Genomic DNA, 72,089 nt, shown 5'->3' with positions numbered 1-72,089 from the left:
CTGACTGCTAGTGGGTATAGGGTTTGGGGGTATAATTCAACTGTTCTAAAACATCTTATGATGATAGTTGCACAACCCTGTGAATATACTAAAAACCATGACTTGTACAATTTAAATAGATGAATTATATCTCGATAAAGCTCTTATTTTAAAAAAAGATGAAAAAAAGTTTTTTAATTAAAAAAAGATGATATATCTTGCTCAAGGTCTCCCAACAAGTGGGAGGTGGTGCTGGTACGAGAACTTGGTCCCTTGACTCTAAGCTCAGTGCTCCTCCCACAGGCCCTACAAGGCCTCAGAATGCTTACTATGGAGACCTGAAGGCCAAGTCCTACCTGCGTCAGGGGGTCCACGTAGCATCCTGGCTTTTCTGTAGGGTTGTCCAGTTCCTGTCTGGGATGGTGTGTCTTGTTATATGTATGCATGCATAGATGTGGTCTCCCAGCTCTGGGTGTCTTGGCAAGCGTGGCTCCGCACATCTGTATCTAGGCCCAGGGACCTCTCCATCCAAACAGTGCTCTCTGTGCCCATGCACCTCTGCTCGCAGGCTGGGTCTCTGAGTTCATCCACATCTGTAGGTATATCTGGATGTGCCCATGTGTCTGAGTGTCAGCACACATGTCTGGGTCCAGGAGGCCGTGGGACTTCATGGGAGTCAGTGTTCATACGTTTCTGCCTGTGTAGTGTGCCTAGGGTGTCCATGGGTTTCTTAATGTGTCAGCTTATAAGTCTGGGTTTCTGCACCTTCACCTCTGGGTCTCTGCCTGAGCAAAGTGTTGGTGGGTCTCTGCACTTGCCAGTCTGCATGTTGGTATCCCACTGTCCACACCGGTCCATCCTGGGAGCCTGCATTCAAGTAGCAGGGACCTGTGGGCCTGTCCATCTGAGTCTGTGTGTCTGAACCCCTCCTCCAGGCACCAGCCCCAGAAGGCACCTGCCTCCCCACCCCGGCCTCTGACAGCCGTGGAGAGAGTGTCACAGTAAATTCATGGCCACCCGGCTGGGAAACAGGCGGCTGCAATGAAAAGGAAGCGTGGATTTGCATATTGAATTAAAATTAAGAGCTAATTATGCAAATAAATTATGACATTTGGCAGGAGAATTTGCTTCAAGATCATTTATTACGTTCTTTTTATAACAGTGTGAGCATTTAACGGTCAAAGACAATATTTTAAGGGGAAATTAACGCAAGATTATTAACCTAAAAACAATTCCACGTTAATGAGATGGTGAACTGGTCCCCCACACACCTGGGCAGGTCTATGCCTAGGCTGGGAAGGCCTTTTTCTCCTCCTCTCCCTCCTTCCCCCAGTCTGCAGCGGGGGCAGACTGGGAGGGCACCTGGGAAGGGAGGGGGAGCCTTGGGGTTTGCGGTCCTTTGATGGGGAGGTCTGCTGAGCTGACGCTCCCACCTGAGATCAGAGCCCTGGACTGAGTTTAGGAGGCCACACAGAGGATGAGCTAAGCTCCACTTCCGGAGACCCCTAGTCTGATGATGAAAAACATAGTCCTGGCCTTGGGCAGCCTTGTTTTAAACAGGAAGACAGACCCTGCCCCCCTAAGAAATGACTCTGTAAATACCAGCTGGGATGGGACCTGGAAAATAGAGTTTAAACAGCCTGGTTGTGCCCCGCCTCTGATAACTTCCATCCCCTCCGTCTCCCTGTTTGTAGAACCTCAGATTCCCTGGTGTCCCCAGGCCCTGGATCCTCCAGAACTGAGCTCTACACCCTTCTGGGTGCCACTGTCTCTCAAGTTTCCCCATGACCTTAATCTGTCAGCCTAGTTTTCCTTGTGGGGGGGGGGGGATGGCAAGGAAAAAGAGGCTCTAATCTGGGTTTCTCTGGGATCCTCCAACCCATCCTACATCAAGTGGGGAGTGAACCCCAAAGGAAGCAGTGGGTGGTGTCCTCTATGAGCCCCACTTTTCTCTGTCTGTGTGAAGGGGGATGGCATCTGCTCAGTCTGATCCCTGTGCTGGCTCTGTGGTGTGCAGACTTTTAGGGCTGACCTTTGTCGGCAGGGTGGGCCTGTGAAAGGAGCCCAGGGACACCCCACGGGCTACTCGGCTGGGTGAAAGCCTTGGGTTTCTGGAAGGTCCCTGTTCTGATGCAAACCTGCTCTCTGGGAAGTGAGATTCTGTTAGCTGTCATTGCTCGATGCCAGCATTTGGTCCCTCCTGGAGTGGCCATCAGGAGGGACAGCCGTCCCTCATACTAGGCTACACCTCCAGACCCAGCACTGCATTTGAGTTGTGCAGAACTCCGTGAGGCAGGGTCAGGTATCACTGGGTCCGAGTGTGGTGACAGAAAAGACTATGGCTTTGGACTTAGGAGACCCTTAGGCTCGGGAGTTCTGAGGTCACATCCTCTCTCTGCCATTTACTGGCAAGTTGCTATCCCCCTGGCTGTCTGCCCTCTAGATCCTTTGCCACCCTCCTCCACCCTGCTCTGTGCCCAGGAGCCTGGCCTGCACAGTCTGCATCCACTGGCCCCCTTGGGTTTGACTAGAAGGAGAGGAGAGGGGAGTTGGGGTATTTCCTTCCTTGGCTCCCTCACGCCCAGGTTGCTGCGGTTGGCTGCATCTCCCCACCTGAGGCCATAGCTCTCCCCACCTATCCACTCAGCTCTCTCTCCTGATTCTGGCCACATTTCTCCATCTCCATCTTTGTTCCTTTTAGACCTGGGTTAGTCATGGCTTTCCACTGTTGCCAGCCCCAGGATACTGCACCATTACCTGTACTTTTCCCAATCCTTTTCCATACCTTTGTAAATAGTTGTTTTATGAAACTCTTCTCAAATAACCCAATAGGGTATGTCATAAGTTTCCTGTCAAAACTCTGGCTGGTGCATTCCCAGAGCACCTCATTTCCCTCACTGTAAAAGAGGGATGATAATATACAGCTAAGTTTTTAGTACACATCCAGTGAGATCATGTGTATCAAGGTGCTTTGTAACTTATAGACCACAAATCCAAATGCTTGTTTCCAAGTAGAAACTAGACTAGAAATTAGGTAGATGTCAAAATCATCTCTGCTATGAAGATTCTGTGTAACCTTAAATAACTCACTTGCCTTCTCTGAGCCTGGTTTCTCATTGATAACATGCAAAGGCTAAACTCCTATCTTTAAGATCCAGTTGTAGAAACTGGTGATTCTATGTTCGTCTTGCTGTTGAGGACAGACAGGTCAAGTGACTTGCCCAAGGTCACACAGCAGGTTCGTGGCCACCTGCCTGAGAGTCTGTCTGGAGCGTAGGAGCCTGGGTGGGTCCCCACTGTTGGACCTGGGAGACCTGGTGGAGCAGACAGGCCTGGCCAGAGGTGCCTGGGGCCAGGGGTCTGCCCCCAAGTCTGAGTGGCTCGCTCTGCCTCCCCGACAGGGTGAACCATCCACAGGAGAGAAAGGGTAGGATTATTAATAACAATGCTAATAAGAGAGAGAAAACAAAGCCAGCAGGGCCTGAGCATTTTTTAAATAAAGAAATTTCCCTCATCTCTTGGTTAATTTAAAAGGTTTATTTCTTGAAATGAAACCTCTTCATCAAACCCCCGATCCTTGAAGATCGGAGGCGACTGCGAGTGCCGGTAATGAATTGATTTGTAACGTGAGCGACACGGCGCCCTCCCGCCCATGCCCACTGCGGGACCTTCATCTGCAGTGTTTAAGGGGAAATGAGCATCTCCAGCTTTCAGCCTGAAGCCCAGCACCAGGCACTGGAGCCAGCAGGCAAGGCCCAGGCCCAGCGGATGTCCCCACCCAGGAGGGTCTATCCAGAAGACCACCCCCTCCTGGCTCCCAGCACCTCTCTCCCTTCCTTTAAGGGGAGAGTCTGGAGAGCCCTTCACCCCAATGCAACCCACTGACAATCTGAGCACACCATAGCCACACAGACCAACAGGCATCTAAGCAAACACCCCTACACCCCTGCTCACATAGTTACACTGACCCTTCACCAGACCACAGCTGCACTTAGCCGCACAACCCCACGAAGTTACATAAAAAGTCTCCCTTCAGGCATAAGATGCAGAAATACAGCTACACACACATCCTCTACACTTATTAATATAAGGTATCCATTCAAAGAGCTACATCCAGGCTCGGGTGTCCAGACATACAGGAGCATATACCCTGGATATGAGACCCATCCTTTTATAGGCATGGCAATTAATTTGTCAGTATTTGGCAATGTAGGCGTGGTGTGGTGGAAATAGCATGGGCTTTGGGCTACAGAGCTGGGTTTGAATCTAAGTCCCATTATCTCCAATCTGCTTGAACTTTCTCAGTCTCAATTTCCTCCTCTGTAGAACTGGAGCCACATCTGCATCATGGATTTCTTGTGAGGACGTCATGAGGTATAATACAAAAAAAGCTTTTAAACTGTTAGCTTCATGAAGGCAAGGACCTTCGTGAATGAGGTCGTGCATGTTGAGTAATTAGTAGAGCTTCGGCATAGAGTAGGTGCTCAATAAATGCTGCATAATATCATGATAGGCACCCACTACTTTATCCTCAACACCTACTATAGTGCTTGACATACATTTTAAAGTAAATTTATGTAAAAAAAAATTTAAATTTAAAGAAAGGTGGAATACCCTGAAGGTCCAGTGGTTAGGACTTGGCACTCTCACTGCCATGGCCCAGGTTTGATCCCTGGTTGGGGAACTAAGATCCTGCAAGCCACGTGGCATGGCCAAAAAATTAATTAATTAATTAATAATAAATAAATAAATAAGGTAAATTCATGTTAAATTATGCCTAGCTCACGGTTGATATTAATAGAATAGCAATTAGAAAAAGAGGGAGGTGGAGAAGTAATGATGACTTAGTGGGTGTTTGCAATGTGCCAAGCACTGTCCTAAACAAGTACAGGAGGTTATTTCATGGACTCCTCTCAGCAAGCCTCTGGGAACGGGCCAATCATGTCCATTTTGTAAATGAAGGAAGTGGGCACAGAGAGGAGAAGCAGCTTGTCCAAGGTCACGTAGCCGGTAAGTGGAAGGGAAAGGATTGAACCCAGGTGGCCTGACTCCAGAACCTGCTCAGGTTGGGGGTGATGCAGAAAAAAGTATGGGAAGAGCCTTACTCTTCAGGAGGACCCATGTGTACTTGGGGCTGAGTCACATATTGAGGCTGCCTCCGTGAAAGTCACCTTGAATATCCCACTAATCCTACCAAAGTCATAGGCTAGAGGCTTGACGACATGTCTGGTGGCAGGTCTGTGCCAGGTAAGTGGGCAGTGCTAGCTCTGAGGGGCTCTCAGACCTGTCACCTGCCCCAGTGTGGGCAAAACCTCCAAACCTGGCTGAGACCATCCTGTGCTTCCAGCTTCACTATTTCATCAGCCTCTAACTGATCTTTGGTGCCAACTAGACTTCTCTATTTTGAAATAGTTTTAAAGGGGATGAACCCAAACCCAAAGGCCCTGGGCATGGGCACATGGCAAAATACGACCTCCTACCTTCCATCTTCCTGCTTTGGCCACTGTCATTTTTGCTGCCACCACTTGAAAGCCAGGAGACCACAGCCTGAAGGCTGGGAGACCACAGCCCTTCTCTCCATCCTCATGGAGCCCTTCTCTCCATCCTCATGGTCCCCTTCTTGCCGGGAAGCAGGTCAGCTGAGACAGGGGCTTGGTCATAGGTTGGATCCAGGTGGATCCACACGCAATCCAAATCTTCCACACGGCCTCAAGGCCAGTCTTTGTCTGGGTCTGACTCTTCTCGGTTTCTCGTGGGCTTATCTCCACTTCCTCGTGTCTACAGTCCCCTCTCCATCCCAGTCCTAGAGACAGTGAGGGCTCATGGACCTTCCTGAATGGCCCTCCAGGCCTCAGTTCAGCCAAAGAGTCCCAAGGCAGCCCTTGAGAAGTGAGACACCCCCTGTCCAACTCAGGAAGACTCAGGGGCACCCACGGGCCTCTTCCCACTCCCCGTGCTGCTCTGAACATCCCATCTTTCCTCACTCAGAAGTATAGCGCGAGTGGGCACAGGGCGGGGGCGAGGGGTACATACTTCCCTCCTGCAACTTCCAAGAAGAAAATCATTTTTTATAACTGTTGGAATCCTGATTGAGCTGTCAAAAGTACATGAAACCAGCTACATGAATGGTAAACTATCCATCAGTCACAGGCCTATTTGTTCTGAGACAGTATAAACATCACACATTTTTCTTCAAGATAGAAAATAATACTTACCCCATCACACCCAGGTGATTTGGCCCCCAGTCCCCAAAGTAACTTATTAGTCATACTGGTCAGTTCCCTTCTTGTCTCCCAAATCATTTTATTCTTTTGCCCACCAGTCCCACTTTCCTTGAAGCATTAACTCGGTTCTTCCTATCAGCTTTCTATCTGTTTAAAACCAGATTTAGCACCCCGTCCCAAAAATTAGTAAGTGCTAAGGAGGATCATGAAGGAAATCACTCTCAAAGATATGAACTGGTTTGGATTCCAGTGTACAAATTCTAGTCCTCTGGATGAGCACTGACACTGATGGATAAATGGTCAGCTCCCGATTTGTCTTCTGAAGAGTGTGATGAGTTCCCTCTGTGCCCATCTGGTGCCTGGTCACTGGCCTGGGTCGGTGGGAATGATGAAGAGGATGCATCCATCTTTTTGGTTGAGAACTCTCCCCCTGCACACTGGGACAGGGCTTTGTCCCTTACAGGCACTCCGAACTAAAGGGAACACATGACAGGAACTTCGATCTTTTTTGAGCCAGCTGAAAGTGGTCATGGTTTCCTCTTTTACGTCTCCTCCAGTCTCCCACAGCCTGGCTTCCACAAAACTTGACCCAGGGCAACAACTCAGCTGCCAATGATAGGTAGAGATTATTGGCTGGCTAGCTGTCTGTCTGTCTGTCTGGCTGGCTGAATGGATGGATAAATGAATGGATGAATGGGTGGATGAATGGATAGATAGATAGATAGATAGGGAGATAGATTTAAACACACCCCAACATACATATACCCACACTGATCATACAGTCATATTCAGTACTGCATAGGAGTTAAGGGCAAAGGTTCTGAAGGCATCCATTTAAACCTACCTGCTCCTTACATCTCTAGTTGTGTGACCTCAGATAAGTTAGCATTCAGCATTTTTCAAAAGGAAAATGAGAATAATAATAGGATCTACCTTGTGGGACTGAGAGGATTCAATGATAGCCACAGTGCAGGGCCTGGCATGGAGTAAATGTTCAGTAACTAATTACTATTACTAATACCATCACATTATATACACTTTGCACACACTTGTAAACACTTAAGTAAATCAGAACCTCTTCTAAACTTGAGTAATGCACACATGCACAGGCTGACAGAAGTATAGGCCAACATGGAGGTGGCATAGAGCAGTGGCTGGGAGTACGCTAGGAGCCAGACAGCTCAAATCCAAACCCTGCCATTTACTAGCTGTATGATTTGGAGCAAGTTACTTAACTTCGCTTTTCTCATCTATAAGATGGGAATAATAATAACAGTTCCTCCTTTATAGGATTATTCTGAAGGTTAAATTAGTTACTATTTGTAAAACACTGTGTGTTTGATAAACAGAAATAAATCTCACAATCTTGTAAAAGCTAATACCCGTCTAGCTCCTAGAGTTTGCAAAGCACTGTCACATGTATAATCTTATAGATCTTCTCTATAAACTCTAAGGCAGGATTATTATCACCCCATTTACAGATGAGGAAATTTAGGCTAAAAGAGATCAATGATTTGTACAAAGCCTGGCAGCAAGTGAGCCAGTGAATGGCAGATAAGCCAGGTCTCTTGGCTTGAAATTCCATGTTCTTTTCACTAAGCAACATACACCCGGAGTGCGTGTGTAGGTATGTAAACTAAGGAGGCTTCCTCTGCCTTTGGATTGGATTCCCCAACCCTCCTTCCTCCCTCCCATCTCCCCTTAAGGGTCCCCACCCCTAGGGATCGGTCAAAGCAGTAGTTCTCAAAGTGTGGTCCTGGCCTGCAGCATCAGCATTATCTTGAAACTTGTTAGAAATGCAGATTCTCAGGCCCCCTTCAGCTGCTGAATCAGAAACTGTGGGCATGGACTCAGCGGTAAGTGCTGTGGAAGTTCAGGAGAACAAGGTGGGCTGGGGGAAGCGTCTGGAAGAGGAGAGGCTGGACCCAGGCCTTGAACAAGGAGTAGAATAGAGAACTGTGAAGAGGCGGGATGAATACCATCTGATGAGAGTAGCTGAGGAGTCTGGCCTGTTGCAGTGAGGGTTTCGGGTTGAGAGTGTGCTGAGGCTGAAGCCATTTGGTGCGTGTCTTTTGGTCTCTTCCGGACACCGTATCCTGTTAAATGATCTGTCCTTGAATATCTGGAGAGAGGCTTTGTGGGAATTTGTCCTTTAGATTAGCCCCAGTGGGCCCCTCCTGCAGGGTCAGAACACTGCCAGAGTGGCAGATGCCCTCCTACCACCCCACTCCCTAGATTTGTCCCTAAAGTGGCAGCCCTCAGCCCTGAATAACTGCAGGGGACCCCAGCCTCATTCGCATCAGGCCCAGATTCACAAAGTGAGGGGCTATTTTGCAAGGGGGATGGGAGGCAACTGTGGCCTTCCCCTCCCCACTTCTCCTCTGGGGCCTGAGCCAGGGCCAGCAGAGTCACTGGAGCAGCCAGCGGCCCTGCCCAGCATGGCGCTCCCTCCACATGCACCGCGTGTGTGCACGTGAGGCTGAGACACTGGGCTGGGAAGAGTCCAGGGTGAGCTGGCCAGGGGCTCCAAGGCTGGAGAAGAGCAAGCCCAATCCCAGCCCCCTTCCCAGCCCACTGTGTCCTGCCCGGGGCTGCCACTAGGAGGCTAATGAAAAGGGAAGAGGCAGGCCAGGGCTTGGGCCAGCAGGAGACAGCAAGGGGACAATGTGAGGCAGGAGGGGGGTGGCCCTCAGGCAGGGACAGACAATGTCCCCATATGGGAAGCAGACGGAGCCGCCCCGCCCTCCTTGGTCCCGGGGCCTCTGCGGCGGCAGGCAGCACAGTCAGCTAAATGTCACATCCTGAGCCCTCCGAGCTGCTGCGGCAGGAAAAGGAGCAGAAGGAGGGGGGCTCTCAGTTCAGCAAGTGTCCCACGGAGGACTCCACGGGGCGCGTGGAACCAGAAACACACCCACAGCCCTCACGTGTACACACGCACACTCAAGTCACTTTCTGCGTTTTCCAAATATTTTTAAATTTCACCATAATACATGCCAAAAGTAAAGGAGTAAACAATACAGAAGTATGCAGAGTAAAAAATAAAAATTCCCCCATATTGCCCCCCGCAACTCCCTTTTTCAGAAGCGATTATTTTTAATACTTGGTTTCCAGGAAAGGCCATTTTCTATTTTAAGTCCAAGCTGGATCTGCTGCGGGTCATGGTGTTGTCAAGCCAGGCTTTCCCTGGAGCCCAGCACTGCAGAGTGCAGGCTGGGGGGCGGTAGAGACTCACACACCGTTCTCCTCCACCCGTGGTCCCAGGCTGTGAATCATCTGGAAAGGTCCCGTTTCTACTCACCTTTACCATTTCTCAAGTATTAAGAAAAATCTCTCTTTATTAATGCTAAACCCCATATTTAGTTTTATAAGTTTCTCTCTGTCTTTAAACTGTAGTTCAGCTTGTTTGTTTTTGCTCATAAATTATTTTTGCTAGTAATCAAAAGGAATGAAGGAACTTTTTAGAATTTCACAGTGACATGAGGCCTGGAACATTTTGAGCATCCAAGCCCACCCAGGCTCTCCTCTTAGAAGGCATGAACATCTGAAAATCAAGCGGAGATTCTGCTCCCCTCTGGGACTTGGGATTATACTAGTGTCTTCTCTGGGGGAGGGAACTGGCAATTACTGGGCCCCGACTATGTGTCAGACCCTTTACATGTTGTGTCAATCAGGGCTCACTTAATCACAAGTGATGGGAACCCAATTCGAACCAGTTTAGGCAAAGGGGAATCTACTGGAACAGATGTGGACATCTAGGTCATCAAAGCAAAGTTCAAATAACCAAAGAGCAGGAAGGGCAGAGTTGGTACAGAGCTTCAGGAACATTCAGAACGGGACCTGGATGAACACAGGATGCTCTGTCTCTGGAGTTTCACCTGCAGCTCCCACTAGCAAGGAAGGACCAACTCTCTACTCAGTTCCAGTGTGAAGGTTCCCATAGAGGGACCCAGATTTGTCCCGCAGGTCTGGTGTTCAGTCTAGGACCCGGTGACTCTGGCCAGAGGTGGGATAGGGTCAGGAGACTCTCTCTGAGACCTCATGTTGGTTTCCAAAAGAAGAGACCACCACTCCCAGTGGGGCTTAACCAACAATACCAGTTGTCTACTACAATAAATCAGTTCTTCTAATCTTCACAGGTCTGTGAGGTAAGAAATGTTATCCCCATTTTACAGGTGAGTAAACTGAGACTCAGAACATAGACTAGTTAGCCTAGAGCCTGGATCCAAAGCCAGGTCCATTTGACTCCAAAGCCCATGCCCTTGACATGTGTAACACCGATTTCCTTGAGAGATGGAACAAGCCGGGTGGCTTAACACAACAGAAATTTATTCTCTTACAGATCTGAGGGCTCAAAGACCAAAATCAAGGTGTCAGTGGGGCTATCCTTGCTCCAAAGCCTCTAGAGGAAGATCCTTCATTGCCTCGTCCAGCTTCTGGTAGCCCCAGGCGTTCCTTGACTTGTGGCAGCATCACTCTGCCTCCATGTTCACATGGCTGTCTTCCCTCTGTGTCTGTGTCTTCACCCAGCAGTCTCCTCTCCTCTTCTTATAAGGACATCAGTGCTATTGGATTAAGGGCCCGCTCTACTCCAGTGTGACCTGATCTTTTTTTTTTTTTGGCCTTGCCCTGAGGCTTGCAGGATCTTAGTTCCCCGACCAGGGATTGAACCCAGGCCAGGGCAGAGAAAGCACCGCGTGCTAACCACTGAACTGCCAGGGAATTCTCCAGTGTGACCTGATCTTAATTTACATCTTAATTACACCTGCAAAGACCCTACTTCCAAATAAGGTCATATTCACAGGTATCAGGGGTTAGGACTTATTTGGACAATTTGGGGGGGAGCACAGTTCAACCCATAACAGACCTGGTCAGAGCTGTGCTTTGATAGATTAATTTAGTAGAGGTGAGTGGGACAAAATACATCCTAGAGAGACAAGTGGCAAGGAGACTGCTCAGGAAGCAAGAAATGAAAGGATCTTTTGGACCAGTGGCAATGGGGATGAAGATTTTATAGAACCTGACAGTTGTTAGGATGAGGAGGGAAGAGGAAGTGGGGAGAAGAGAGCGTCCAGAGGCTTTATAAGGGGAAGAATGAAGGGATGAGGCGAGGGAGCAGAAGAAGGAGAGCACATTAGACTCTAAGCTCCTGAAGGACAAGGACTGTGTCCTTCACCGGGTGTCCTCCCTCAGTGCCCAGTACGGCATCTGGGCATCATAAGCCCTCGAGAAATATTTGCCAAAGAAATGAATGCGTTCGGTTTTGCACATGGTGAATTTGACATACATGTGAAAACAGGCAGGTGGAAATTCAAACCTGTCATTTGGTAGAAAGAGTTTGGGGTTAGAAATCTCAACTGGGTGCTCATTTCCAGAGAGATTACAGGTCAAGCTGGAATTGATAGAGCTAATGAAAAGGCAGGGAGGGGAGAGAAGAGGTTTGAGGGCAGAATCCTGGGGCACCGTTACATTACATTTAGGGGATGGGAGGTGGCAGATCTGCTGGTAGGAGACCAGCCAAGGAGCTTCAGGGATGGAAGAGGGGAAGTAGGGAGGTGCAAGGTCAAGGAAATCAAGAAAGGAGACCGTTTCAGGGAGGAGGGGAGGAGCTGTTGCCAAATGCTGCAGAGGTCGAAGAGAAGAGATACTGAGAGGCCTGTGGATTTGCTAATTAGGAGACCAGCGGCAGTGTCCCCAGCTGGTCAGGGCAGGAGGAGGCGAGGGGAGCCTACTCGGGGTGCAGAATTTAAGAGGTCTGGGCATACCTACGCAGGTGCACCTGCGCACACACTCGCCCTCTTCACATCTGCGTAGGCCTGGTCGGTCAGTCTATGAGAGGTAGAGCAAAACAAAACAAAAACAAAAAACATGCTGGGGAAGGGGTGGTGTGCACGTGTCAGGACTCAGGGTCTGCAAGTGAGGAGATGACTAGACATGGGGCTGGAAAGGAGATGGCTCAGGAAAAGGCAGAGTAATTCTTAGTGTCAGATGAACCGTCTTTGCTGGTGGAGGGTTGTGGGCAACAATGCCCCAGGCAGATGTGAGGCCCTCAGATCCCAGAGACCCCTTGTTGGTGGAGGTTTCTGTTGTGCCTGCCCCTTGGTGGGGGAAGGGGAACGGGACCTGGTCCTCAGTCCTTTAGTCCACATGGAGGCCCCACTACTGTCAGTCTTGTTTATCACCATATCCCCAAGGCGTGAATCAGTGTCTGGCATATAGGAGGCGCTCAGTCAATAATTATGATTGGAAATAACAATGACAGCATCACCACCAACAACTAAGATCAGCTAAGCACTTACTGTATGCCAGGCACTTTATTATCTCATTTAATACGGCAGCTCCACAGCTAGATAGTATCATTATCCTCACTTAACAGATGAAGAAGTAGGAGTTCTGAATGACTTAGTAAGTTTCCAAAGGCCACTCAGGTAGGAAATGGTAGAAGCAGGATTTGAACCCAGATCTGCGTGCCCCTAGAATTCTCACCCTTGACCATTATGATTGTGGTCCTCCAAGAAGGTATGAGTCGAGGGTGGAGGGGACCTGCGTCTGTGTTCTGAGCTATTCTGCATATATTTGTGGGTGTCCACAGCTGCATGCATTTGTAGGTACTTGTGCGTGTGTATGTGCGTGCACGCACATGCATCCACACCTGAGTGAAGGGTACGCCTGTATTCAGTTGTGCAATCTTGTGGGTTTGGGCACAGATGCTACTCCACACCCTGCCCCCAGGTTTGAGCGCCCAGTTTCTTTCTGCTAGAGGCTGTGATGGTGGGGTCTGGCTCTCAGGTGTGTTCAGAGCTCAGTCCTGAACCCACCTCCCCCTCAGAGGGCCCATGAGGGGTCCCTGCCCCCCACGGTTCTGCCCATAATTCTCCTTCCTTGTTTAAAGGGGCCAGTGGGTTTAATGATTAGTTACCGCCTTGTCGATATTCTCACCCAGGGAGAGGATGAATGGTGAGGCACTGACCCCGCCCTGACACACACACCCATTCTGTGGCAGATTAAGGATGAGAGAAGAGACCCTTCAGCAAGGGGGTTTAGGGGAGGGCAGCTCCAGAGAAGCTCAGCAGGGCTCTTGGGAGGGCCTTCTCCTGTGATTCTCCAGGTGCCCCTACAGGGTGGTGGCAGAGGGGCCCCTCCTCCCACCGCTCCCCTAAGTCCTCTCCTCTCCACCTCCTCCAGGTTCTGGGAGGCTGTGGGAAGATGCCCTGGTGAGGGGAGGCCCTTCTTGAAGTGGGAGAGCTTGGTGTCCCCGTTCTCATTTTCGTGTGTTTGAATGTGCATATGTCTGTATGGTTTTGTGTCTTCGTGAGTTTCCATTTTCGTGTGCTTTGGTGGCCGGCCATCCATGTATCTGAATGTGTAACACAGTCCATAAACATACTTGGGCCTTCTGGCCATCCACGTTCATATGTAGCTGCATATGCCCACTACTGTGCGTGTACCCACACATGTATCCCTGGGGGAACATCAATGTCTGTATGTGTGGGTGTGCATATATAGATGTGTGGGGTGTCTGAATCCTGCTGTGTGTACTTTGTGTCCTTGCCCTTCACAGTTGTCGAGGGAGGCTCTCTCCCCGTCCTGCTCTGGATCCTAAACCCACTTCTGATGTTACAGGAAGAAGCCGGTCAGTTGTCTCTTGCTGAGGAGGGGCTGAATGAAGTTTCCATCCCTCCCCTTCTCTCTGAGCCTCAAAGGCATGTCATGGTGACTCAGGCACCAAGCTATGGATCCCTGACCCCACCTCCAGTCTTTGCTCACTAGGACCCGCCCTGCTGGGCTCCTGGGTCCTCATGGTCTTGAACCTGGGTCTCCTCATTGCCCAGGGGTGCCCTGTGCCTGTAGCTTTGGGAATGTAGTCCATTCATGTTCTGCCCCCCAACCTCTGCTGAGTCTCCCCATCCCACTCAGACCAGAAGCCACCCCATATCCATTTAGGGACTCAACCTGTGTCTTTGGAGGCAAATTCCAAAGCACCCTCGCACTTCATAGCTTCTGGTCCCTAACCACCTTAACCATTAAACCTACAAGTTTGACACTCTCTCCTTCGACTTACAGCATCTGCCCGTCAACCTGACTTCACTGGATCCAGACCTGGAAGAAAGGGAAAGAAAAGGGGGACTATGTGGCCGGTTGTTCCCCTTATGCTGGGACTCAGAATCTGGGGAGGGGAGACTGGGGGCCTAGGGCAGCTGCGGGGCAGAGAGGGGCTGAGCTTGGCAGAAAAGAGATGCTAGGATTCAGGTCCATCCTCACACCATCCCCCTGCCCCTGCCACACACACACACACACAGACACACACACACTCACCCTGTTGGAAGGTGACATTTGCTATTAACCTTATATCGGGCCATTTTGTAAATCAATGTCACTTACATTTAATAACAAGTGTAATCAAAGGAATTATGCAAATTTAATTTGATGCTTCTTGAATTATGCAAATCCGCGGTGCACATAATGTTCTCTGACATGTGCCCGTTGGAGAGAGAGAGCAAGGGAGAAAGTGGGGAGGGTCAGGGAGAGGGAGGCTAGGACTGGGACTGAGGGGAGGGGAGGATGGGGGTGGGCTGGGACTTGGGACTGGGAGACAGGAAGGCAGAGTGGTGGAGGGCAGCGGAGCAGCTGCAGCCCAGGTGCTTGCCATCGTGGGTGGGATGTTTGTTCTGGTCTGGTACCTCCACCTTCTCCTTGTGCCTCTCTCCGGCTCCGGATTTGAGTCCCTCTCCCCTGCCCACACTCAGCATGACCTTGCTGGTCACATGTCCTCAGTGTGTCCTTATGTGAAATGGGAGTGACCCAAAGGTGCTAACTACTTTTGGGACCAAGACTCCTGATACAGCGTGGTCCTCTGACAGGACCCCAGCCTCCATGGCAAGGTGACCTGTTGTGACACCTGTTTTGTTTTTAATGGTCTTGAGGACCTGGCAGAAGAAATTTCACCATTCACCATGTGACAATAAGAACCTGCTGACCCGATCAGTCCCAGGCACATATTGTGACAATGCTAGCGTGATGATGATACACTCATATTGACACATGCATTTATAGCAGAGATGACAAAGTCACACACATACTGTTAAAACAATATAAACATACCCAGTGACAATTAAACATGGACCCAGTTATTCCCAGGGAACTGCCTAAAGGCTACATAAATACAAACACTCGGGGTGGGGGGGAAGTGGGGAGAGGGATAAATTGGGAGATTGGGATTGACATATACGCACTACTACATACAAAATAGATAACTAATAAGGACCTACTGTATAGCACAGGGAACTCTACTTAATACTCTGCAAGGACCTGTAAGGGAAAAGAATCTAAAAAAGAGTGGATATATGTATATGGATAACTGATTCACTTTGCTGTACAGCAGAAAGTAACTCAACATTGTAAATCAACTATACTCCAATAAAAACTAAAAAAAAAAAAAACAACACTCAGGTTTGCACTCCAATACAAGAACATTTAAAATGTCACCTGGACACACCTGGGCTCAAGGGATATTGATTCCTAGTAGTATACACATCCCAACACATGCTATGCTCAAAGCCAAACACATACTAACACTGACATCTGAACACACAAGTTACATTCCCTGTTGCTGACACGCCCTCACTGCCTCTTGAAGCAAACTCAGTGATCCAGGAAGCTCCTAGCAGAAACAGTGCCCCTCTTTACCGGTCAGATTCTGGCGGATGTTTTATTTGGTCCTGCCCTCAATGTTGTCTGGAGTAGGACAAAGATCATGGTACTCTGAATAGATGTGATTCTGCAGCGTGAAAAGATGGGCCAACGTGAGGGGGAAAAACCACCCAGGCCATGAAACTGTTCCCCAAACTCTGGATGCTGTTTAGGACCATGGAGTGACCTCTCAGGAGGTTACATTGCCAGGTGTGGGCCAGCTCCCTGCAAACCCTCACTTCCTCCACAGCCTGCACCTACCACTAAGGCCACCACAGACTGGCCCAGGGCCTTGACTGTGTGAGTAGGACAATATGGTGTCCCTCCCCTGAGCTGTCACTATGAATCCTCAAGGGTGCTTTTGAAGAGTATGGGAAAAACACCCTCATTATTTTCCTTTCCCATGTAAGTCCTGTCTTGGGTTTACACTCTTTTTCAGCCCTCCCCTCATACTTGGAGTCCAGAGGTCTGTTCCTCTGTACTGTTAATTGGATAGTGACCAGGAGTTTAGTGGGTCTGGGGGGCGGGTCAGGAGTCATGGTGTATCTTTCAAAGAGGGTGTGGCAGTGGCAGTGTACTTGTGCATAAGTGCTACTACGTATCTATTACGAGTATCCTTATGGCTCAAAGTGTTTCTCCTTGTCATTCATGTGTCATTGGCTCATTTGTATGTCCATGGGTTAGGACATGTTTGTGTTTGCTGTTTCAGTTTATCATTTCTGTATCAATGCACCAGATATTTTATTTCAACATTGCCTCCATGTGTGTGGTATTCTGGGAATGTGACATTCTGTGTCTCCCTATGCTCTATTTCATACAGGTGAATAAATGAATACTTAATATCACCATGTTGGAATTCTTACAATGTATTCTGTGTGTTACCATGTTTGAGTTGTGAAAATGTGTGTGCCCGAGCCACACACCCGAGCCATCATGATGTCTAAGCTGATATAATCCGTGCCGAAATCTATCTCACTGTGTTTGAATGGCCCAGTGTGTTGTCAGTGTGTATCCTCGTGAGCAAGCATGTTTCAGCAGGCTAAGTGTCAGTTGTTATGTTTAAATTGTCACCACGACTATACCATTGTATTTGCATTGTATGTGTTTGGATTATCAGGGGTATCACTGTATCCCCTGTATCATTGCATGCAATCAGTTTTGAGTTGATACGGTGTGTGTAATTGTGTTGCCTTTCTTTTAACTGTCCCCAGGTTGTGAGGGTCTCACCAGGTTTGAATATTCACAGTGTGTCTCTGTGTATGACTCCAAGTTTGAGTTGTCATGGGTTATCTTTATGTGACAATGTATTTGCATTTTAACAACATGGTGTGTATCTGTCTGTTTGAGTTGGCACAATCTCTATGCCATCATGTTTGAGCATGTGTTATCAAATGTTTATGTTGTTACAATGTGTATCTGTGTGAATCATTGTGTTTCAGTTGTCACAGTGTATGATTGTATGTCACCATGTATGAATTATGCATCAGTATTTATGTTACAGTGTTACAATAGGTGTCTGTGAATATCATGTTTACATTGTTACGATTTGTATTGCCATATTTAAGGTGTTACAAAGTCTGTTTGTCACAACTGTTGACTATATTAATGTGTTTGAGTTGTCAAAATGTATGTGTGTCGCCATGCTGAGGCATCAGAGTGTTTCACCCTGTGGGTTTGCACATTTGTGTCTTTGTGTATCTGAACATGTTCAAGGTATTTCAATACCTGTGTGTCACCATGTTTGAGGTGTCTCTTAAAATGTGTGCGACAACCGCTTTCTCAGCAGGGGTTCAAAAGGGAAACACTAGGAATGGGAGGGGAAGAGGGAGGGCTGGAGGAGGGAGGAGGATGCGCCATAATCTAGATGGGGTGGGATGGGGGCTGCTGGGGATTAGGGTCAGAGTGAGCTCTAATTGGCCCACGGTGAATTATTCACATGTATAATCCTCGCAGAATTTCAGCGCGGGCAGTGCCAGTAAATGCTGTGCATGTTTAAAAGTCATTTCCATAAGTAAGTGCAATTTCTCTACTGTTTGCCCCTGTTTAATGAAGTGAAATCTTGTTTGCATTCCTCCCAATTTCCCAACGAAAGGCGCCCAACCGTTCGCACCAAAATTACACCGCCCAAATTAAAACTCGGGCTCCAAGGGAGGTGAGGGGACGGCAGCATTGGGCCCTTCTGGGAGGGCCTGTGGAGAGGTGGGGGGCCGGAGGAGCCAGGCCTGGGTTTTTCAGCTCATTGCTTCCCTGTAGTTCTTGCAATTTCAAGTGATGCCCCCGCCATGTTCCCCACCCCCACTTGCCCCCATCAGGTTCGTGCTCCCCTTTGCCTCCCCCCTTCTTTAAATGAATCCCTAGGGTATGGGAACTGGGCATGATGCATTTGTTCATGCATATGTAAATGCACCCCTATATGACTTATATACCCAGTCGTGTGTATTGTGAAATTGTGACATACAGTCATACACTGTAACAACTGAAACACAATGATCCACACAAACACACAGTGTAACAACATACACACAAATGGGCATGTGTGTGTTTAGGTATGCATCCCTGCCTATATATGCATGTGGATTTGTGTACGTGTCTAGCTTTATGTGTTGGGTATATTGGGTGTGTCTAAGATGAATGGTTACATAGACAATATGGATAAAGAGAGAGAGGAGGGGGGAGATTGTGGGTATTTGTGTAGCTTCTCCATTGTCCACAGTGGTGTACTTAGCTCTATCGCTAGGACCTACTGCTTTCTGAGAGGTGCGTTGTTAACCCCTCACCTACCCAACAGCTGATTGCACTGGGGCCTCAGGATCAAAGGAATCACCTCCTTCTGCTCCATACGCAACAGCGCCCTCTGGCCCTGTGAAGACCAGCGACAGGACTGACCTTCTTCCAGCTTCAGCTCCAGCTCCCCATATGGGGCTTGAACAAAGGTACTCCTGAGTAAGCTGGCAGGAGACCCCTCAAGGCTCCACCCCCTCCTAGTGCCAAATGGTACCTGCGTGAGGGTCACTTTGGTGGGGAGCCTAAGACAGAATTGCAGATTACCCTCACTTGGATTAGCTAGAAGAGTTGGGCATGGGGTGAAGTAGGGTTGAGGAGAGGGCAGGAAATGATGGTCCCATCCACCAAGGCCTCCCAGTGACCCCTGGGATCTGGGATCCCCACTAAGGACTCTTGAAGCTTTAGAATTCTGAAAGCCTGAGCTCTGGAGGCAAAAGACTGAGTGGCATCATGTCCCGGTGTGAGGTTATGTGTCTTTGGTCTTTGTGGATATAACACACTCACAATCTAATCATCTTCTGCTGCCCACTTTCTTCCAGCTTACCTGTAGCCTGGATGGGACAGAACCAATCAGTCAAGTAACTACCATGATACCACCATGCTCTTATGCACAGACCTTAAGACCACCACCCTCTGCTCAACACATCGCTCGCTGCAGGACACTGGTGGAATAGCTGGAAGAGACTCGGGTTGTTTGCTGAAGGTCTGGTAGAGAAAATCATTCAGAGGTGAAATCCTGAAGGAAAGGAATTCAGGAGGGGTGAGAGAGAAATCAATCAATTAAAAGAGTGAGGGGCTCTCCTTGCAGAGGGCTGCTTTTCTCACACCTCTTTGATGTCCTTGGGGAGGTGAGACATCCAGGCACAGGGGCAAAGTGTCACCCTGGTCATGACCTCCCCACCTTCTCTTTTGCCCTTATCCATTCTCTTATCCATGTAATCAGTCCCAAAGCACAGCTCTGACTTCTTCTACAGCTCAGAAACTATCAATGGCTCCCTACTGCCCAAAGAAAAAGCCATATTCCTTTTGTTATCAGGCAAACAAACCCTTCACGATAGGCCACTCCCTTCCCCTTTTACCTGCTCTTCTAGACTTGCCTCCCAGGGATGCTCCCCCACCCCCTCAATACACCTCCTAAGCCCCATACAAGCAAACAGGGAAACTAGATGTTCCCCCAGCCTCCTCCAGTTTCCCCTTTTCCGCACTTCTCTTCTTCTTTCTACCTCAAATGACACCATTAGCCTCACCCCCATTCCAATTTCTGCCTGGTGGAGCCCTAAGGATCATCAAGACCAGGTTTGATGCCACTTTCTCTGAGAAGACTTTCACACTGGTTCTCACCATGCCTACCATCCGTAGCACCAGTGATTCCTGGAGCATGGTTTCTCTCCCTCTGTGATATGAAGCTCTTGTCCCTTCTCCTTGCCTGCTGGGGATCAGACCTGCTGGGCTCCAGTCTCTTTGGGCGCCAGGCTTTGAACACCCCTGAGTGAGGGTAGGAAGCACCTCACAAAGGCTTTGTGGATAATCTAACAGTTGACTGCAGAGGAGGTGTGGAGAATTAGGGTGGGTTTAGGAACATGTTTCAAGGGGTAAACCTCATGTCTGGAGCTCTTCTCTCCATTCCAATCCAGCAGATTTAAGCCCGAGCCCCAGTTCTCCAGGGTCCCCATCTTTATTCTGTTTCTTTCTCTGTGGCGGCAGGAAATGTCCACTCCATGCCCTTGGCAGGAGAGGCTAGGGGCTTTCTGCCACCTGAGAGGTCCGACCCCATTGGGGAGACTCTGGATGGAACTGACTCTCCTCCATGCTGCCCTGGCTGGCGTGGGGGGGGGGTCGCATCCTGCTTCCTGGGAACCCCGTCAGTGTTATCCAGGCTGCTACTTTCATTAGTGAGGTCCTTCCCTCTTAATAGAGGAAGACTCTGCCGTTAATGTGCTGACAGTCCCACTTCTCCTGTCCTGGGCCTGCCTTCTATACTAGCTACACCATTCCTCCCACCAGAGATTCCCCAAGCCTATCACCAGACCCTCCACTGTATCCCCTTGGCCCTAAGACTCTCTCACTGATTTCCCCCATAAGCCACTCCTGATCTTTCTGTAACTGCCCCCCCCATTTAACCCATCCCTCCCCTCCCTGGCTGTCATCAAAGAGCCACCACCAAATCTCCACTAACCCTTCTGGCCCCCCTTTCCCTCTAATTTTCTCACGGAACCTGCTACCCTCCCACTTCCTCCCCCATCACCACAGCCATCCCCTGGCCTGTCGGGGGCACCTTGTGGTCAAAATCCTCAGGAAGAGAGTTCCAGCTACATTTCTAGATACACCCTCAGGCCGCAGACCTTCCCAGGCAGAGCCGACATCCCTGCCAGATGCCTGGGATACGGGCTGGGGGGTCTGGTGAGTTCCAGACAGGAAGGAGGCGTGGACCTCAATCTGGAAGGTCTCTGTGGGCCCTTCCCCCTCCCCTTGGCAAGTCTGGGAACTCGGGACCCGAGCTTGGTCCTCGCTCCCCCCGCCCTCGCCTCTCCTCGCTTTCATCAGAATTCAATTTCCGCCCGTAAGTGACTCCCCGGGCCCCTGATCCTTCTCTTGATGAATGAGCCGCCCGGCCGGGCCCCGTCCGTCACCGTCACCCTCGCCACGGCCCGGGCCGCTACCGCCCCCAGCCCCGGCTCCTCCATCCAACGCCGGCCCCGACCTCCCACAGCTCCCACCCGGACCTCAGCCGCCTTCATCCCTTCGGGTTCCTCCCCCACGTCCAACAGCCCGCCCCACCCCCATACCCGCATGGCTGTCTTAGTCCAGGTCTCTGCCTCTCTCCGTAGGAGTCTATCTCTCTGTCTCTGCTCTCTCTCCCTCTCTCTCTCCCCCCTCCCTCCCTCCCCTCCCTCCTTCTCTCCTTCTCTCCCTCTCTCCCTCTAACACCTCTATTCATCTCTGGGAGCAACATCATTTATTTTGCACTTCCCAGATAATTTACTTTTTTTCCCTTCTACAGGAATTCTCCATTTCCCTATAAAATGAAAATTCATCTAGAATTACATCTTATGTCATCATTATGTTTATTAAGCGTGGATGATGTATATGAACAGGACGGGCTTGCTGCTGAGTGCTTAATGGTGCATAAGATTAAGCCGAGGCTCTCAGCTGCGCAGCGACTCCCCTCCGGTTCCCATGTTGTCGAGGCATGCTGGGAGTACAAGTTCCGAGCGCACGGCCAGGTGAACGCGCCGCCGCCGCCGCCGCGCGCGCTCCCACCCCCTCTCCGCCCCCTCCCCCGGGGCCCGCCAGGGCCACCCCCGCCCGGCTGCGGGCGCCCTCGCGGCCTGCGTCTCCAGATACCCAAACAGATTCGCCGGGCAAGGGCAGCCTGGCCCCGGGTCACCATCATCCCCCACCCCAGCACCCCCGCAGAGCTGGGCGTCCGGATCGCACGCCCCCTGGGACCCCGTCCTTCCCCTGGGTCTCCCCTCTCAGCCCAGGGAGCTGGCAGCGCCCCTCCGCCCCTCTTTCCTTCTTGTCTCCCTGTGTTTCTGCCCCTGATCACTCTCTCCATCCCGCCTCTCCTTCCCTCTGTCGTATTTCTTGGGGCTCTCGTCTTTCTGTCTGTCAGTCTGCGTCTCCTTCTCTCTCGAGTCCTTCCCTGCCTCGCCCTGCTTCTCCGTGTCTCTGCGTGTCCCTTTCTAATTCCCTCGCTCTCCCGGGTTTGTCCGTCGGCCTGTCCGCCTCTCGCGGTCTCCCCGGCTCCCCCTCTCCCCCTCTCTCCTCTCTCCCGGCGCTGGCGGCCACCGCACTGCAGCGCGACACCAGCAGTCTATGACAAAAACATTATCCTTCTGCTGCTAAACAATCCAATAAACCTCTCCACAGGGAGAAAGTTAACCTCTTGTCTCTTCGGCTGATGCCTTCCCGCCCACGTGACTGCTGCCACAGTAAATTCAAATCATTAGTCTCCTCACCCCATCAAAAAACTTCTATTAGTAATGGAGACCTCGCCGGAGACCTTCCGCGGAGAGCGCTGCCTTCCCAATTCCCAGTGGAAAAATTCTGCGCGAAAAACTAATTCTACTTTTAATAATCTGTCATCAGGACCAGAGGCAGTCATAAATTATATGGGAGCGCGTGCGAGAGCGCGCCACAAGAGGGAAATCAGGGCGAAAAATCAAAGCCCAAGTTTGACAAACTTTCCTGAAGATAAATAATAACTTACAAACAGGATTAGTTGTAAAGTCACGCTCCGGCGCGCAGCCACGGCGGCAATCACGTCTGCCGAGGGCCGCCACCGCCGAGGCACCTGTCACCGGCCGCCGCCGCCTCCGAGCCTTCCTCCCCGTCCTCCTCCTCCACGTCTTCCTCCCTTCATCCTCCTCCCCTGCTCCTCTTCCTCACCCTCCAACCTTCCTCTTCCCTCCCCTCCTCCTCTCCCTCCTTTTCATCATCCTCCGGTTCTTCACCCTTCTCCTCCTCTTCTTCCTCCTCCTTTCTCTCCTGCTCAGCCTTCTCTCCCCGCCTCCCCGGGCCTGAGGTAGGGCCAAGGATCCTGATTCCCACCCTCCCCCATCCCCCCACCGAGGGTCCCCAGCTGCCAGGACCAAGGTCAGAGGAGGGTGAGAGGATTCGCGGGAGCACCGTCCGTTGGGGCCGTGACCTCGAGTAGGGGCTCAGTGTGTAAAGGGGAGTGTGTGTGCGGCCTGAGGCCCTCGGTCCCCGTTTCGGGGGGCCTCTCGTGCCTCCTGGCCCCAGCCCAAATGTCCCTGTTCCCTGCCCCCACTGACCCAACCAGAAGCCGGGCGCTGGCAGTGTGTGGGTGGGGGCGTAGTCCGACCCCTAAGTTTATTTGTTTGTGTTAGTGTAGGGTGGCCGTGGGTCTGCTCCGCAAGCCTAAGGGCCGGGCCCCCCAGCGCGACCCCACCCCACCCTACCCCGCCCTCGCCCCGCACAATCTCGGCTCTGACAGCCGAGCGGGTGATAAATGCCGCCGACGCGGGGAAGGAATTGCGCAAAATAAAGAAGCATGTTCCAACAAGTCCTGTCAGGATTGTATTGATTTAATCATCTGCAGAAATACACATTCTGGATTACTGTAGCGTGCCGGGGCCGGGGAAGGGGCGGGCCGGCCTGCGAGGGCCGGGAAGACCGGGGCGGAGCTGTGGAGGGAGGGGCGGGCAGAGCCGGGAATGGCTCCGCCCCTCGCCCCAGGCCCCGCCCCTTCGGCAGCTAGACTGGGCCAGAAACTTCCCGTTGCTGCGGGGTTGTTTTGCACCATGGGACACCGCCTTCTGTGCCAATCTTGCAAGGTGGGCTCGCCGACCTCCGACCCTCGGAACCCCTGAATCGGGCAGTCATGGGCCTTCCGGAGCTGGACGCGCCCCCAGGACTGGGAGTTGGGGGGGGAGGGGTCTGGAGGAAGGGAAGAGGAGTTGACGAGGGGAGTCAAGGCCCTGGATAGGGCCCCTCCGGCCTTGCGAATGTTTTAGGGTGGTTCCCTGCCCCACCATCTGTTATCATGGCAAGTTCTTGGCTGCCAGGTTTGGGGGTACGTGGAGGGACGCAGGGCGCTCTAAAACCACCACCTCATCGGGCTAACCTGTACCCGCAGCTACTTAGGAGGCAGGGGTAAATGAGAGCCGCTTCAGACAGCCCTCAGGGAGCTGAGCTGAGGACGTCATAGGTCCTCTAAAGGTTAAACAAACCAACAAACATTACAGCTTCTGACTTCTGCCCGGTGATCCAGGTTCAGAGCCCCATGTGAGGACTTCGGGCAGGACTGGATTTTCTTTCAGTTGAATACTTGGCCCTTTGGAAGAAACATACCCCCAAATGGGGGATGGCGTGGAAAGGGAGAGATTGAGAAGCCCCTCAGAGTGGGGGGGACCCAAAGGGAAATAGAGGAGGAAAGAAAGTCATTTATTACTTAGTGATTGATTTTAAATGTTTTATTTCAAAGAACCCATCCAACAACCTGAGAAGGTTATTAATATAACCCATTTTACAGATGAGAAAATTGAGGTTCCAGAGGTTAAGTGCCTAACTCAAGCTCACAGTGTAGCTAGGTTGGGAAGCCTAGCTTTGAGGCTATGTCTGTCATACTCCAAACCTCTCCCATAGTCATGGGCCTTGGGGAGAGACTGCAGTGTGTTCAGAAACTGCATAGGGGTGGTGGAGAGATAGTGTCAGGAGCACAGGAGAATCAGACCTGGTAAACAGTAAACCTTGTCTATTCCAAAGGGTAGGCCTGGTGCTTGAACCTTCCCCAGGGGTCCAGCGTGTGTGTTGGGGGTGGGCACCAGAGAATAAACTTATCACGATGTTTTCTATAGGTGCCATCGTACATTAGTCCTGGCTTGGGGGAGAGGAGGGGATTTCAGGAAAAGGACAAATGGGGGTGAAAAATGTAGACCAGAGAAGGAGGTAGAGCTTTATCTCAAATCAGAGACGAGGCATTAAGTTACCAAGGGTGTGGGGGTGAGGTCACTCGTGGTGGGAGAGACAGACTTCAATAGAGCAGCTTCATCAGTGAGAAGCACAGCTCCTCCCCAAGTGACCCCTCACCCAATAGAAAGCCCAGAGGAATGAGCATAACTGAAGATACAAGTATGAAAGGAGGTCCTACAAGACAGAGAGACCCTGGGGTCCCAATGGACCACAAGCAGAAATGGATAACTGAACAGGACTGTGGGTGAGAAATGAAGGTGTACTTTATTTCTTTGCATGGGGAGAAGGAAGACCAGGAAAATGGGGTGATAGAAAGAGGGGATGAAGGGATGGGAGAAGCGAGCAGGGGACTTCCCTCCGAGAGGGATGAGGTATCTGCCCCGGCCCCATTATGAGAAGAGTGCTAGCTCGCCCATTTCTCCCCATCTGCACCTATTCTGCCTCTACAGGAGCTTTCCCTCTGTGCCTGTCCTTTATCTCCCATCAGCCCAGGAAGGGCAGAAACACACATTTATGTACCAAACATTTTTATAGAGCTTACTCCCTGAAAGGCACTGTTCCAAGCACTTTATGCATATTAACTCAGTCCTCCATAACAAGGCTATGGGGTGGATAAGAGCATATCTCCATTGTACAGAACAGGACTCTGAGGCACAGAGAGCTTTAGTAATTTGCTCAGGGTTACACAGCTAGCAGTGGTGAAACCGACTGAACCCAAGCATACTCTCACTCACTATGCCCAGAACCCTCAGTGCCAGCACTGGACTGGGAATCAAGGCACCGGGGCCCAGCTCCAGGCTTACCACCCCGTGCTGTATGACCTTGGCCAAGCCCCTTCCCGTCCTCGGCCTCAGTTTCCACATCTGTAAAGTGAGAAGACTGAGCGGAAGCTCTCCAAAATCCCTTCCAGACCCAAAGCGCTACAATCTATCATTCCTTCCCCACGGACCCCCGCCCCCTGACCCCCTCCCACACCCCCCGCTGCGTTCAACCCTCAGCCCACCCCCACCCCCGAGCCTCCAGCTTTCCTGCTCCGCCAGCCCCCCGCGGGCCCGCGCGTGACTTTAGCGTGCGCGCGGCTCGGCCCAGAAGGTCACCTCCTTCATCACGGATTCTATTTGCATCCGGAATCGCATGTACATGAAAAATGTGTCCGCGTGCGGCCCCGACTGCAGACGCAGATGAAATTCTGTGCCGAGCCTGATGCGCGGTAACCTTTGCAGATGGCGCCGCTATTGCTGAGAAATGGATTGCTTAATAAAGCGTATCATCCGGCATATTTGCTGCTTGGCTAGCCAAATAGAAGTTGTTTTTTGCACAAATTTCCTTGTCAAATTTGTCAATGTTCATGTCATTTTTGCTTTAGGTCACAGAGCAAGGTGCAAATTCCTGGCATCTTTACTAGTTGCAGCCAATTTCGGCGATTTCGGCGGTGACGGGGATTCTCCGAGGAGTCGCGTGCCCGCACGCGCGCCCGCCAGTCGGCCCCAGCAGAGCGCGGCCCAGACACCTCCTCCCGGAAGCCGGCGGGCAGACAGACTGGTTTGAAAGGAGAGGTTCAGGACCGGGGCTGGGGGCAGAAGGTATCTTCCTTTGCTAATCACCTACAGCCAGACGCAGGCCCCCACCAGGGAAACTGATGGGTAGGGGTGAGAATAGGGGGTTCTAGATCCAGCTCTCCCTGTGCCACCTCCTCTTCCCCAAGTAGTGGCTCTTTTCCCTTCTTCTTTTGCCTCCTCTGGCCTTACAGAGGAAACTGAGGAATAAATGGGAAGGAGAGCCCTCTTCTCCTTTCATAAGGAACTTTGCCTCCCAGTGCCCCCAAGACTCCGCCCACACCCTCAGACTGACCTCTCCCACCCTACAAGAGATTTACTAAAAGGGGGAGAGTGGGTAGAATAGCAGTGCCCCGTTCCGTCCTCCCACAAGCCCCACGCCCACTTTGAGGGATGCTAGGTCTTTCCACTCCCCTTGGGGGAACTGTGGATAAACAGGTGTATGTGGAACAGGTGAGGATGCCAATAAGCCCACCTTCCTGGGGAGGTATGAAAAGCTGGTCACTGCCTAGATTTCCACCATTTGCGCTTCAGCTATTGGGGTTAGGCCAGGCCCACTCCAGGCTAATCTTATAAAAAGTAGATTATCCTAGGTCACTTGGGAGCTTGGGCAGTCCATAGCTCACTGTGGGGGAGTTTATCAGATTGTCTCCGCCCAGCAAGAGTCAACAACCACCACTGGAGAGTGCTTCTGGGTGCCCCTTGCCTGGATTATCTCATGAAATGATCATTTTAACAACCCCATAAGGCATTTACTAATATTATCCCCAATTTACTGACACAGGAACAGCTCTAGGAGATGAGACCACTTGGAGAGTTTGGATGAAGTTTGTAGGTCTGGGGGCGTAGGTGTACTGATGAAGGGAGAGATGGGGGGGATAAATGGCGGGAGAGGGCACCAGAGAAGCAGTCATGACAGAGTTACTGGTGTGAGAGGAAAGGAGCTGATGTGTGGGAGAGGGTATGTGTGGACAGGGTTCTCTACGGAAATCATGTATGAGGACAGGCAGGAGATTTGGGGACACGTATGGGGGGTAGATGCCGGGGACAGGTCTATGGGGAAGGGTATATTGTGGATAGGTGTCTGAATAAGACGTAAAAGGAACAGGTATGGGAAAAAGCTGTGAGGACAGGTGTAGGGGGCAGGCAAGTGGGGAACGTGTATGAGGGCCGGAGTGTGGAGTCAAGCATGGGTGTGGGGATCTGGGGACAAGTATGAGGGTCAGGAACTTGTAAAGGGTGTGAGAGGACAGAAGAATGGTGACACTAAGCTCCAGGAGGCTGATTATGTCTGCGTTGGCTGCTGTGTTCCCAGGTCCAAGCCCAGTGCCTGGCACATGATGGGAGTTCAGGATATATTTGTGTAATGACTGAATTGGGGAAAGGGATTGGTGGGAGGCAGGTGCAAACCAAGGTATGCAGAAGGGGTGGGCAGGTTTATTATGAGATATTTTAGGGGAATGTGGGTCCTCCCTTCAGCCTCTCCAGCACTGGGGAATGGGGCAGCACTGGGGCAGGCTGGGGAATGGTCAGCCCTGCTTCCGCCTGAACAGGAGACCAGCCCGGATGGGAGCCCAGTGAGCTCAGTGGGGGCTGCAGAGCATTGGATGATGGCGGGTGGGAGTGGAGTGGGGGTGGGGGAGGACTGCCGTCAGATTATTAATGGCCTATGCGTTGACTCAATTAAATCCAGCCTGCTTTTGTTGGCAGGCCTCCGCAATTATGCATCTCATTACGGGCGGCCGCCCAAATGCATCCTGGGAGGAGACCAGAACTCCAAATTAACTTTTCTTGGCGCTGCGGCGGCTGGTTGGCTGGCATTGCCTACATGGCAGCCAATCAGTGTTGGCTCCAAGGGGGGCGGGGTCAAAGGAAGGGCGAAGGTAGCGGGAGGGTAGGTTGTCCGGTTTGGGATGGGTGTGGAGGATAGGCTGACAACCTGCATGTCCATCTAGAATTTAACTCCGAAGTCCACCCCACCCCCACCCCCACCAAAGAGTCTGCCTGGGTGTTTGGGCTCAGTCTGAGCCTTGTCCTTGCTCCCTCTGTGGGTGAGGTCACCTCAACACTGAGCACAGAGAACCAAGGATCCCAGGTCCTGTTGGTTCCCACACCTCCCTATCCACCCATGACCTTGACTAAATCAACATGACTGCAGGACTGCACCAAACCCACAAGAACCCTGGAAAGTCGGGGGTGGAGGTTCAGAGAGGGCATACTTTTAATTTCAGGGAGACCACTCTGGAGGTTGCCCAGCCTGGCTTCTGCCCTGCTGGGTGTTGCTTGTGTGTCAGGGTGTGTATGTTTGTGCGTGGGTGTGTGTGTGTGCCCGCTCACAGCCTGCCTCTGCAGTTATACCACCAGTATAAAGCGCTTCATTAACATGTCAATCAAAGCCCACTCTCCAGCTCTCCTGCTCTGCCCTCCAATAACCCATATGTACGTGTGCTCCTGTACATCGTGCCATCCTGGGACCACTTGGCATTGCCCAGCCTCTCCCTACACAAACATGGCTCCTGTTGCCTTCCTTGGAACCCCTAAACATTCATGCCTTACCCAGAAGAGTCTGGGTCCCAGTGTTGCCTGTGTGTGATATGTGTGTATGTAGAACATTATCTTATTGTGCGAGTGGCCTTGCTCCAAGCCACACATTCATGAGAGATGGCTGCTCTGAAAAGTAGAGCACCCTAGACTAGTATGAGGAGATCTAGCTCTGGGCTGTGTGACCTCGGAATTGTCACCTTCCCTCTCTGGGCCTCAGGGCCTCAGGGACATCATCTGTATGAGGTCATCTGACTTGGACTAGATGATCTCTGATGTCCTTCCTCCTTCTGGCCTTCTGAGTTCAAATGGGTGTGGCTGATTTTTGACCTTCAGAGCTGTTCACATGTGTACGTGGGTGCATGTGTCCTTTCCCAGCTGTTTTCCCTCTCTGGGAGCCAAGAGATGTGGGGGGCAGGAGGCTGGCTGCAGCAGGACCACCAAAGCCCAGAGGCTGTTCCTGACCTGGGTGCCCCTTTCTGAGAATTCACATTCCACCAACCACCAGAGTCCACTCACAGGAACAGACATACTCACTTACTTTGATTAAACACCTATAGGGCTGCAGACGTGCCTGTCTAAGGTAGGCACCCATGTATACCCAAGCAGATGTGGGCCCAGACAATGCCCACCCTTGTAGACATGTGCCCTCAACATTCAGGGTCACCAGGCTTCCCAGTTGTGGGTTCCTGGCCTTGCTCCCAGCTGGCAGGCCCATCCACAGGGGAAAGAGGGGCTGTATTCCACAAAGGGGGGGCCTCTGTTCACCCCACTTGTGGTTTATTGTGCGTTAATGAAACCCTGTTTCTTCTGGGTGTTTAATTCTTTCCATCTATTATGTTTAGACAACTCATTAACAATCATTCATTATAATTAGACTTCAATTTTAGGCTCCTTTCTCAGGGGAGGCAATGCAAAGCTTTTACACATATTTGCATCCTAAACAGCTTCCAAATCTCTGGGTGCCACCCCTGCCCTGTCCCACCCTAGCGCCTGTCCCTCCTTTTCTCTCCTTCCTTCCCTCCCTTCTGCCCACCCCCTGTTCCAAATATCGGAGTGAGTGTGGAGAAAAGGGAATGAAATGTGCTTAGAGGGCTCTCGAATCCTGCCTAACCCTCACTGAATGACACCAATGTGCCAATGTGAGGGGTACACCGATGTGCCAATATGAAGGGTGGGTTTCTATGGACCCAGATCCCTCCCTCTGACTGGCAAAGCATGGCACTGGGCTATCGTGCCCTCCAGTTCTCCCCGAGACCCCTCTGGCTGCAGGTTTTTTGTGTGTTCCCGGGTGGATTTATATACACACAGATATGCCTGCCCACACCAGATACATACGGCCACTTAGGGGATGGTGGAGGGAGTCTCTTGTGAGGATTTTTCTTTTTCTGTTTCTAAACTGAGACATTGGTTCCCACCACCCCCCAAATTCCTTTAAGTTTAAAGATTCCAGTCCCTTTCATTCATTTTTTTTCAGTCCCTTTCATTCTTTACTTGCAAAATCAGAGGCTCTCTATTTGACGAATGAATGTTTGTTGAGAGAATGAATGAATGAGTTTTAGTGGAAATTGTATGAGCATGAAAGTCAGACAGACTGGATTCAAATCCCAGCTCTTTAACTGACTGGCCATGTGGCTTTGGCACCTACCTTGACCTCTGTGAGTCTCAGTTTACTCATCTGTAAAATGAGGATAATAATGTCTACTTGCAGGTAGACATTTGTGAGGATGAACAGAGATAGCTAAAATTGTAAAGTACCTGGCATTTTATAGGTGCGTGACCTATGGTAGCTATAATAATTAATACTAGTGAATAATTGTATTAGTAATATATGAGTAATTATAATAATAATTCCAGGAAGAGGCCTCATGAGTCATTCTGTGCAACTTCCCTTCCAGTGGGGCCGTCTTCTCTACGGCATCCTCAGTGGGTGCTGTTGAATACTCTAGTGATGGGGAGCTCAGCACGGTCCTGTTCCACTATTGGGCAGATCTCATTACCAGAAAGGTTTTCCTCAGATTCCGTTACAGTCAGCCTCCTTGCAACCTTTCCCATTACCCCTAGATCTGGCCTCTGGAGCCTCTGGAAATCTGTCTCCTGCTCAGTGGATACCCTGGGAAGCCCCCATTAGGGAGGAGAGAAGAGTGCAGGAGAGAGGGCAAACGCTCTGATGGGGCAGGACCTTCGGGAGGAGTCAGAGAGGCTGATGGGAGAGTCAGGGATGGGGTATGGCTGGACTTCTCAGAGGCTGTGGGAACCAGAGGAGGCCACAGGAGGGGAGACAGAGACAGAGAGGGGATGCTGGGGGAGAAGGATTTTCTATCAACAAAACAGCAGGACAGATTCTGGCTGGTCTCTGGAAACATCTTCATCCGGTGCCTGAGGCCAGCTCTGAGCTCCTTTTAGCTCATTACTGGCAATTAGTCCTCTGGGCCAGCCTGAGGGGCGGGGGGCACTATTAGCTCTCACTCCCCTGGACACACACACACACACTATGAATCAAGCTGACAACTTTGCCCAGGCCTGCCCTCCTAGCCCTGCTGTGTGTGTGGAACAGGACGCACGTGTCTACGTGGACGAGGTGTGTGAATGCATGTGCATCCACATGAGGCTGTCACGGGGCAGACGGTGTGAGGCGTGTTGCACAGTCTGTGTGAATGTGAGAGTATGCAGGTGAGCAGTGTGCACCTGTGAGAGAGATGGATATATACGTGCCCTGTGGGAGAACGTGTTAATGTACGAATGAGCACGTGAGGACAGAAAGTATACGTGCGCATGTTGAGGACGGTCACTGAGAGGGGATAAAGTGGACGTGGGAACCTGTGACTACATGGGCTTCTGTTTCCTTGGGAATCCTGGCCCAAAGGGTTGATACAGGGGCCTGGCTTTCAGGAAAGGAAAAAGAAAAAGAAAAAGAAAAAAGGAAAAGGAAAAGATTCCTGCCCAGCTCTATCTCAGAAGGGCTGTTCCTTAGGGGACCCCTTCCTCTAGGAAAAAGAGGACCCTATTGAAGTGAATCCCAGGGAGGGACACCAGGAATTTGCCCCCATCCCAAACCCTGTTCCTTCCCAGGAGCTTTAGTTCAACACTGTCCAATAGAAATAAAATGTGGGTGGGCTGCATATGCAATTTAAAATTTCTTAGTGGCTACATTTTAAAAAAACATAAAAGGAAACAGGTGAAATTAAGTAACTATTTTATTAAATTTTAAATTAATATTTAAGTAGTTAGAATTTAAGGAAATACTTAAAATATAGCTAAAATAATGCCATCTTAACATGTAGCTAATATTTTTAAAGTATTAATAAGTCATTTTATGTTCTTTTTCAATACTAATTCTTTAAAAATCAGTGTGCATTTTTCATTTGTGGCATATCTCCAGTGGAATTAGCCACATTTCAAGCGCTCAAGGGCCACGTGTGGCTTTTGGCTGCCCTATTGGGCAGGACCGGCTTGGCTGGTTCCCCACAAGTCAGTGAAGGGTGGTATGTGTGCCAGCGGGGGGAGCAGGGAGAAGTCAGGGTTGGAATCAGTGCACTCTTCAATGTAACTCTGTCTTAGACACTGCCCTTGTGGGGTTTTCAGGTTCCTTTCCCCACCGACTGGTCCCCAGGTCACAGCGGGGAGATGCATGGATTCAGCCTCAGAGTCTACTCTAGGAAGTTCTTCCTTTAGTCTCCTGTGCTTCCTACTGCAGGGACTAAGGGTCGTTACCTTCAGTGCAACTCATTCTCATGAGGGCCCCCACCCCCAGCCCCCATCTTACTCCATCTAAGAGACTTTGGGGTGGGAGGAAAGAACCAGCAGAAACTGCAGCAGGCAGGGAGTGGGAGATGGGAGAAGGGAAAGCCTAGAAAAGCCCTAAGTCCTTAGGAGGAGTGGGAAGGGGATGGAGGGGGGTGGATGGACTAGGAAGTGACCACAGAATAAAAGCAGATTTCTAGAAGGGGACTTTTCAGCACCCTAGCCCCCTTATCCCTTCAGATTTTCAATCTCCTCAGCCTCTCGGATTTCTTGGGCCTATTTAGAACACCCCCATCCCTATATTTCCCTCGGCCCTCAGCCTCTTACTACCTCCACTTCTTGGCCTCTGTATCTCCGTCTGTCAGCTTCTCAATCCTTCACCCCCTCAGCTCACTACCTGCTCCCACTCATCATCTTCCACTCAACCCCCAGCCCAGGGTGCTGGGACCGGGGAAATCTGGGGACTGGAGACCTGGAACAGGGTGTGAGGGCCTAAGCCAGCAGCATCTCCAGGAGAGAGAAGGAAGCCAGACCCTCCCAGTTCCCTCCCATCCTCTTACCCCTCCTCCCAACCCCTCCCCCACGGGGCTGCAGTGATTCCACAGTCTCAGGGCTTGAGGGTCTCCGGGCCCCTCGCTAATGTAAGGTTATTGTAATTGATATGAAGGTAATTGATAATGTGTTACGGTGAATAATGTCTTCAATTTTCTGCTAAATCCCATTTTTGTAGCCATCTGGGCTCCTCCAACTGCCCCCCTGGGACGCTGGGTAATAGAGAGTAATTATTCTCAAGTCATTTACTTTTTCAAAGTGTTTAGTGCTTATCTGTTTTACAATTAAAATGGAAACGACCCTGATTCACTTCCTTTCTTTTTTATTTAAATAGCACCCACCTCCCCACACACACTTTCAGTCACACACAACCACACGGGCACACAGCACTCCAAGAGACAAACACACAGTCTCCTTGTATGCAGCAACATGTCCACATTCAAAGCACCAAAATACTTGCACGTATTCTTTGCTACTCACACACAAGCACACATACATGACTTTACATTCAGACAAGGGACACAGTCTCTGTGACCTGGAGGTGGGCATTGTCAGGGTGAAGGGCAGGGGGAAGGAGTCACCTTGAATGTATATCTTAGTGTGCAAGGTTACGTTTGAATATGGAAGGTGAGCGTCATGTACCCACATGAATGTGCTCTTCATGTATATTTCAAAGTTGGGTTCATACGAGGCTAAAAGTGTGCAAATTTAAAGCAGTAGTGTGAGAGCAAATTCATAGCCTCGCTTCTGTCTTTGCATATGAGTTACTGGTGCAGGCAGATGTATATGTATGGAGCTAGTGTTCACACCCAGTTACACACTAACGAAGAGCCCTGGCGTGCAGCCTCAGCTTGGACACTTGTCCCCAGGAGAGCAGTGAAACCAGAATCCAAAGGCGTCTGGCCATACTGCGTTGGCCCAGGACAGAGAGCCCTCGCCTCGCACTGAAATGAAACCTGACGCATTTGTTTTAACTGAAAATGTCACAGGAACACAGTCCACAGAGGACCAGGAGATGCAAGGGTAGGGGGAGCTGGGAAGTGAAAATAGCTCACACTGGCCCTTCACCCACCGCCACCTCCCTCATCCCCCCCAACCCCACTGCTGCCTCCAACTGTTTGAGGACATCCTCACTGGCTTCCCAGCTGCTTGGCCCTTGACCCTCTCACTGGCCCCTCACTGAGCCCTGATTCTGGTTGAACGTGTGGAGAAACAAGTGGTCCTCAATGATCAGGGACATTCCTGGCCCTCCCTGGGGTTGTTCCCCACGGTGGGTGCTCTGTGGACACCTCATCGATGGTGAGGCACTGACCTTGGGGAACCAAAGGACAAGATCATACATACCCAACTCCTTCTACACCACCAGGTATGAAATCTGTCAAATGTCACACAGGCCCATGGGAGGTCAACTGAGCCATTGTACTCAGGACAATCTGGCACTCAGGTGACCTGTGGAGTGGAGGCCCAGGGATCTGCTTCCCATTATACAGACCAGGAAACTGAGTCACAGCGTAAGCCAGGACGGCCATGGGCCCCCAGCAGTGGACCCAGATGCCTATCTGCTTCACCCAACACCTGCTGTCCCCAGAGTCTCTCCTGCTGCAGGTGCTCCAAACCTTTCACCCACCCTGCTGCTGGACCACTGATGAGGGGCGTAGATGGCAGAGCCCTACCGCCGCCCCCTTCACCCCACCCCTGCGGCAAGCCCAGGCCAGCCCCGCTGAGGCTGAAAGGAAACCGGGCTGCAGGGTAAGGCCTAAGAGAGTAAGTGCTGTTGCCAGAGCACACCCTGCTCACCCAGCACACCTCTGGGAAAGGCCCGCGGGTTCTGTTGTAATTTTGCTTTTTAAACTGGGAGGATGGCTGCGTTAAGAGAGCGAGATGCTTCTTTCTGCTTTTTCTCATTTCTCATTCTGTGGGTGTCGGCCTTGGCCCTCCTTATTCTCTCTTGGAGTCTGTCTTTCCACGTGTCTTTTTTGGTCTCAGTCTCTGTTTTGTCTTGCTCTCTGTATTTCTGGCCCTCCCTCCCCGCCCCCGCGCCCCCTTCCTTGGGTCCCCGGGTGCCTCTCTGGTCCGCCTCGCCCGGCTCCTCCCGCTTTCTCTTCTCCCCCGCACGCCTGGGTTTCTCCTTTTCTCGGTCTCTGTCTCCGGGTATCTGTCCCTGTCTCTGCCTCTCCCTCGGCCCCTCCCTGACTCCGGCCCCTCACACCTTCGCGGAAAAGTAAACATTTAATTTTTTTTGCTGTTAATAGATTTAATGTTCATTTGTTGGTAGCCCAGGGGCAGAAACGCGTGACATTTCAAATAATTGTTGTTTCAGGGGTATCCTCTGGAGGGAAATGCGGCAAAAGTGTGGAGAAGATTTAAGCAAATGACTGTGTCAGCTTCTATTTACTCCTGACAGGATCGCCGGGGGCACGGCTGCGAGATAACCATTAGCGCGGCCGCCGATAAAGCGAGGAGGCTGCATTTCTAAAGGCTCCTCGGCCATTACGGGAAAGTTAGTGTGAAACATGTTAAATTATCCCCAAAGTGGAGGGAGCGGGGGAGGCGGCGGGGGGAGCGGGCGCCGCGAGAGCCGACGCGCCTCCGCCAGGCCCGGGAGCCAGGACGCGCTGCGGCTGGGCCGGGCCCCGCTGCCCGCCCGCCCCGCCGCCACCAGGGGGCGGCCGCCCGCCGCCCGAGCCTCAGTCTTCCCGCCGGGAGGGTGGGTGCATGGTGCCGCTCACGCCTTCCTCGCACTAGCGAGGCGCCCCCTGTCGGCGCGACCCTCCTTCCAGCTCCCTGCTCTCTCGCAGCCGCCCCGCAGCCAAACCAGCCTAGGGCACGAGGTCCCCCAAGAAAGGGACTAATTTCAAGGCTTGAGACAGTTCGGCCTCCACCCTTTTACGGCTGCTGCGGGTCCTGAACAGCTCCCCCAGGTGTGCGCAGGCAACACGCCTACAGGTGCGGGTGCTCAAGTACTGCGGGTGCTCAAGTTTATGCTGGGCCCCGAGTTCACCTCTCAGATCTGCCTCTAAGTAACTGGGTGGCCCTCTGCAAGTCCTCTTGGCCTCAGTTTCCCCACTTGTAAAATGGGAATAATATCTGCTCCACATACCTCACTCCCTGAAAATTAGTGGAAACAATGAGGCCATGTAAACATGGTCTGAGAGGCCATTAAACGCAGTACAGGTGAGGAGTATTGTTATTATTCTGCATTAGTTATTATTAACATCCTGCTGTGTCCACAGGAAATACCTGTGCACAAGGCCACAAATCGATGCACAGGTGCATGGAAAATAAGACCTCAATCACAACTCTCAGAGTTTGGGACACATTTCTCCCAACCCTCTGAATTTTGCAGCTGTTAAGCTCACTTGGTGTAAATAAACACCTGTGGGCTAGTTTGATAGTGGAAGTTGTGCTTCAGGCTAGCCCCTGCAAAAGCATACTTACAGCATGCCTGGGCCAGGGCAGGAGCAAAACTGAGAGTCCTGTCCTGGCGAGGGGGACCATGTGGGGCAGGGGGGAGAAAAAAGCAGAGGGGACCACCTTCCTCCTTTACGGTAATGGTATCCCAGGCAGAGTTTCTTCCCTCCTTGCTTAAAAAAAAGAAAATTCTGTAAATATATTGAGATTGTAGCATCATCTGCACTATATATTTTAGGCCTTGCAACCCAATCTGTGGTGCAGTGGCAACTCCGTGCCTTGAGTTGTCATTAATACCACATATTCATTCATTTCCAGCACATGTTCAGGTCTTCGGGAGCTCTGAAGTTCCTCCAACTCACCCAGCATTTTTGAACTTCTCCCACGTGTCAGACCTGCTGGGGGCAAAGGAGGACTGACACTACCTTAGTCTGCCTGGAGTTCACCATCAAGCAGGGGGACAGATCTCTACAAACATCCCAGTGCCCCATGAATGCCCAAATGGAAGTATACACAAAGTGCTGCACATTCAAGAGGGGAGCCGGTGACTGACTTCCTGAGAGGATCTGGGAAGGTTTCTTAAAGGAGGTGGCGTTTGATCTGGGGCCTTGAAGGGTGGGGCAGAGTTTTCCAGGTGGGAGAAATGGGCTACTACATAATAATGATAATAATCCCTGTGGCCACCACAAATAACGAAAATTTCGATAATAATAGCACTTCATTTGTGGCAGGTGCTGTAACAGGCACTTCACACTGAACTGCTACCTTTGATTTGTCATAACACTCTTGGGAGCAAATACCATTATATATCCCCACTTCACTGATAAGGAAACTAAGGCTCAAAGAGACCCAGTAAGTTGCCCAAGGCCACACAACCATTCTAGTATTGACACTAGATGAGGTAGAATGCCTCTCTCCTCACCCCATCATTCCAAGACCGACTTTGAAAAGAGGCTGAATTTGCCTCTGATAAAGGTCATGCACCGCATTTTCAATAGCTCCTCATTCATTCAACTGTTTTCTGCATGTCTACTGGGTGTCAGGCATTGGGTTGGCACTGGCGGTACAAAAAATATGTTGTAGACCCTGCTCTCAGGGAAGTCACAGTTCTAGTGAAGGAGGAAGACCTACAAGTCAATCAACCACAAAGCAATGTGCAAGAGGCAGGTCCGAGCAGCCCAAGATGCCCTGGGCCAACAGGAAGGGGTCAAACACAGGTATTGCAGGGCTCAGCAAGAACTGGGTCTGGGCAAAAAGAGGAGTTTACCAGCCAAGGGGGTGGGACATGGAATTCCAGGCGGAGGTCACCGCAGATTCAGAAGAGCAGAGATGAGGGAGAATATGACCCTCTGGTATGTGGCATTTGAGGAAGGTGGGGAGGGGGGGAAGGGAGGAGGCCCAAAAGGTTGCCAGGAGTCAGGTTGCATCATGTCCATTGGACATGCCCAGAAAAGGGGCTTGTACTTGATCCTTGGTGTATTATTTTTATGGAGTAAAATCAGGTCAAATAAGGGATTCCTCCTTCCCTCATACAAGATCTCAAATTTAAAGGGATTTTTCAATACCTTATAAAGTTCTCCTGTGTTTTTTTGGTATGGGCCATCAGCCCAAGAGGTGACCACCAGCCCAAAGGGTGAGCAGCTCAATGTCACCTTAATTCGTAAGTGATTTCAGTGGAATTTCACAGCATTTGCTTTCCCTGTTACAATGTCTGTCTCCCTGACATTGCTAGCATTTGTTTAGCTCTTTTCCCACAGTGAGAATCCCTGAGCCCACACGTTGGTCCACAAGTTGGCATGATGGCAGCTGGCGGGGGCGGGGTACAATGGCAGTGGCTGAGTTTGTTCCCACTTGTTTCCTTGCACTGTCCCAGCTCACATCTCCCTTTGACCTCAGGACTCTCAGCAGACACTACTTTACCTTTTACCATCCTTGAAGAACAGCTCCTTTGTGGGGATGAAGGATGGACACCTTCCAGGAGGCAGATTTGGGTTATTTCTTTAAGAAAGAATTTTCTAATCATTAGAGCTGCCTGACACCAAAAAGCCTATCTTAGGTGGGAGCAAGTCTCTTGCCCTGCAGGTATTCAAGCAAAAGATCCCCCAAATGGGAGCAGTGAAATCCTTGGCCTCTAGAATCATTTATAGGCCCAAAGCCCTAAGAAGTTCATCCCCAGAGGAGAATGATTTCAGGCACTTTCAAGAGGATTATTTTGACTGAGAAAGTAAAAAAAAATGATTGAGGGATCCCTTATCATGGGGAGGGGCACCGAGGACAGAGGCTGCCCTAGGTTCCCCTCCCCAAAGGGTGTCTCCACAGCTGCTCCAGCCTTGCCCAAGAATCTCCTTTCCTCTACTGCCAAGCCCACGTGCTCTCCAGGGGACCCACATCTTCTCACTGTGCTTCTAAAAGATGAACACAGACTCAGCAAGGAGCAAGCAGAGGGAGGAAGATGACACAGTTTGTAGATATAGGACATTTGGGATGTCACCATCAAGTACACTGTCAGCCCCAACACCTTTTTTTTTTTGCCCCGGTATGCGGGCCTCTCACCGTTGTGGCCTCTCCCGTTGCGGAGCACAGGCTTCGGATGCGCAGGCTCAGCGGCCATGGCTCACGGGCCCAGCCGTCCGCAGCATGTGGGATCTTCCCGGACCGGGGCACAAACCCGTGTCCCCTGCATTGGCAGGCGGACTCTCAACCACTGCGCCACCAGGGAAGCCCAGCCCCAACACCTTTGATGTGGAGGTTTAGTCCTGGACAGTCCCTAAGGGGATCAGCACCTCCCTCATTGCTGTGCCCTCTGTGCTGAGTGGAAGCAGTTTTCTTTTTTTCCTTTCTTCACCTTTCCTTCCTCCCTTCCTTCCTACACAGAAATTATAGAGAAGAAAGACAAAAAGAATGCCCACATAAGCCAGACAACCACTGTTGCTATTTTAGTGACCATTCTACCAGACAACTCTTTCTGCCTCTAAATAAACATACAGACACAGGTGCAAAATATGACATAAAACAGGATCAAACTCTATGTTCTGGTCTGTAATCTTCTCTTGCATAAAAATATATCATAGATGCCACTCTGTTTCAATGAATATAGAGCTATTTGATTGTTGTAATAGTTGCAGTATATTTTACTGTATAATGTATTGAGCCAGTCTTCTGTTGATAAGCATTTAGGTTATTTCTAGTTTTGCACTATTTTAAACTCACTGAGATGAATATATTTGTGGTCAAATCTTTTCACACTTGCACAATTAACTTCTTAGGGTACATTCTTTTTTTAAAAATGTCTTTGTTTCCTTTTTGTTCTTTTTTATAAATTTATTTGTTTTTATTTTTGGCTGTGTTGGGTCTTTGTCACCATGCACGGGCTTGCTCTAGTTGCGGCAAGTGGGGGCTACTCTTCGTTGCGGTGCACTGGCTTCTCATTGCGGTGGCTTCTCTTGTTGCAGAGCACCAGCTCTAGGCGCGCGGGCTTCAGTAGTTGTGGCTCGCAGGCTCTGGAGCGCAGGCTCAGTAGTTGTGGTGCACGGGCTTAGCTGCTCCGCAGCATGTGGGATCTTCCCAGGCTAGGGCTCGAACCCGTGTCCCCTGCATTGGCAGGTGGATTCTTAACCACTGCGCCACCAGGGAAGTCCTTAGGGTAAGTTCTTAGAAATGGAAGTATTGGATCGAAAAAAATACACATTTTACATTTGGGTACCCATTGTCAAACTACCTTCTCAAAAGCTTGTACCACTCTCTCTCTCTCTCTCTCTCTCTCTCTCTCTCTCTCTCTCTATATATATATATATATATATATATATATATATTTTTTTTTTTTTTTTTTTTTTGCGGTACACGGACCTCTCACTGTTGTGGCCTCTCCCGTTGTGGAGCACAGGCTCCGGATGCGCAGGCCCAGCAGCCATGGCTCATGGGCCCAGCCGCTCCGCGGCATGTGGGATCCTCCCGGACCGGGGCACGAACCCATGTCCCCTGCATTGGCTGGCAGACTCTCAACCACTGCACCACCAGGGAAGCCCACCACTCTGTATTCTTACCTGAAGAGGGTATCATCAGTCTTTTACCATTTGCTTAAGTGAAAGGTCTCTTTCTTCAAAGGCAAAACAACAACAAAACCCCCAATTCTTCAGATCAGTTTCTCTGTGTGTGTGTGTGTGATTATGAAAGTCTAGGTAAACCTTTTATACAAGTGTGATTGTATGTCTGTATGTGTTCTGTATATAATCACTACCTCAGAAGCTGATAGCCTACCTGAAAATTCTCTACCACATCCTCCCCTGCCACCTCAGTGCAGGGATGAGGTCTATTTCAGCCACTCTGGCCCAAAGGATATTCACCCATTGTCAGTCTTGCCATTGTCTCTGAGGTCTCCTGGCCATGGTTGCTAGGGAGAGGGTAGGAGGGAGGCTAGACTGGGTTTGCCAATGGTGGGACTTCAAGTGTTAATCCAGACTCTCCTCAGAAGGTGCCCCTGACACCACAGCTGAGGAGCATAAGACTGTGGGTCTCCAGCTCCGTGTGGTGGAAACAGTAACAGGTCATCCCAAATCAGTGAGTCTGAGTCAGCCGTAGATCACTCTAGAGGGCCCCATAGGGTAGGAAAGGGGGAGGATGACATGGCTCAGCCTCTTCCTGCACGTGGTGCCTACTTCACAGATCTCTCCACCACCCCTCTCTGCTTATCAGCCCATGGTCAGTCCCCCCTCACATATATCACCTCTGCACTCACACATTCACATATAATCCACAACCCATATACTTCCCTTACAACCGTGCTCACATTCTCACAAAATTTGACTATATTAATTTTCATACCATTACACACACATCCTTGCATACAATACATTCATAGAATTTGATGCTTATACACACCTTCTTACATAAACATACCCAGTCACCCAATATTCACTCCTACAGTCTCACACTGTCATACTTTGTCCTAAGGAAGTGTAGTCACAATTCCCTCCTAGTCATTGTCATTTATATTATTGCAACCACAACTCCATACCCTACAGCCCCACCCAACATTACCCTTTCATACACTCTCAGAGTCCCACAGAATTCACAGTCATACTTTTTAATCTTATTCAAGTCTCCTGAACACATAGTTACCAGTCTTATAATGTCATAGCTCATCCAGTCTACCCACCTTATTTTACAGGTGGGTTAACTGAGACTCTGAGAATAAAAACCTGACTAAGGTCACACAGTTAGTTAATGGCAAATCTAGGGTGTCAATTCCAATCTCATGACTCCCACCCTAGTGCTCTTTCTCCTATGCCAAAGCCCCTCCCTGTTAGTCTCCCTTCCAACCCCCTATGCCAATCCCCCACACTGACTCTCAGAGACATTCAAATAAAACAGACAGCTCTTGAAGAGGCAGGCAGCCAGGTGAATGGAGCTTGTATGAATCTGGAATACAAAGAAGGCTGAATTGGAATATCAAACACCTTACAGAGTGCTGACAGGGTTCAGAGAGGATGTATGTAAAGCACCTAGCACAGAGGAATAACTGCTACCATTTTTGGGGCACTTACTATGTGCTAGGCACTATGCCAAGCACTTTATACATTATCTCACTTAATTTTTACAATCTCTTTAAGTATGATTATCTCCCTATCACAGAAAAGGGAAGTGAGGCCTGGAGAGGTTAAGTTACTTGCCCAAGGTCACTCGGCTAGTGGGGTTTTTTTGGGGGGGGGTGCCAGGAGGCATGCAGGATCTTAGTTCCCCAACCAGGGATCGAACCTATGCCCCCTGCACTGGAAGCAGGGAGTCTTAACCAGTGGACCGCCAGGGAAGTCCCAGCTAGTGGGTTTTGAGATCAAGATTATACCCTGCTCTGACGTCAAGTTTGGTTTTCATTAATTATACTGTACTTCTTCCTTTGATAACAAAGGTCATTCTTTATTGAATTCTTATTCTGTCCCAGATGCTGTGCTCTATATACATAGTTTCTACATATCTTTATAGATAAGGAGACTGGGGCTTGGCAGGTACTCACGATGGTTTTATCATTATGGAGAGAAAGATTCCAGCTTCCAAATCAAATTTAGATCTATTTTGTCACCAGGTAAATTCTTCAGATCATGTACATCTTTAGTGGACCTGATCATTCCCATTGATTAGTTCATTTCAAATCAGCCTTCTTTTCTCACTGATCTGTAATTCCCTGTATCTCCCACCCCAGGGCATCACAGGAAGAGGAGCCCTCCTGTGACTACATACACAATCCCTTACTTCCACCCACTAGATGAAGTCATACTCAGGCACAAGTCTTACATACACTAATAAGGCAACTGTGGTTTAAGCAATTACCGAGAACATTAGGGAGTGGAGTGAAAATACCTGGGTTGCAGTTCCACCCCTTACTAATGGTAAGACCACAGGAAAATTACTTCCTCTACCTCAGTTTCTTGCACCTGCAGTACTGGAATAGCAATTCCTCACTCCCAGGATTGTTCTGAGTTTAAAGTGCTACAAGATATCATTATAGAAAATCTGGCATACAGTTGGCACTCAAAATTTGCCACACAGAGATCTCACACACAGAGATACAATACTAGCACTTATATCAACCCAAGCAGGGACGGTCACACAGACCTGCAGACAGGTCCATATAACACACCAAGCTGTAGACATGCTCAGATCTGCTGGTGGTGAGCTGTCAGAGTGGTTGAGAGAAGGGACTCTTAAGTAACCTTGGGCACGTCACTCAGCAGCTCTTTTTAAGAAAAAGTTTAAAAGTTAGCGAGTTTTTTTTCCTTTCTCCCCTCCCCAGAAGAGTTTTTAAAAAACCCAAAAAACTGCAATGTCATTATCATATCAAAGAAAATTGGCAATAATTCTCTAAATCATCAAATACCCAGTCCATATTCAAATATTTCATCTTTTTTTTACATTTGTTTTGTTTATATAAGGAACCAAACAAGGTCTACCCACAATGTATTTTATTGTTTTTTGTTTTGTTTTGTTGTTTTTTTCTTTATTGGAGTATAATTGCTTTACAATGGTGTGTTAGTTTCTGCTTTATAACAAAGTGAATCAGTTATACATATACATATGTTCCCATATCTCTTCCCTCTTGTGTCTCCCTCCCTCCTCTCTCTCCCTTCTCTTTGAAGAACCTCAGTCATTTGTCCAGAAGAACATCCCATGTTAAGAAAAAATTTTCAAGTTTTTAAAACTTATTTTTAATGCACAAGTATTACATGAACATATTCTTGGTTATGAAAAAAAGAAAATAGAAGAAATCAGACACGGCAGATAAAGCGAAATTCTCCCCTAACCATCCCCAATTCCAGCTCTTTAACCTGTGGAAATCTCGGTTTTCTCCTCGTTGAAATGGGAAAATCTCTCTTTTTAAGGTTGCTGTGAGTATTAAATTATACAGAGTTGGAAGCGCTTAGATCAGTGCCTGGCTCACGGTAATCGTTCAATAAAAGTCGCTCGTAATGATTTTTAGTCATTGTTATCATCCCGGCAAACGCAGAAGACCCACCCAGCCCTGCGCGCGATCAGCACCCTGGACAGAGGTGACGGCGGCCGGCGCCCTTCCAGCCCAGGCTCCGCTACCGCTTGCGAGAGGATCTGTAAATAAAGCCTCCTGGCTTCCGGCCGGCCCCGCGCAGCCGCTGAAGGGGAAAAGAAACCCGGGATTTTCCGAGCCGCCTGCTTCGGCAACGCGTCTGGCAGAGACAATTACCCGGCTACGCTCGGGCTGGCCTCCCCGAGGCCCCGGGTCATTTCAGACCTGGGCCCCTGTCCTTAAGCAGGAAGCAGGGCCGGGTGAGGGCTAGAACCGACGACTCCGTCTCCCGGGTTGCAGAATAGCCACAGGGGGAGGACCACGGAAATCGCCAGGGGAGGCCCCTAGGAGATCTCTGCCCCCCCCCACGGCCCCCAGCAGGCGCCCACCCCAACCCCCGTCGTCCTCGGGAGTTCGGGGTGGGGGGGTTGTGCTGGGATGGGGACAGCGACCTCCGGAAGCCGGCCCAGGGCACAATTAGCAGGGAGCGGAGACGCCCGCGAAGGCTGATTTAATTAGGTGACATGGTGCCAGGCAGGAATGCGGAGGGGAGGGGAGAGCAGGGTCAAAACATTTTGTAAAAATCTGTTTCACTAACGCTGCTGCTCCCCTCGGGGCAGAGAGAGATTACAGAGTCTTTGGTGTCGATCAAGGCTGGGAAGAGGAGGCCAGGAGCGTGGGGCATTTCCTCCTCCTCAGACTCTCTCTTTTGTCCAGCCCCCAGAACAGTCCCAGGAGACAACAGCTCCGCCGGGTTGTGGGGTGACGGGGCGGGGGGCGGGGGATGACTTGAGAAGGAGGCCCCTATAAGGAGGAACGAAGTGCTGTCGGTCTAATGCAGCACCCCCCCCCCCATATTCACATGAGTAATATCAATAGTAGTTGCAGGAAGCAACTATCCTACTACTACCATCCTACCTACTACCCCTACTATCCAAATAAAGCTATCACTTGCTGAGCAGGTACTCTGCCTTTACTAGCTGTCTGATCTGTTACTTATACTCTGTGCCTCAGTTTACTCATCTCTAAAACAGTAAAACCCTTCTAGAATTGATGTGAGGAGTAAAGGATTAAATATGTAACAGTAGCCCTTAATAACTGATTGTTATTACTACAACTACTACTACCATTTTATTACTATTAGGTGCCAGGCTAGTTGCTTGGCACCCTTTGTCCTTAATCCTGGCCACAACTGTATGCCGTAGATATGATTATCCTCATTTTACAGATGTGGAAACTGAGCCTCAGTGTTTAAGTAACTTGCTATGTCACTGACCTGATCAGGGGCAGATCTAGGAATTGAAGAACTCAGGACTGTGGTATTAAAGCCTGTACTTTTTCACCATCTTGCTGCTGAGCTGCCTCAGTCTCCCACCTGTGACCTTTTATCTCAGTTGATCTCATCGGACCCACCAACATAGCCGTGCATGCCTTGCCACACCCTGCCTGGCCCAACCAAGCCCACATCAGGTGTCCACACATTTGTGTGGTGATGAGTAAAAGGAAGCATACAGCACGCACACACACACTCACACACATGCACATGTCACCAGAGACAGTCATACATGATCACCCTCCCACAGAAAGATGCTCCCACACTCACATCACTCAGAATTAAAGCAACCCTCACACAGGTGCCTACCTGGCTTTGGTCACATACAGAGCACCCCATCGCAAGAGAAAAGGGATTATTGTCCAGAGAAATAGTTACACCCAGCATCACAGGAGAGATAAAGTAATGTACAAATATACCAATAAACAAAGTATGTAACACGTTCACATACAAGTAAACCAAGGTAGCAAGACATGAACAATTACACACATCATCACATACAGAGGAAGATAGTTTTTTGCAAGACACCATTTACACAAATACACACAGAGATACAGAGTTACAACACATCCACTACCACACACAGTCACACCGTCTATGGAGAGGTATAGCTATACACCCACTATAACATACACAGTACACTTGAGAGATGTAGCCAGACATAGTACAACACAGGAAGAAAATCAGTCAAAACCCAGTTCATATACACACACTCCTCAGACACACCTACACAGATCAGTGGTGACAGGGGACCATAATCTCACAGGCACACACACACACATGCTCACAAACACACACACAGAGTCTCTTCCCAAACCCTCTGGGAAGCTGGCTTCAACCCAAGAGTTTCGTGCCTCCTGAAGTCTTCAGGGCATGGGGGTTAACTGACTCCCTTTCTTTCCCTTCTCCCAGCTGAGAGCCCAGGGCAGCAGGGACAAAGTCCTCCAGTACACAAGGGGAGGGGGCCCCTGGACAGACAGTCTTGAAGACACCTTGTCCAGCACCATATCCATTCCAAGCTGGGGACAACCACTGGGACTTGGGGGCAGTTCTTCCATCTCCTAAATTCACTCCCACCCCCATCCCAGCCTCATGCCCCAGCACTAGCTTTTGGGAAAGAGCAAATGGATTCATCAGCGACCTCCTTCCCTGGAGAAAAACGGCTCGCTCCTCAAACCTCTTCCCCACCTGTTGTCACCTACCTGTGCAGGTGCTCTGCCTCAGCAGCTCAGAGCTCCAGCCTGGGCAAGGACCTGAAGGCAAGTGGGTGGAGCCAGGTTCCATCCTCTGCAACCCCCAGTTCTAGTTCCCTCTGCAGCTGCCCCCTCCAGCTCCAGGCCCCCTGGGCAGCCCCCTCCTCCCTGCCGCCTGCTCGCCCAGTGCTGTGTCTCTCCTCTGAAAACCAGACTAGGGACTGGGGGGAGGGGGGAAAGATCCCAGGAGAGGAAGTGGCATCTGACGGCCCCAGCACCAAACCTGGGGGGCTGCACGGGGGAGGGAGGAGCAGGGAGGCTTCTCATTGTGTGAGGGAAATTTTATTTTTAACAGATGCTAAGGCAGATGGCGCAGAATTAACAGAAAATGGGAGAGGAAAGAGAGGAAGAACATTACTGACTCCGGAGAGAGTGGACATTAAAAAAATAAAGAATAAGGGAATGAAAACAAGTTTAAGTGCTCTCTCCGGGGGTGGGGGGGCGCGGGGAGCTGAGAGGCAGAGAGGGATGGAGCAGTGTGGTGATAACCAGAGGCGTGAAATTACAAAAGTAAAATTTGTGGGACTCGGGAGGGGTTGAGAAGGCCCCAGTTTCATTGCAAAACTCACTCAGAAATTACTGATGTGATGTTTGAGCTTTTATCATTAATAATAATCGAGAGGGGAGAAGAAGACAAAAGGACTCATGGGCTTGGGGTGGGGGGTGGTTTGAGGCGCCAGGAGAGAAGGTGCTTGAGCCATGGGGGAGGGGCGAGAGAAGAGTCATCTCTGTGACAGAAAAAGGAAGGGAAGAGAGGAAACCCCAGGGGGATACAGCAAAAACAGACAAATGGAGAGACAGAGGCAGAATAAAAGGAACGGAAGGAGAGGAAGCAAGGAGGAAAGGGAGAAAGAAGGGAAGCTGTAGAAGGGATCAAACAGGAGGGGCTGGGGCAGAAAACGGTTGACAGGAGATGCAGAGACACAGCGACTGAGACAAAGAGACAAAAAAGAACAGAGACAGAGATGGGAAGAGAGAGCCAGAGAAACAGCACCATAAACATGAACACACTAGTGGGCAAAGAAAGTAGCTCCAAAGATGAGGGAGTCACGGTCAAAGTGACCAAAAGCAGGGGACCAAAAGAAACAGGAGGGAGAGACAGAGACAAAAGAGCAGAGGTCCAGACAGATAGAGAAATGCAGGAAGAAAGAGAAAGAGGCAGGGAGAGTGAAAGTGAAGGAAGTAGGGAGAGAACAAAAACTAAGACAGACTTTGAAAGAGACACAGAAAGAGTTGGAGAGACAGAAACAGACCCACACAATCAGGATGAGAAAGAGGTGAGACAGAGAAAGGGAGAAAGAAAAACTGAACCAGAGGCAGAGAGAGACAGAGACACAGAGAGGCTGTCAGGGGAGACGACAGAGAGGGCAGGAAGGGAGGAAGGGATGGGAGACAAAGAGGAATGGCCGTTTATCTCTCCTCCCAAATTAATTGAGGCTACATCAGCCTGAGCCACTAAAACGGAGCGATTATGAATGGGTTAGTCACAGGTGGAGTTAAAGGCCTTCAGAGGGATATTAGCCAAAATTGAGTGGCTTTTAATTTCTTTCTAACGAGAGACTGTGGCTGGGGAACCAGGCACCGCGTCCACTCAGCTCCACTGCTAAACACAGCGTGGGGCTGGCCCAGGCCACTCGCCACCTGACCTGTGTGGCACAGGCAGCCAAGTGGAAATGGCCATGCCTGAAACATGCCCGAACATGCTTGCAACATGCCCGCAACATTCCTGTGACATGGGACACAATGGTGGGTAGCCCAGTGGAGGGCTGGTAGCAAGGGGGAGGAGGGGTCACAGTCCTTGCAAGTGGCCAGGCCAGGGAGAATGGGGCAGAGCTGAGCAGTCTAGGTTGCAGGCGAGGGCAGGAGGGGCAAGTAGATACTGCATTGAAAAGTCCTGCTGTTGCCACAGGGTTCTCCAGTGATCCCAGACCTCACTTTGAGGAAGACCGTGGTCCAGGACTGCTTTTCTCCATTGTGGAGAAACCAAGGCTCTGAGATTAAAAGAACTATTGCCATTTTACACCTGAGTGACAGCGATGACCTGAACCCTAGAAGAGGAATGGTGAGGTGGAGAGAACACTGAAACCTGAGTCCTGAGATCTGAATGTGAGTCTCAACTCCCTTCCTAATTCCTGGCAGAACCCTGAGCATCACCCCTCTGGCTGGGCCTTAGTTTCCTTATCAATAAAATGAGAGAGCTGAAGTCTCATATCCCTTCCAGCTCCAGTACGCTATGATGCTATGTAGGCGGACTTCCTGTCTGAGGTTTTACCTAGGGGGTCTCTGCTGCTGTGCTTGGGACACATGGGATAGGGTGTGTGACCCAGCGAGCATTTGTGACCATAAAGTATGTGAACTGAATTTAGGGTCCCTGGCCCAGCAGGGTCCAAATCAGCAAGTACAGTGAGTTTCAAGCAGTGGGCAAGCAGATTGATGCATGCCTGGATGGTGAGGGCTAAAGGAGGCCAGAGAAGAAGGCAGGTTGGTATGGCCTGGGGAGCCCTAGCAAGGGGGTGGCTTGAGGGGGGGTCATGAATGATGGATAGAACTGAAGGGTAAAGGACACTCCTAGTGGGGACACCAGAAACAAAGATGCAGAGGTGCCACCCTCACTCAGGTAGACCCTGCATGAGTATATGGCGGGCAAGAAGGAGGGTGACAGAGGGGAAATGGTGGGGTGCGCCATTGTCACTCAGGGCTCTGAGGCTTGAGTGGGAAGTTGGAACTCAATCCTGTAGGCACAGGGTGGAGGGCACATGGTGGGTTTCTGAGCAAGGGCAGGAGAGTGTTTTGGGATCTGGGGTATTTGGGGAAGGTCACTGTGGGACAGGATTGGGAGGAGAACATGGAGACGAGTGAGTAGGGAGGGGCTGATGTCATAGGGCAGGTGAACCCCAGTGAAGAAGAGAGAAAGAGACAGATAGGAAAGAGATGACAGGACTTAGTAACTGACATGGTGAGGGAGCTGAGGATAGGACAGGAATAAACGATGGGGGTGTCAAGGCCAGCTCTTTGGAGAACATTGGTGCCAATAACAAGGTGGGCAACGTTGGGTAGAGGCTGAGACAGACACAAAGATGTTGGCTTCCGTCCGACAGAGCAGAAAGAGGTGGAGGCGAGGCAGTGTGGTTCAGTGGAAAGTGTGTTCATCTACGTATCTGTGATATCCAATATTTTATTCTGTCTCGGGTACTAATTAACCATGAGACCTTGGACAAGACACTCCCCGTGTCTGGGCCTCAGTTCGTCCATCTCTAAGATGTGGGGGTTGGTCTGGGCCTCTTTAAGTTTCCCTCTGTGTCAGTGGTTCTGAGACTCAGACAAAGCCGGAACAAAGTCTGACATGGGAACAGAGACAGGGACTGGACGAGAGACTGGCCATAATCCTCACTGCCCTCGGGTCCCCAGAGCCAACAGCTGCTCCCCCTCCCCCTCGCAACTCCATTAACACTCAATTAGAGGGCCTGATGGGCTCAAGCCAGGGAGCCCCTCCCCGTCTCCTACGCATACAGTCCCGATTCCAGGGTTCCTCTGATGGGCCCGTGGGGAGAAGGCTTCACTCAAATTTATGACTAACTCCAGTGGCTGCCCTGCGGCCTCTCCTGCCTCCTCTCTGTTCCTCCCGGGGTGGAGCCCAGAGGGTTGGGTGAGGCTGGGTGAGGGGGGGGCAGAGCCCCCGACATGAAAGGGAGCAGGCCCTGGAGCAGAGGAAGTGGGAGGGGAGAAGTGAGGAAGAGCCGTGAGAGTGTGTGAGAGAGAAAAATGACAGGCCCTGAATATTGGGCGCCCTCACTTTAAATCAAGATAAAAGACTGAAGTGGAAAATGAGAGTCCAGAGAAACCCCGGACGGCTCGGGGCGCTAATGGAAACACATGGCTGCCGGCTGCGGGCTTGTCAGCTTCCCCCGGCGCTGCCATTCCCGTCTGATAATCCGGCCTGCCATAAAATTAGACTAGCAAATACCTCCTGACAAAGATGCATGTTTCTCTCTATTGTGCCGTCATAAAAAAAACTCCGCTGGTGACTCGGGGAGCCGCAAACTTCAATTTAAATTTACAGTGCTGCGGAAGGAAAGTGATATGCACTCAAAAATTTTAATAACCTATTAAGTTACGACTTCAATTTCATTTTATGAATATTTTCCTTGGGGAGCACGGCTATCACAGAGAAAGATAGAAATTTAAAAAAGATAAATAGTGCCATTAATCTCCAACATTTCTCTTCCATTATCCTTGAAAATTAGGAGTTATTTTTGTTCAGATCTTCATGTAATTAGCTCCCTCCACTTGATTCACTAGCCAGAAAATGACCATGTTCAGAAAATTAAAAATTTGTCATTAAGTGGAATTTAACATAATATCATTTATCTTTATCTATTCCCCAGCTGACAGCAGGAAGCCTTGGCTGCGGTACCGGCTGGTGTGTCAGAGCGGGGAGGGACTGCTCAGGGAGAGACACTGGGAGAGACAGAGATAGCGATGGAGGGCGGGAGAGAAGGCCATCCAGGAGATGGCCAGAGGGAGAGTGGGAGGGAAGGGAAGGCCTCGGGAGCTGAGGTGTCAACCATCGTGGGGAAGCAGAGGTGGCTGAGCAGAAAGCAGAGGCTGCTGGTGTCAGCGGGGACTTGGGCGTGGGCCCGAGAGCAGGGCACATGGGGGAGCTGGGGTCACGAGAGGAAAGCCAGAGGGGCACATCAGGGGCAGATTCTAAAAGAGGAAGGTGGCTGGTCAGTGGAGCTGGGGTAAAGAAGTGACTTGAGAGGACAGAAACCCAGCAGAATTAAAGGAACTTCTGGAAAAGGGGGGCTGGAGGTGGGATGGGAAAGGCTGGGGATCACTGCCCTCCTCACCCCAGAGGGAACTAGACACCATGATCCTAACCATAGTCTGGCTTCAAGAGAAGACAGAGAGACAGAGACAGTCAGAGAGGAAGTGAGAAAGTGATGAGAGCCCAGAGGCGGAGATGGAGTGAGGCCCAAGTCAGAGAGACCAAGATGGAGAAGAGAAGACGTGGCAGACAGACAGCAGGGCCAGGAAGGCTCCAGGTTAGAAGCCCCCAGACTGAGCCCTTGGATTTCTTCCCCTCAAGGGCTGTATGGATTCCTGTCCTCCCCGCTCCTCTAAACAGCCACCACCCTAGTCCCCCCCAAGTCAGAAATCATCCAATAAACCATTCAGACCTAGTCCTGGGTGGAGAGAGCTGTGGCCAGCCTGAGCCTGAGAGACAGAATTGGATAAAGGGATTAAACAGCGGCACATTAGTGAGAGATTTAGAGTGTAATAAACCCATTTCATAATAATATGTGCGTTGGGGCCAGCGATCCATCATCACAGGAGCCTGTCTGTGGCGGGGGGAGCACTGACCTGTGGGGAGGGGACCTGGATGAATGGCTAAGGATTTTTCTCAGGATCTCAGGATATGGACAAGGGGTGCAGCCTGGCCCCTGGGACCAGGAGGGAGGCCCCAGGATTCTGAAGGCACCTTTGGCTCAAACAGCCATAGAGATCAACCTGGGAGTTTGGCAGGGGAGCACGGGAAGAGGCCTGGGGCCTGAGGGCCTTCCTTGTCCTCCCAGCCTAGACCCTTGGCAGTAGGGTAGAAGGATTGTCCTGTGGGGGTGGGGTGGGGGGACATCTCCAAACTGTAGCGTTCACAGCTCACAGACAGGACTCAACCAGAGGAAGGTTCCCAAATGAGCCACTCCTTCCATTCTGGTTTTGTCACTTATTGGCTATCTGATCTTGTCAAGTGACTTCACCTCTCTGAGCCTCAGTTTCCCATCTGTCAAATGTAGGTAATTAGGCCTATGTCACAGGAGTGTTATGAGAGTCACCTGAGACAATGGGTTTGCAATTGTTCTATAAAGTAGAAAATCCTGGGGAAACATTTTATTATTCCTATGATTCCCCCTCATTTGGCTCTCCACCCACATGCTGCCTTGGGATGTCTTTCAGCTGGCTTACTGTCAGGGAGTTTCATCTCCCAGATGGGACTCTGAGCTTATTCAAGGGCCAGTAAGAAATGATGTGCTGATTATATGACTGACTCTTTAATCTGACCTATTAATAGGACAGAGAAAAACAGTGTCCTGCTGTTTATCTCCATTGAGGAAACCAGCATCAGGGATCAGAAAACAAACTTTTCCCTGAAAAAGGGATTGAGCAATAGGAATGGACCAGTTAGGCCTCAGCTGTCAGCCTTAAATACTGCGGGGTGGGTGGGGAGTGGTAGTAGGAAGACCTGGAGATGCTGAGAGTGAACAAGGATGCCTTCCTAAGAGGAGAGGAGGCCTGGGAGGGTGCCTTCCACCACTTCTTCCTTCCCTGACCCCTCAGCTCCCACTCACCAGGACACTGTTGACCTCCTGATAAAAAAAAGTTCCAATGACTTATAGATTTGCAATCCAGCTCCATTATTTACTAGCTTGATAAATTACTTATTCAGTCTGAGCTTCAGTTTCATCATCTGTCAAATAGAAACGGTAACAGTACAGCCCTGAGACAACTCAATGAGATAAAACAGGGAAAGAGTGTAGTACATGGTACACAGTAAGCATTTAATAAATAATGGCTGTGATTGTTTTTCCCTGCTTTTATTCTTCTTGATCACCAATCCTCAAAAATCCAATAAATAGTGGATTATGAGACATTAAATGATACACCATTGCTTACAAAACGACTCAAAGCTCCTTCGCCAGGTTCTTGAGACCCCCATTGCTCAGAATCCAGATGCTCCACCTACCCCTCCCTCATGTGCAAGGATGTCTGTCATCTGATGAAGAGGTTTCCAATCTGAGATCCAAGGAACCCTAAATGCCTTTGAGGTATTTAGAGGGTCCACAGAGTTTTGATTTGAGTTTTGTACAAAGATATACTCTTTGAAACCTCAGTAAAAGTTCACATGTTCACAGAAATGTTATGAACTGAATTTTAACACATTAGAGGTTACCTTCATGATAACGTGTGTGCTAATTGACGTGTTTTCCCCTGATGATTAAAAGGCTAAAATATGGGGCTTCCCTGGTGGCGCAGTGGTTAAGAAGCCGCCTGCCAATGCAGGGTTAAGAAGCCACCTGCCAATGCAGGGGGCATGGGTTCAAGCCCTGGTCTGGGAAGATCCCACGTGCCGCGGAGCAACTAAGCCCGTGAGCCACAACTACTGAGCTTGCGCTCTAGAGCCCGTGCTCCACAACAAGAGAAGCCACCGCAATGAGAAGCCCGCGCACCGCAATGAAGAGTAGCCCACGCTCACCACAACTAGAGAAAGCCCACGTGCAGCAACAAAGACCCAACGCAGCCAAAAATAAATAAAAATAAAATAAATAAAAATTTTAAAAATAAAATAAAAAGCTAAAATGTGAGCCTTCTTATTATGTGCTAGTAAAATGCTGTCTTTCTCAGTTTTATCTATTGGGTTTGTTTGAAAAAGGGGAGGGGAAGTACTCTACTAAAAAGAAATGTTTCAAATCATTAATAAAGTGGAAAGAGTCACAAAGACCTAGGTCCCAGTCCCAAGTTTCTGAAGTACTTTGGGCCTCTGTTTCCTCATACATAAGTGTATATACATGGACCACACAGGGTTGACAATGGGCTTAAACTTTTTTAAAGATGAGAAAATGCCTGGCACTGTACTTGACAGAATTTTGGTAATATCAAAAATGAATGCTTATTGAGTACTAACTATACACTAGGCCCCGAGCTGAGAGTTTGCACTTACTACTGCATTTCATCCTTGCACCAGCCCTGTAAAGTAAGTTTTACCATTGACCTCATTTACAGATGAGGACCCTGAGGCTTGGGTCCTTTGGCTTAAATAATTTGCCAAAGGTCACAAAACCATAAGCCGTGGAATTGGGTTTTGAATCTAAGCAGCTGAACACTAGATTCTGCCCTTCTTTTTTTTTGACATACTGAGCACTCACTAGGTACCAGCCACTGTTTTAAGTCCTTTCACATGTTTTAATTCATAGAATCCTCACAATTACCATGGCAAATAGTGTATCTCACAAGACTTGTACAATGTGACTTTCACAAGAGGTGGAGTCTATTTCCTCTCCCTTTGAATCTGGGCTGGCCATGTGATTTATCTGACCAATAGACTTTGACAGAAGTGACACCTTGTGACCTCTGGGCTTAGGCCTTAAGAAGTCTTGCAGCTTCCATAATTACCACTTTGGAAGTCGGCTACCGTGTAAAGAAGTCTGAACTATCCCGCTAGAGAGGCCAGTGAAGGGAGGGAGGCCCTGCAGGATGAGAGGCCGCCTGGAGGAGAACTAAGGCTTTCCAGCCAACCACCAGCATCAACCATCAGACATGTCAGCGAGGCCAACTTAGATGCTGTGATCCCAGCTGAGTTTCCAGATGAATGCAGCTGCAAGAGTGAACACAGCCAGCACCATGGAGAGAAGAAGAACCTCCCATCGTGGAAAAAAATATTTTTTAAAATCATTGTTGTTTATAGCCACTAAGATCTGGGGTGGTTTGTCATATAGCAATAGATAGCTGAAACAAATAAGGTGTGTACTTCTGTTTCCTTATTTTACGAATGAGAAAAATGAGGCAGAGAGGGGTTAAATAAATGACCTGGGATTAAGCCACTAATGAGTGACAAAGCCAAGGCTTGAGATGAGGCACTCTGGCTCCAGACCACACGAATGACCACTAGGATGTGATAAGCTGGAAAAGGGCCCCTCAAAGGAGTCCTCATCCTAATCCCTGGAACCTGTGAACATGTTACCTTACAGGGGAAAAGGGCCTTTACAGATGTGATTATGTTACTGGCTTTGCGATCAGGAGATTATCCTGGATTATCTGGGTGGGCCCAATGTAATCACAGGACCCTCATAAGAGGCAGGCAACAGGGTCAAAGTCAGAGAGAAAGGGGAGGGGAGGCAAGTGCATGAGCCAAGGAATGAGGACAGCCTTTGGAAGCTGGAAAAGGCACGGAAGGAGACTCTCCCCTAGAGCATCCAGGAGGAACCAGCTCTGTCAACACTTTGACATTAGCCCAGGGAGACCCATTTTGGACTTCTGACCTCCAGAACTGTAAGATAATAAAATGTGTTGTTTTAAGCCACTAAGTAGCATAGGAAACTAGTACAGGGGGCCTCTCCTATTTTAAAGGAGCTGGATCCCTCCCATAGGCTCCAGCCAGACCAGTCTCCTTATGATCTCCTGTTATGTTTCATGCTTCTGTTCTTCTCGTTCTTGAATATCTCTTTTCTCCCCATCTATTTAATTCATTTTTACCCACTTCTTCCAGGAAGTCTTCTCTGACCATCCTGGATCACACTGCTCTGTCCTAACTCTATAGCACTTGATGTTTTGCACCTTCTCACTCAGCACTAATATCAGTGCTAATGTGTTGGCGAGCAGCCCGGTGACATTTTTACGAGTGTGAGTCATTTAGTCTGAGGACATAAGGCTGGAGAGGCCTTTAGAGAGTCTATCCCTTCATTTTATGGATGATGAAACTGAGACCCGAGGAAGGGAAGAAAGTCACTTATCCGAAGTCACATAGCCAGGGCTTAAAGACAGTCTTCTGACTTCAAATTCATAAGCTCATTCATTCAGCAAGTACTTATCAAGCCCTCATTATGGGCCCAGCACTGAGCTAGGTTCTGGGAATCACTGACAGTCATAAGCAGGTAAGGTCTCTGCTCTCACAGGGGCCTCCGATTTGTGAGAGAGATAAACATTTATGCAATAATCACACAGATATATAATCACTCACCACGATAAGTGCTAGGAAAGAAAGTTCCATGAAGTGAGCTGTGGAAGGGCAAAATACAGGGAACTATTTTAAACTGGAAAACCAGGGAAAGCTTCTCTGAAGAGGCAACCATCGAGCAGGGATGTGAATAATGGTGAGTAGAGTTAACTAAGGTCTTTCTAGGGGTAGAAGAAAGGAGAAAAGTGTTTTAGGCTGAAGAAATGGTGTGTGCAAAGGCCCTGGGGCAGGAGGGAGCCGAACAAGGGGGAAAAGAAGGCCAGGATGCCTGGAGAGTAAGAGTGGCAGGGAGAGAGAGCTGAGGCTAGAGGAGTCCATAAGGTCAGACCATAAGGGCCCAAGAGGCCACAGTGAGGTTTTGATCTTAATCCCAATGGCAATGGGAAGACATAGGAAGATTTTAAGCAGAGCAGTGACATGATCAAATTCACATGGTATTTGAATTTTATGCTGTTCTTCCCCTGCCAGGGCCTTCCCTTATCTCTATAGACATGTTAGAGATCATCATTACAGGGAGTTTTATGCCACTCTCTATTCCACTCCGTGCCTAGCCTTGTACGAAGCAGGTGCTCCATAAATATGTGTTGATTAACGTCTCAGCAGCAATGTGACACTGTGGATCATTCCCTCCCCGTTGAAGTGTTTGTTCTCAGGCTTCTGTACTGCTGCATGCTCCGGCTTCTCTCAATCCTCTGACCACTCCACCTTCCCACCATCCCATTTTCAGCATTTCTCACTGTTTCATCTTCATCCTCTTTCTTCTTTGTCCACACTCTCCCCCTTGGTCAGCCTGTGCCTCCCACAGTATCGATCTCTTCCTTCTGAGCAGAATTTAAGTTGCACGAGGGCTGGGACTTTGTCCCGTCACTGTTGCATCCCCAGGGCTTGGCACAGTGCCTGGCACCCAGAAGGCACCCAGAAAATTACTTGATGGGGGAATATACCGTACGATTCTCTTAATATGAAGCTCAAGAGCAGGCAGGATGAATCTATGGTGATTAATGTCAGAACAGTGGTTGCCTGTGGGGAGATAGTGACTGAGAAGGAACACAAGGGAACTCGTAGGGGCTAGAAATCTTGATCTGAGTGGTGGCAGCACATGCATCTGCATACATGAAAGCTCACTGAGCTGTAAGCTTAGGATTAATTTCTTTATAGTATGTGTGGTATAGCTCAGTAAAAAGTGAAAACGTGTTAATACCACCACTGTCCTGAGAGGGAATTCCTAACTTCTAACTGCCTTGTGTGTCCACCTAGATGTCCACCTCATGATCTTCCCCAGCCTCCCAAATCAGCCCTCCTCCTCATTTCCATGCCTAGTGTTGTCAGCACTATGCTCCCAATTATTTAGTTTCCAAACCTCAGAGCCATCTCGTCCCCACCCCACCCCCTTCTTCTATTCTGCCTCACCCAGCTTTCCAAGACGCATAAACACAAGTGGTCCCATGGTTATACAGAATTTTAAGATGCCCCCATGACTTTCACCCACTGGTGTTACTCCTGTGTTTACATTATAGGGCAAAAGGGAGATTAAGTGTGTGGGGGATGCTAATCTAATCACAGAGCTCTTTAAACTCAGAGAACTTTCTCTGGCTACTGGCAGAAGAGGAAGTCAGAGCTATTCAAAGCACAAGAACGATGCACTATTGCTGCCTTTGAAGATGGAGGGGATACATGCAAGGACTGGTGAGTGTTTTAGGAGCTAAGAGTGAGTCCCAGCTAACAGCCAGTAAGAAAATAGGAACCTAAATCCTACAACCACAAGGAACTGAATTCTGCCAACATGAATGAGCATGGAAGCAGATTCTTTCCCAGAGCCTCCAGATAAGAACCCAGACTAGCTGACTAGCCTTGTCAGAGCCCAAAAAGGAAACCAATCCAGCCCACTCAGACTTTGACCAATAGAACTATGAGATCTTAAAATGGTTGTCTTTTTAAGCCACTAAGTTTGCCGTAAATTGTTACAGCAGCAATAGAGAACTAATACCTATCTTAAATCCCTTCTATTCACGGCAGCCTTTGTTGTCGTCCCTTCCTTCCCATTACTTTGGTCCCACTATGGCTCAGACTCTCTGACCTCACTGCTGCCCAACTGAAATATTAATCTCTGGGCCTCTCTCCCCAACCCATCCATCCAACTCACTGCCACCGGATTCCAAAGTCACAACCCTGATCACATCCTTCCTTTGCTCAAAAAGCTTCCACGACAGTGTAGCTTGTTGGTTACACTCTGAAAACCAGAATGCAGGGTATAAAGCCCAGCTCTGCCTCTAAGTAGCAGGTAACCCAGATCAAATTGCTTAACTTCATCCATAACTTGGGAGTGAGGGCACCATCCTCACAGGGTGAGGATTAAAGGATTAAATGAGATACGCATGCGAAAAATAGTTATGCATGGCCCAGCAAAGGTAGGCACTCCACTCTATGAATCAAAGACTATCAAAGACTCCAGGTGGCCAACCGATTAAACTTTTCATCTTGGCCTTACATTCACACCCCATAGGTTACACACACACACATAATCTCTCCAGCCTTTTCTCCCACTCCTCTTCTGTTAGTCCCATCCTTTCCCCCCATCTTCATCACCACTCCCCTCCATCACATTACCACCTTCTATTCTGAGTGGTCTCCTCATATTCACAGACCTCCATTCTCTGCAGTCAGCACGGACTGCTGAAGACACAAGCCTGACCATTTCACTTGTAGGTTTAAATCCTTCCATGGCTCCTCATTGCTCTCAATATAAAGTCTAAAATTCTTCCCACAACTGGGAAGGCCCTGGACAGCCTGGCCCGCCAGCATCTCCAGGCTCCTCCCCTTGCTTTCTGTGCCGGTCCCTCATACTCATCAGGCTCCTGCTAACCCTGGGCCACCCACCTCTTGCTCTTCCCTCTTCCTGGAACACTCTTCCCTTCCCTCTTTGCCTAGTTGACACCTATTTGTCCTTCCAATCCACAATTCAGTGGGAATTTCCTCTACAAAGCCTTCCCTGACCTCTCTGGTGAGTCCAAACCTCTCTAGTAGAAGCTGCAAAGGTCTGCTCTTTTGCAGACCTTCTCATTAAAAAAAAAAAAAAAGGTAACATAGCTCTTCACTGTACTTATTTCCACGCCAGAAGGACTCGGGCTGTTTCTGTTTCTAATCACCATCATATCCAAAGAGCAGAGCAGAGTGCCCAGTCCAGAATCTGGCCTCGGTAAATGCATGTTAAAGGAATGAATGAAAGAAACGAGTACAATCTGCTCAACTGGATTGCTTTTCCCACAGATGCTTTCTCGTCTCCACGCCTCTGCTCACTCATGTCACTACACTTGACATGCTTTCTTGCCAACTCTGTTTCCTATAAATTCAACCCACCCCTGGCAGACTCTGCCAACTAATCTTGCCCAACATGTGAGCCTGCAGTGGCTTCCACCTCCATTCCTCCTCCTGCCCCACCGCAAGCATCTAAGTTTGTATGACTTCTTTTTGATTGTGAAAATATTGTGTGCACATTGTAGACCTTTTAGATAATGTAGATAATGCAGAAAATATAAAAGAAAAAACTAAAAACATTTCAAATACCACTCCCCATGATAATTGCTACTTTTATTATAGAGTATGTCCATTCTTTTCCCATACATAATCATGGAAAATGTTTAAACCTCACACAAATCAATCTCATTTTTAAAAAAACGTTCAGACAAGTTCAAAAACCTGCTCAAGATCCCACAGAAATGGTAAAAACAGAACCAAGATGCGGAGACCAGCCTCCAGCCTCCCCGTGCTCTCACCATCCCTCCCAGCCCGTCTCCCTCTCCATCTCCTCCTACTCTTATATCAGAGCTTACTCCCTTGAAACCCAAAGCCAAACTCCCTCTGACACTGTCCCTTTAATCCAGCAATTCCACTTGAAGGATAGTCACTTTGTACAGTGGTAGAAGACCAGTAACAAACTAAATGAACATCAATACTGGTTTAACAAGTAACAGGACATCTTCACAATGGGACACTATGCTGTTGTTCTGAAGAACAGGGGAGATCTTCATGTATTACTCTGGAATAATCTCTAAAATAATTTGTTAAATTAAAAAACTAAGATGTGGGGCTTCCCTGGTGGCGCAGTGGTTGAGAGTCTGCCTGCCGATGCGGGGGACACGGGTTCGTGCCCCGGTCCGGGAAGATCCCGCGTGCCATGGAGCGGCTGGGCCCGCGCGTCCGGAGACTGTGCTCCGCATGGGAGAGGCCACAACAGTGAGAGGCCCACGTACCGCAAAAAAAAAAAACAAAAACTAAGATGTGGAACAATGTGTATAGTTTGCTATCATTTGTGAATGTAGAAAATATTTCTACAATGTGTATGTACAATATTTCCACACACAAAAACGACACCAGTAGTTACTTCTGGAAAGGAGAATATAGGAATTGAAAGGTAAGAAGGGACATAATTTTCGCCTTATATCCACGTATAATGTTTATCTTTTTACCATACCCATGCCTTTAGTAAGTAAAAAAACAAAAACAAAATTTTCCAGACTTTTCTGATCATCCTCCGAGCCCATCTTCACTCTATTATGTGAAGGTGCGTGTGTACCTCCTAGAGACACAGGTGTGCCCTGCTCCCCTCTTCTGATGGGGACCTCCCAAATGAGGCTCATGCATGGACCATTTTCAGAGATGGAAGACCTTGTCTCTTCCACCAGAAGAGCAGGAATCTGCAGTCACTTGAAGGTCAAGGACTTTCATTCTAGCCCTGGCTCCGCCATTCACTAGCTGTGTAACCTTGGACAAGTCACTGGACCTCTGCGAGGGTAAGTTCTGTCTCCTCTATCAGCCAGGTGAAGTGTTCTCCATCAGCCCCCTAACTTCCAGATTTTCAAACAGTCTGTCCCTTCTGCCTATAAAATACTGCTCCCTTCCCTGTCTTGGTAGCTCCTAGCCATCCTTCAAGACTCAGCTTTCATATCACCCCTAGAGGAAAACCTCCCTAATCTCTTAGTCAAGGAGATTAAACATTGTCACCAGCCCCATCACACTTGGTCAGCATGACTTGTTCAGTGTTTCCCTTCTCAGTTAGAGTACAAGATCCCTGAGGACAGGAACCATGCTGTGCTCATCACACCTAGCACAGTGCCTGCCACATGGTTCGGGCTCAGTAAATATTTGCTCTGAGAGTAAATGGACATTGCCCTTGTCGAGACCCTCCCCCCCACCCCGCCGTGATCCTATGTCCTGATAAGACTTTAGCAGCCTTCCCGGCCACTCCAGGAAGAGGGGTGTCAATGGGGATCAGGCTACCCCATTGCCATCCTTCCCCTAAAGCCTCTCCACCCACCTAGGGCATCAGAGCCTGAGCTCTTCCCCACCAGCACATCCACAGCCTCTTGTAGGAACAAACTCCTGTAGGATCCAGCCTGTTTAGGCCTATCCTCCAGGGCAGGGCCCCAACTAGGCCAAGGCAAGGGCCCAGACCCATTCCCTGCCCCCAGCCCAGCCTGAGAACGCGGTGGCCCAGCCCAGCCGGGCGGGCCCGGCCCATCAATCGTGCTCCCAGGGGTACAAACCAATTTCTCTTGCTTTTCCGAGCCCGTCTCCCTGGCGGAGCCTGGAGGAGCCTTCAATCGCATTAATCCCAGCCTGGCTGCGGTGACGAAGACGGATTTCTCCACCAAACGATCCATTTGTATCTCTCGTGCACTCACTTGGTTTTTTTTCTGTGCGGATGTTCAAAATATCATGAAAAAGGCGTTAGTCGGCTAGCTGTGGCGTAGCGAAATAATAGAGTGATCCGGCAATGCGCTCCTGACCTTGCAGGACAGCTAATCCATCCGCACATCTATCTTAATTATTCCCGGTTACAAAAGAGAAACTCCACCATCCATTCATTCCAGGCTGGCAACTCCATTTTCCACCCCCACTCACGCCCCATCCTTTCTCCACCATTCCCCTAGCCATATAGGCCCATTCACCAGTGCTACAACAGACTCTCCCCATGGCAGCCTAGTCTAGCCAGGCCTGAGCCCAGCCGGTGGCAGCCCAGCCCCTAGCCGGCTGCTCCGTGAGATCAGAAGAGAGGCACTCTGGCTCCCTTCCCCAGAACTGTGACACCCCTCCGTTGGAGGAAGGCTAGCTACCAACCGGATTAAGGCACAGCCAGGACACACACACACACACACACACACACACACACACACACACACACTGATACCCTCACAAAGGCAGCCATAGACTCAATCTCATGCAGACTCTGACACTCAGGCCACTTCTCACACAGACACCAGCAGACAAGCCCACCCCCTCCCCACCCCACCCCAGGCCATTTTAGCTCTCCTGCTACCCTGGCGCAGACGCTGGGACAGATGCTAGGATGGGCATTTTGACTAAGGGCAAGCTCCATAGAGGATGTCTTGGTCTGTCTGTCTCTCACCCCCAAAGCCAAAGACCCCACCCACTGTATCATCTACTCATTACAATGCAATACAACCTGGGCAGCTGGAGGAGCAAGGTGTCGTATGAGAGAGGAAGAAAGCAAAAGGGGAGGAGTGAGGAGAAAGAGTTTGAGCAGAGATCCTGCAAGTGGGACAGAAAGGAAGAAGGGAAGGGAGTTCGGGGTGGTGTCATGAGAAGGTCATTGAAATGGTATGTGGTTTGTGTAACACAATTTGAGCTAATGGTACCAGATTCACTTTGGGGATGCCTGCGCCAGTCTCTAAAGCCCTTTCTAATTCTACTCCTTAATGTACAATTTTCAGATCCCTCATTCTAATGATTTTAATGCAATCAGCAAAACTAGGCATGTAATTGTCTTGGCTCTGTGTTTGGCTGCGGTAGCTCCTGGGAACCCTGGCTCCCAGTTCCCATGCCCTCCTCCGCCAGTCCTTCCCTCCCTTCCCTTTCACCCCTCCCTTCAGCCTCAGTCAACAAGTCCTACTCAGACTTCTCCAGCTCTCGGGGCTGTGAGAGAAACAGAAGAAGGAGTTTCAGTCCCCGGCCTCATGAAGCCCAGATCCAACTGAGGAAAGGCCACAGGGCATCTAGGCCAGAACTGGGCAATGGGGACTGTCTGCTGGCCCAGCCTGGCTAGATTGGTGGGGTTAGAGAAGGAGGAAGGCTTCCTGGAATAGCTCCGTGGGCTCTCCCTCCCCTTCCCAGAAGCAGCAGGCAGCCTGGGCTGGGCCTGGGGGGCGGTGTGCAGGGGAAGGACCATTTGTCCTGAGACAATGGCAGAGAAGGGGTCTCCAAGCGCTGTTGAGAGCCAATTTGTAGTGGTGACGGCCGAGGTTGCTCCAAAGGCTGGGAACAGCTGGAGCTCTGGGTGACTGATGGCTGGGCCCAGGAGAGGGGCCATTGGTCTGGCAGACACAAAGGGCCCGATGGTGCGCGGGTGGGGCCCGTCAAAATCATTAAGTGCTGAAGATGGGAGCCCCAGACTTCAGATGGGACCAGTGAGTGGGGGGAAAGAGGTCAGGAGCCTGCCCCTCCCTCCCTGCAGCCCCTCCTCCACCCTCCATCCCTGCTTTGGAAACTCAGCCACCCACACCCCCATTATCATCTTATTTGCATAGACACCCCACCCCCAGCCTTCCAGGTCCCTGGTCTTACTCCATTAAGAGTCCAGGTTCCAGTCCTATTTGAGCAGCTCTGGCTCTGGGGCCAACTTGGGCCTGGCTGAGCCTCCCCGATCCTCTTTGGGGGACTCGCCCACCCTCAGGCACTGCATTCACTAGCCAGTGGCCTCATCCACTTATCAGGGAACATGACATCCTTAATTCAACTCCAGGAAAGACCTCCCTCCATTCCAAAGGGAAGAAACCGAGGCCCTGGGTGGTGACTTCTCTCGCTTCTCCCTCCACGTGGGAAATGCTTCCCCCACTCGACCTTCCCCAAGGGGGAGGGAGGGGCAGTGACACTTGAGAAACCCATCCCCTCCCCATCCTCCAGCCCCGTCCCCGCTCTACGGCGCTCCCGGCAGGGGAGGGAAGCAGTGACCCGGCCAGGTGGTGATGATGCGGCCGGCCGCGCTGGTCACTCTTGGCCGCTCCCCGCGCGCAGCCCGACCCCCCTCGCATGGGTCACGGCGCCGGCAAAACTCCCTGACACAGAAACGCCTCGGGGCCTGCGCGTGTCGGGAACAATCCTCCGCCTGATGGGAAGCGACAGCCCGGCCCCGCCTCCCTCCGCTCCCTTCCCTCCCGCGGCTCCTCCCCTGAGCCTCGCTCACCCGCCCGCTGCGGGCCCAGCACTGTCCGGCGGGGAGCCCAGCAGGTGCCCCCGGGCCCATCACCCCAGCCAGACAAGTCGTCACCCAGCCCTCCCGTGCGTCCTGGGGTGGGGAAAAGGGAGGAGGAGCAGCGTCTCCCTCGATGCGGCCTCAGACCCGGCGTGAGGGGAATGGGGACCAGAGGGGACCGGGAGAAGCACATGGCAGGGGCCAAACAGGCAGCCGAACAGTTTGCATTGTACGACCCCACTTCTGCTTTCGCCATGTTCACATAAAGACTGGAAAGAAATATACCAACTTGTAGAGGGGGGTCTCCCTGGGTGTAAATTGACAGGTGGGTTTTCCTTTCCTTTTCCTTATCTATATCTCCTGAGTTTCCTTTGTCTTTGTCTGTTTGCAATAAATATATCATGTGTGACACTCTCCCCCCAGGGGTATAACAGCCACACCAGGGCAGAGGGGTTGTTGGAGGGAAGCTCTGTCCCAGACCCCAGGCCCTGGCACTGATTCAGCCACAGGGAGGGAGGCTAGTGCACTCTGGAAGGGCTGTGGGTGAATGACCCCTCACTGGGGGATCCTGCCCCTCCTCCCACTTTCCCTGCAGAGGCTGAGGGTATGTGGGGAGGGGCGCTGGCTGCGGGAGACAGGCCCAGATGTACAAAAGTAGTCCCTCAGCATTTCCTCACACATGGACACTCAGGGACACTCAGGGGTACGCTGACATGCTGGCACACACCCACACACACTCACACATGCATTCACACACGTATAAACATATCCTTGCGGTCATGGCCGCACACCCAAGAATGCACTCACGCACAGGTAGGCGCTCACAGGAGCACCTGTGGCCCTGCTGTACTCACACACTCGGCCTGCCCCTCACAGCCCCCGCCGAACACCACCCAGTCATGGCCTCCTGCTCACATCCTTCCTCCAGCTCAGACCCTTCAGGGAGTGAAGGCCTCCTTCACTTCAAACGCCCTCATTCATCCTTCTCCAGCTGTTTTGCTGCTTACCTCAGCCCAACCTTCTCCCCACCATCAGGCTATCCTCTCCCTCTCCCCTAAGCCCTTACTTCTTGGTGCTGAGCTGCAGGGCCCCTCCTGCCTTCCACCTATGAAATGATGACCTGCCCAGCCCCACCACAGAGCCTTCCTCCTCCTCCACTCCTACTCGCCCCACCTCACTCCTACCCATCCTTTGTGACCTAGCCTGGGGCCCAGATTCCCCGGAAGCCTCCCCTCCTGAAGACTGGCTCCCCCTGGGACTCCTATCCCCCGACTTTACCCCTCACTCAGGTGACAGTCCTTTTGCGCCTTCACCTTTGATTCTCTCTTCATGCTTGTGAATCCTGTGAGCTCCTACAAAACAGGGCAGATCCTGACTGCATCTTGCATTCCCCTTACCCCACACACCTGCCTAGCAGTCCCTCAGCCGTATTCCTTGATGAACGAATGAATGAGTTAAAGGATGTTTGTGAACATGGCTTGTCTTGGTGTTGAATGTGACCGTGTGTGAATGAAGAGGAGGCGGGAGCAGAGGCAGCTACGTGGGGTAAGTGCCACTGCCTGATCCCTCTGCTTGAGTACGAACAGCCACTGCACTCCTCCAAACTAACCTACCTGGGAGGTGTCCATTTTATAAAGAAGCAGAGGCTCAGAGAGGTTACATTATTTCTGAAAGGTCACAAGGCTGGGAGTGGCAGACGCTAAGGCCAAGGATACTGGCTGCGTCTCCCTCCTTCCTCGTGGCCCAGGCTAGTGCAGTGGCAGGGGGTGGAGCTGCTTCCTGATAACCATGACGCCCCACCCAACCTCTCCAGAATGAGGGGGCCTCTGGTCCCCTCTCCACCATGGGCCCTAAGTCTACCTCCTTCTTCCCAAGCCCTTTCTTCGGTCCTAATTTCCCTTTCTGTTATATAATCTCTGCCCAAGATAACCATCCCCTCAGTGTCCCTTGAACACATTTCCAGGAGCAAGAAAACAAGGACTACAGTCTTGGTTCCATCACTGACTAGCTCGTGGCCTTGAGCAAATCGCTAGTCACAAATTTACTCTGGCTTGGGCTTCCCCGATTGTGTGCAGTGGGATGGGGCTTGTGTAGGTGCTGTCTCAGGTTCCCTGCAGTATCCGCAATCTGGGCTCCAGACCCTGGGGACAGGAGGGCAAGAACCAGCCAGCATCTTACCCACCCTGGTCCACCCCCAGGCCCCCGGAGGGGTTTGGGCTGAAAGAAGGCTGGAAAATGCTGTGAATTAATTACCATCAGACCTCCGGCCGCTGTTCATCTCTGTAAACAAACATTTTAATATGCAGTAATTAATTACATCTGCCACACCGACACTCCTCTCGTTCATCCTTCTTCAGCTTTTCTTCTGCTCACCCTGAACCAACCTCCTCCTCCCAGCTGGGGCCTGAGAACCCAGGCAGGGCCCCCTCCCACCATCTCCCCAGCCTTCTCCCCCCACCACCAGATGCAGGTGCTCACATCTGCCCTCCTACTCTGCAGCTTTTGTTCCTTTTTCTATTTCTCTAATACCTGTCTGTCTTTCTGACAGCCCTTTGTCTCTAGTTCTCTCTGCCTGGATTTCCCTCCGCAACAAAGTTTAATGCCAGGGACACATGCTGGGAGAGAGAGGAAAATGAGGAAGTCAGTGGATCTGCCCCAGGTGCCTCAGCACATGAGCACACGTTTCAAATCCTTGGTGGTCCAGGACCAGGCTGATTTACAGGGATTATCCAAAAGCCAAAGCAGATCCTGTTCCAGAAGTAGCCCTCCCGGCCCTAAGAGCTGCTAAGAGTCTTCCCGTCCCTGTCTCTTCTGTCTCACTCCCAGCCTCCATAGCAGCTCAGTGTGAACAACAGAGAGGACACATCCACCCAGCTGAGCAATTACTCTTCATAATTACTTTTCACCGTCTCCAAGGGCCAGGAGTACCACCACTGGATCCACCTCCGACGCCCCAGCCCTCCTCGGCCTGCCTACCTCCCAGGGGTAGGTAGCCAGGTGCGGTGGGAGTGTGGGCGGTGCCCCCAGCCCGTGGTAGGGAGCGTACCCCTTTTCAGGGAGGTTCATTCTGCCCTGCCTAGAATCTGGGTGGGAGCCGGGGAACCAACACTGGATCAGAGGCGAGAATCCCAGATGAGAATGAGACGAGGGGGGCCAGCTGCCCAGGGTTCAGAGCGACAGGAAGGGTGGGAAGACGACCGAAGGTCCGAGAGGTCCGGCCCAGGCGGTCCGCCCCTGGGGACCCGGGAGCGGAGTGGGCGGGGTAGGGCGGGCGCCACCAGGCGTGGCGCAGGGAACCGAGCAGAATGAAATGCAGATGCAAAACGTGCTCGTAAGAGTTTCCTCTCTCTCCCCATCTGCCAAAGCCGAGATTTTAATCTTTAATCCATGAGCAATCAGCGAGCAGCGGCGAATGGCACATTACAGATGTTTTACTGTCGCCGGCGCTCTCAGCTTCCGCGCTCCGCACAGGCGCGCGGGGCGCCCCCGCCCCTCTTCGCCTTGCCAGCTCACACCCCTCCCCCTCCGGTCCCTCTTCCCCTCCCCCTATCCCCCAGGTCGTGGTTAAAAGATATCCCCTCACCTGCATGCTCCTGGTCCGAGGTGGAGCTGGGAACGGGGTGCAAGGCCATTAACCCTTGCTAGCGGAGCTGGGGCTCCGCTGGTGACGCAGGGGCACTGGCGGGGAGGGGGCGGCCTTCAGTATTGCATTGAGGCGAATTCCCCGCCAGGTCCAAATTGGGGGCGCGAGGAGCGGGGCATCGAGTGCCCTGCTGGCTGAGCTGTCCCACCTCCAGTCCCATTCCCCGACCCCACCTCCGGGGCCGCTCGCGGCTCCTGCGATTAGCGCTCCAGATGTTCGGCTGCGCTGGGGCTATTTCCAGAGAGTTGGGCATCTCTGTTTTCACGTGTGGGACCATGCTCCCCTCTGCATGATAAGGAAGGAGAGTACCTCGTGGTTCGATCTGGGAGTCCCTAGGGAAATCTGACGGGGTGGCTTCTTGAAGACCAGCTGAAAACACCTCATATCAGTTAGGGGAGTAGTGCCCTCTGTCAAATGGGAGTAGGAGTCTCTCCCGCTTCTTGGGAGCTTGAGCAGGAGGAGGAAGATGAGAAGCTCTGGAGTTCTTATCAAGCCCTGAGGCCAATTCGCTCCCACCAGCTTCTAAAGGATCACCGAAAGCCACAGGAAGCAGTGATCCCAGTTTGCAAGTTGTGCGATTATTTGATTAATATCTGTGACTTCCAGTAGCCCGTAAGTTCCATGAGGCCAAGGACTGTGTTTTTACTTATTGTGTTCCCTCGGTCTAGCACTGGGCCTCAGTAGGTGCTCACAGTGGATGCTCAATATTTGCTGACTGAATGAAGGCATTCATGTGGTCTGCTGTAGTCTTGGATAATATTTTCGTGTGCTATTATCACTGAAGACAGGCCCTTCACCCCATGCTCCTAAACATGCACACACAATCCCCCTCTATGGAGACGCTTCCCAAACTGCAGGCCTTGTCTTTCTAGAAAACAGCCCATTTTCCCCCCTACCTCCATGGGGTGTCTTTCCCATTAGATAGAAGAGGACCCCAGGGCAAGATATGTCTGACACTAAGCTAGGGCTTCTTTGGCCAGCTGCCTTCTCTCCCCAGACCCCAGAAGCTAGGACCCTCTGACTTAGCCTTCCCGTGACTCTTGGACATCCTCTCCCTGCCCCCAGCTGACCCCTTCTGTCTGCATGACCACAGACACCGTGACCCTCTCTGATATTCCTGTTCCCTAGTGGTTCCAAACATACCGCCAATCCCAACACAGCCCCAACCTAGTCCAAAGCCCCGTTTCACTAAACAGGGTCCATCCCATCACCGAATCTCCCCACTCTCCAACCCAAATGGTTTCTGGTCTTCTGAGAAGAAAAAAGGGAAGGATGTGGAGACTGGAAATGCAGAGGATAAAGAGGTGGAAAAGAGAAAAGCCTGAGAGGAAACCTAGACCACTGGAAGAAGAGGGTCAGAGAAGGGCACAGAGAACGGAAGAAGAGCGCCTTAGAAATAGAGAACAGAGGCAGACGTAAAGACAGAGGAGGCAGAAACAGTGATTGGCAGAAGCAGCCAAAGAGGCCCAGACGGACAGACAGAAAGAGGGATAGAAAAGAGGGAGGGTGCGCTGGGGCCTGAAGAGTGGAGACTCGTTCTCCGGGAGCCGGAGCAGCAGCGTCGGAGAGGGAGACACCAAAGGGCGAGGGTCTGGGATGGGGCGAACCGCCGCGAGCCCGGTCCTGCCCTAGCCGGGCGCCGCCTGTCGGAGCCGCCCCGGGCCTAGGCCGCAGGGCCCACAGGCGGGCGGCCCTGAGAGGCGGCGGCGAGGGAAGCCGGAGTGAGAGGCAGCCGAGCCGCATGTGTGTTTTTATTATTATTATTTCTGATTAAAGAGGAATTCATCTCGTATCTGCCTCCTGCCAGGGGCCGAGGCGCCGCCATTGGGGTTAACGGTGCGGAAGAATACAAAAAAATTTCATTGAGGAGGATTATAAAAGTTACTAGCTGGAACATTAACAGAAGAGTAACTTGTAAAAAATGCAATATTACAATATTCACAAGGACGGCAGAGCGTGGTAAAGCTATAAAATTCAACATTAAAATCTTCCACAGCCTAGATAACCTAGTTAACAAACATGGTATTGGAACTACTTTTCTGTTGGGGCTGAGGCATACGAGCCGGGGGCTGATGCATGCGAGCCGGGGCTGATGACACCTCGGCAGCCGCGGGAGGGGGCGGGGCGGCCTTGGGATAGCCCCGCCCTTTCCCAACCTCAGCCTCCTCCCCAGGAAAATGGGGGTAACAGCCCCCAGCAAGTGTTGGGGAGTGCCTAAGGAAGCACCTCAGAACGTCTGATGGGGCTGTACACTTGTGAGGTTATTTTTGTGTGTGAAGTGCTAATTAAAGCAGACAGTTCACTGTGGATTTAGTCATGCTGAATAGGACATACATTTCTGTAACTGCAAGATGTGCATATAAAATATATGAAGAAAGGATTGTACGTGTGAATGTATACATTCCGGGTGGGCTATGTGTGCATGTGCAGGATGTGTGTACCCAGGGCCTCTGTAGACAATATATGCATGGTATGTAAATGCGTATGTAGGTAGGGTATGCAGAGCATAGAGCTTTGGGGTTCAGAGTGTGTGTGTTCATAATACGTGTATATGCCTAGTGAGACTCTGTGTAGGGTTTGTATGCATAGAATCTATGTGCAGGTAAGATATGTGTCTAGACAGGATAGGTATTTGCTGAGTATACGTGAGTGCATGGTGTATTCATGTACGGGATATGTATGCTATCACAGGCACATAATGTGTCTTTTTGCAAGATGTGTTTTAAAGAAGATATATGTTTGCTTGTTTCGGTGGGCATGCATGTGCAAGGTATATATATCACAGGGCATTATGTGGTTGTGAACACAGGATGTTTGTGTGTGCAAATAGCATAGAAAGTAGGCTCTGTATGGGATAGTATGCATAAATGTGCATGTATGTGTTTAGGGCATGTGTATATGTGTGCAGTATGAGTGCATGTGAGCAGAGGGGATGTCTGTGAATGTGTGTGTCCAGGTATTTTTTGTATATTCAAGTATTTATAGAGTGTATATATGTGAGCAGAGTACATATATGTGAAGGGCATGTGCATGTGTATGTTACATGTGTGTGAAAATACATAGACATTATGTGAGATGTCTGAGTATGTGAAGTGTCTGTGGATGTCACAGAGCATCTGCTTCTATTCGGCACCCAAATACTTGTAGTGTGGTTGTTAAGAACACAGGCTTTGAAGACAGGCTGTTTGGGATTGAATTATGGCTTTGTCATGTACTAAGTACACAACCTTGGGCAAACTTAACTTCCATTTGCCTTAGCTTCCCCATCTGCAAAATGGTAATAGTGATATCACCTACTTCACAGAGTTGTTATTGGGATTAGATGAGTTAATACTTGCTGTGGTAGGCAGAATAATGGCTGCCCCCCCAATTCTAATCCCCCAAACTTATGATTATGTTACCTTACATGGCAAAAGAGATTTTGAAGATGTGATCATGTTGAGGATCTTGACATGAGAAGGTGATCCTGGT

The sequence above is a fragment of the Stenella coeruleoalba genome, assembly GCF_951394435.1.
Source record: "Stenella coeruleoalba genome assembly, chromosome: 16".
Taxonomy (NCBI): domain Eukaryota; kingdom Metazoa; phylum Chordata; class Mammalia; order Artiodactyla; family Delphinidae; genus Stenella; species Stenella coeruleoalba.
Note: the sequence above shows the minus strand (reverse complement) of the source record.